The sequence below is a fragment of the Daucus carota genome, chromosome 6, assembly GCF_001625215.2.
Source record: "Daucus carota subsp. sativus chromosome 6, DH1 v3.0, whole genome shotgun sequence".
NCBI lineage: Eukaryota > Viridiplantae > Streptophyta > Magnoliopsida > Apiales > Apiaceae > Daucus > Daucus carota.
Window position 1 is genome coordinate 33,109,842 of NC_030386.2, and position 69,832 is coordinate 33,179,673.

General features: G+C 34.1%; 10 protein-coding genes across 16 annotated transcripts; 8 read left to right on the forward strand and 2 right to left on the reverse strand.

Annotated features, from left to right (window-relative positions):
• Positions 1-2,792: 2,792 nt before the first annotated feature.
• LOC108224604 (nuclear transcription factor Y subunit A-10) lies at positions 2,793-8,836 on the forward strand. Of its 4 annotated transcripts, none has more exons than XM_064080302.1 (6): positions 2,793-2,940; positions 3,632-3,931; positions 4,558-4,676; positions 4,773-4,841; positions 7,224-7,364; positions 7,928-8,836. In XM_064080302.1, the coding sequence occupies exons 2-6, from the start codon at positions 3,673-3,675 to the stop codon at positions 8,318-8,320; spliced, it is 981 nt and encodes a 326-aa protein (XP_063936372.1). In that variant the 5' UTR covers positions 2,793-2,940; positions 3,632-3,672; the 3' UTR covers positions 8,321-8,836. The 4 variants fall into 4 exon arrangements, with proteins under 4 accessions (XP_063936372.1, XP_017254765.1, XP_017254766.1 ...); XM_017399276.2 differs by having other exon boundaries at positions 2,811-2,940; positions 3,632-3,946; XM_017399277.2 differs by lacking the exon at positions 2,793-2,940 and adding an exon at positions 2,942-3,086.
• Positions 8,837-9,518: 682 nt separating this feature from the next.
• On the forward strand, positions 9,519-11,580 carry LOC108226263 (uncharacterized). Its single transcript, XM_017401209.2, has 3 exons — positions 9,519-10,194; positions 10,274-10,489; positions 10,573-11,580. The coding sequence occupies exons 1-3, from the start codon at positions 9,558-9,560 to the stop codon at positions 11,406-11,408; spliced, it is 1,689 nt and encodes a 562-aa protein (XP_017256698.1). The 5' UTR covers positions 9,519-9,557; the 3' UTR covers positions 11,409-11,580.
• Positions 11,581-12,413: 833 nt separating this feature from the next.
• LOC108193039 (uncharacterized) lies at positions 12,414-15,288 on the forward strand. The gene is made up of 3 exons (XM_017359604.2): positions 12,414-12,849; positions 14,552-14,659; positions 14,747-15,288. The coding sequence occupies exons 1-3, from the start codon at positions 12,544-12,546 to the stop codon at positions 15,062-15,064; spliced, it is 732 nt and encodes a 243-aa protein (XP_017215093.1). The 5' UTR covers positions 12,414-12,543; the 3' UTR covers positions 15,065-15,288.
• A 1,345-nt stretch (positions 15,289-16,633) lies between these two features.
• On the forward strand, positions 16,634-17,568 carry LOC108193040 (RING-H2 finger protein ATL70-like). The gene has a single exon (XM_017359605.2). It carries the CDS (start codon positions 16,886-16,888, stop codon positions 17,393-17,395), a length of 510 nt encoding a protein of 169 aa, XP_017215094.1. The 5' UTR covers positions 16,634-16,885; the 3' UTR covers positions 17,396-17,568.
• Positions 17,569-20,670: 3,102 nt separating this feature from the next.
• LOC108226501 (uncharacterized protein At5g39865) lies at positions 20,671-21,549 on the forward strand. Its single transcript, XM_017401464.2, has one exon. It carries the CDS (start codon positions 20,671-20,673, stop codon positions 21,547-21,549), a length of 879 nt encoding a protein of 292 aa, XP_017256953.1.
• Positions 21,550-22,658: 1,109 nt separating this feature from the next.
• LOC108228088 (uncharacterized) lies at positions 22,659-27,470 on the reverse strand. The gene is made up of 4 exons (XM_017403571.2): positions 26,783-27,470; positions 25,528-25,683; positions 24,687-25,370; positions 22,659-24,211 (listed from the first exon to the last, which is right to left on the reverse strand). The coding sequence occupies exons 1-4, from the start codon at positions 27,104-27,106 to the stop codon at positions 22,970-22,972; spliced, it is 2,406 nt and encodes an 801-aa protein (XP_017259060.1). The 5' UTR covers positions 27,107-27,470; the 3' UTR covers positions 22,659-22,969.
• Positions 27,471-33,319: 5,849 nt separating this feature from the next.
• LOC108224701 (dihydroneopterin aldolase 2) lies at positions 33,320-36,595 on the forward strand. Of its 2 annotated transcripts, none has more exons than XM_017399395.2 (3): positions 33,320-33,459; positions 35,417-35,649; positions 36,217-36,595. In XM_017399395.2, the coding sequence occupies exons 2-3, from the start codon at positions 35,453-35,455 to the stop codon at positions 36,419-36,421; spliced, it is 402 nt and encodes a 133-aa protein (XP_017254884.1). In that variant the 5' UTR covers positions 33,320-33,459; positions 35,417-35,452; the 3' UTR covers positions 36,422-36,595. The 2 variants fall into 2 exon arrangements, with proteins under 2 accessions (XP_017254884.1, XP_017254885.1); XM_017399396.2 differs by having other exon boundaries at positions 35,440-35,649.
• Positions 36,596-37,539: 944 nt separating this feature from the next.
• Positions 37,540-49,113, forward strand: LOC108227830 (riboflavin biosynthesis protein PYRR, chloroplastic). Of its 2 annotated transcripts, none has more exons than XM_017403190.2 (10): positions 37,540-37,697; positions 37,848-38,278; positions 38,775-38,909; positions 40,536-40,635; positions 40,772-40,897; positions 40,984-41,297; positions 42,270-42,389; positions 44,687-44,932; positions 45,013-45,138; positions 48,480-49,113. In XM_017403190.2, exons 2-10 carry the CDS (start codon positions 37,937-37,939, stop codon positions 48,762-48,764), a joined length of 1,794 nt encoding a protein of 597 aa, XP_017258679.1. In that variant the 5' UTR covers positions 37,540-37,697; positions 37,848-37,936; the 3' UTR covers positions 48,765-49,113. The 2 variants fall into 2 exon arrangements, with proteins under 2 accessions (XP_017258679.1, XP_017258681.1); XM_017403192.2 differs by having other exon boundaries at positions 37,552-37,697; positions 37,887-38,278.
• Positions 49,114-52,643: 3,530 nt separating this feature from the next.
• On the forward strand, positions 52,644-56,382 carry LOC108224230 (protein WVD2-like 4). Its single transcript, XM_017398743.2, has 8 exons — positions 52,644-52,856; positions 53,253-53,814; positions 53,907-53,965; positions 54,116-54,193; positions 54,309-54,390; positions 54,475-54,546; positions 54,643-54,750; positions 55,726-56,382. Exons 2-8 carry the CDS (start codon positions 53,266-53,268, stop codon positions 56,161-56,163), a joined length of 1,386 nt encoding a protein of 461 aa, XP_017254232.1. The 5' UTR covers positions 52,644-52,856; positions 53,253-53,265; the 3' UTR covers positions 56,164-56,382.
• A 2,984-nt stretch (positions 56,383-59,366) lies between these two features.
• LOC108227954 (fasciclin-like arabinogalactan protein 17) lies at positions 59,367-62,813 on the reverse strand. Of its 2 annotated transcripts, XR_001808143.2 has the most exons (3): positions 61,387-62,813; positions 59,793-59,926; positions 59,367-59,695 (listed from the first exon to the last, which is right to left on the reverse strand). XR_001808143.2 is itself a non-coding variant. In XM_017403363.2 (2 exons), the coding sequence occupies exons 1-2, from the start codon at positions 62,645-62,647 to the stop codon at positions 59,853-59,855; spliced, it is 1,335 nt and encodes a 444-aa protein (XP_017258852.1). In that variant the 5' UTR covers positions 62,648-62,812; the 3' UTR covers positions 59,367-59,852. The 2 variants fall into 2 exon arrangements, 1 of the variants encoding a protein (XP_017258852.1); XM_017403363.2 differs by having other exon boundaries at positions 59,367-59,926; positions 61,387-62,812.
• Between the last annotated feature and the right edge of the window lie 7,019 nt (positions 62,814-69,832).

Consider the following 69,832-nt stretch of genomic DNA (forward strand, 5'->3'; position numbering starts at 1 on the left):
ATAATGACATTGGGTTTTAATTGGAATGGGGTTTACATAAACAGCCCTAATTAAAAAATCATTATTTTCTCGTCCCGACAGGAAGTAAAGTATATTTTATATAGGAGTCTACATTGTGAAAAAATAATGTAAAGAACCAGACGGAGAGAGTACATGAATTGCCATCTCATTATTGTACAAATTTTATGTGCACAATTTCGTGGAAGTAGACTGATGGTGTGCGTGTGCGGCTAACAAAACAATTCTAGTGTCAAGATGAATCTTGGTCGATCTGGAAGCCAAAATAAAATGAGCCTGCTTTTCTAAAGTGTAGTCTTGCACAGTTGTGAAGAGATTTCCACTTGTAAGCAATCCGTAGGTGGTGCCAGCCGTGGCACATAATCGTCACTCCCACTAGTACGAGACCAAGTGATCAAGGAACTTTAGTTACCAGACATGCATTGCATAGCCAGCTTTGCACCTCAGAAAATCACACGTTTACACTTGGTGGATCTGTAGATGTTGAAATCCAGATTGTTCCACATTACTATGTAAAGTGAATAACTCAACTAAGAAGCAAAGTTAAACTGAAAAGATCAGAAATAAAGCTCAAGAGAGTGACTAGAGGAGTTGGACCACCTATGTTTGTTTAACTAGGAGGGGGCATTTTCAGATTTCTTAGCCCCCACTACAAGTACTAACCTTAATCTAAAGCACCTCTTCTTTCTTCGTCCTAATCTTAATTGCCTCTAATTATTCTTAACCTACCTATAATAATAATGGTCTACTTGGTACTTAACTAAAACTGAATAGAATTTGATCAACTTGCTGAATTTTTATTAACAAATTCACTAACCGCTTATCAACTAAACAAATTATGATTATGATTTCTGGTTTTAATTAATTACATAACGAATATATATGAGTGGTCATGAGCAGTTATCATCAGACAGGATTACATAGCAAGTACAGTAGTACTTATCATGAACTTGAGAAAGCAAGCTAATTCTTAACCACTGCGATCTGTCTGTCACAATCTTGAATTTTGGGGGTATGGAGTCACAATCTTCTTGACCTAACATTGAAAATGAGAAGACACAATTTAGCAAATAAAAAAGAGAAAAGAAATGAGAAGACACGAGAAGAAACGCAAACAATCAAACACTGCTACTATATTATTGTTGCTTTGAAATTATTTGGTACTAGTAGATTAAATCATTAAAACACACAACACACACACACTAAGCAGACTACAGTAACAGAAAATTATAGAAAGATGCAATTAACTTTTTAGGTACATAATTAATACAGCTGATTAATCTAGGTTAAATTTTCTGGTGTCTCGTATTTTATAATCCAATCCTGCATCACCAAAAAGCCTACCTACCTAAATGGGGACAGTAGTAAAGATTAAGGAAGCTTAAGATTGTTAAGTAAAACATACTGTCATTAACTCTGTGACTTAATCATGACTGCACATGAATGAGTCTACTAAAAGGCACTCTTTTGCGAAATTATCGAACAAGTAAAACAACAAACATGAGTTCTAGATTTGGTCTACAGTATTATAATTAACCAGGGTCTCTGTCCCAATAGTTGTTACACAGACTTACAAATGGAATGATGAACGCTGCATGGACTCCTAAACGGAAATTTATTCCGTACAAGTGCAATCAAGTTGGTAATAAAAAATCAATGAAAGAATGGGTGTGATTAAACTCACTGGCTATAAGCTGTAAGCCAATGTACATGAACTTTGTTGTTCCTTCTTGTTTTTTCAGTATGACAAACACACACAGCTGTAACTTGTGATTCACATTCATGCGAAAATGATGGTATGAACTTAAACAAATAATCTGAGGTTGTTGTAATATTGTAGTACAAACTGCAGGTTGGCACCGTGTTTGAAGAATCTGAATGCAGCATCCATAATAAATTCCAAAAGCTACTGGTTGACATTGTTCATATTACAGTGTACTATTCTTTTTATTTCAAGTTGATTATTGTTTTAGTCATTTGGTTTGTTAACCACCAACGGATTATATTAAATGAGATTGCCTACTAAGGAGTATTTTTCAATTTGAAATCTGGCAACAACATGATTATTACTACAAAACAATTCAATCCTAACTTTGAAATTGACACTGACATTTTAATATTACTTAATCCCTCCGTTTTAAAATATAAGGTGTTTAAATTTCTGACACACATTTCTAAGTTTTTTAACTGTAAAGTTAAAATTATTATTTTTAATTTCTTTTCATGTTATAATATTAATCATATATTTTTAAAAAAATAATGATCTTAGTAATGAGGCTGAAAATACTAAAAGTGAAAGTAAAACTACACATATTCGAAAAGATAAAATATTAGGAAACTGTTCGGTCTTTTTTTTTTTTTGAAATGTTGTTCCGTCATTTTATTTTATATCATATTTACATTGAACATCTAACTAGTAAAACGAGCTAATAACATCGGATGAGTAGATCGTTCTTTTGATGTTATTGAGTTTATGTCATTCTCGAGATCAAATTCATAACCGGCAAGTAATGTTACTTATTAAGCAACACTCATGCTACTTACATGAACAACATGAAATAATCGTACAAATGAAAGCTTAAAAAAAAGACCGAACTCCAGAAGTCCAATGTTCAAGGAGAATCTAAACAATGTCAGAGAGATAAAAATGCATAGATAGTACAAGTGTATCTATCTACTTGCCTTGCTATAAGAAGAAAACGGTTATATTAGGTTGCCATAAATGTTTTGACGGTTAAAATATTTCCATTGTTTGGTCTTCCGACTCATAGACTACACTTTTTATTCATAAACTTCTTTATATATATCCTAAACAAGTTGCTTAATTTGCTAACGAAACACATAAAAACAAATCAAGCCATGAAAGCTTTATTTGATTGGCTGCTGCCTTGTGTGTAGTTCCCACTACACTAAACTACACCTGTAAGTATCCCTGGCCGTCTCTCCCTTCTTCTCTCTCTCTCTCTCTCTCTCTCTCTCTCTCTCTCTCTCTGCTTCATATTGTACAGACATGGCTCCTAGTAAATGGGGTTTCTCTGCTTAAGTTATTTCTGAATTGTTTGACTTGGGTATGTTTGTATAGTCACCTCGAATTCCTGTTTCGATTTTTCTATTGTATTTTTCATTGGTTTTATCTCTTCTGCCATTTGATTCTTGTTGAAATTTGATGTGAATCTTTGGATTCTTTGATCTTCTTTGTTATTTATGTATGTCAAGATGTCGGGTCAAGTAGAGACTAATTTAGGCCTGCAAATTGCATACTAGTGATTTGCCTAGTACTGTAAGTTTGTTGGTACTGATGATTTCAACAATTTTGATCGGTGATCTGTACTACCGTGACTGTGATTTGTAGCTGGTTTATAGAATTTTTAGCCTAAAATGGTCTGCGGTGCAACGTGATTTTGTGTGTGTGTGCGCATTTAACTTTTGTTGGAGTTATGGTTTGTATTTGGCTTCGACGTGACAAGATTTAGTAATGTTGAAATACTCATAGGTTTCAATATATACTTGTACATGAAAATGTTTGTGAGCAAGCTAAATCTTTTTTCTAGCTAGATAAATTGTTCTTGAACAACTTTGGTCGATTAATTTTGACTGTGTTTGAATAATTCAGGTGGGATTTCTAGTAAGTTGTATCTAGTTTGAGAATCAAAAATGACGACGATGCATTCTGTATATTTCAAAGAACATGAAGGGGTTCAGGACTCCATCGGTCACTTATCATCTGCTTCAGCCCCGTGGTGGACTGGGCTAGGGACTCAATTGCCATATGCTGATACTGGTAGCCAATTGAGGTCGCCGTCTGTGGATAACAATTTCAATGGAGATCAATACACTGCTACTAAGTTTGGGGAGCAATGCATGGAACAAGGGTCTGAGAAAGGGAACACATCTCATTTCACCATCTTTCCTGGTAGTTCTCTTAGTGGTGTGTGTTACTGTGTTTCATGATACTTTATTTGGGCAAAATCTAAAGTATGGAATTGTTTGCAAAAATATAAAGAGTACGGAATAGTGTCATGAAGTCATGGGTTGTTCTTTGTTTGATTTGGTTCTCTTTGATGTGCTTTAGTTAAGGGGGCATTTAGTTAAGATTTTGACTCATTCTTGATTGTCTGTGAAATTTGTGAAGTCTATAGATTAATTTAGTTAGATAAATTATGCAGAATGTAGCAAGAGCTAAGCAAAGTTGAACAGAGTTCGTCTCTAATCCATCAAAATCTCTTAGCTAGATGTCAGATTGAAGATGAAGAATTGATTGAAGGAGTTGTGGACCTTTGAGTATAGCATAAGAATTAAGAGTAGAAGTCACCATATGTTAATGAATGTTACAAAGAAATTAAGATAAAGAGTAGAATGCTGATTGAACAATCATTATCGATAAAATTATGTGATCGAAATTGCTTAAGATTATTATTTCTGTCTAGACACAGACCAACACAACACCAGTTAAGCACTTGGTCTAAAATTCAGAATTTAGTTAGCCACCAGATGACCTTTCTTTTCCCTGCTGAATCATCAAATCACATTTTCATTCAGGTCACTCCAAAAGTCCAGCAAATGGACCAAAACTTCTGCCATCTCAGGCCGCCTTTTCCATGCAGGCGACTTCACCAGATTATCATGGCCACTTTGAGCTAGGATTTGTACCACCTGTGGTAATATTCCAGCCACCTCATTGCATCCTGTAAAAATTACTATCTGATAATCAATTCTCAATTCTCATGGTGTTTTCTATCTTTGGGTTAATATAGATCTCTGCCAAGTATCCATATGGAGAACAGTTCTATGGAGTCTTTTCAACTTACGGGCCTGAAATTACGGTTTGTCACCCTGACCTACAATTGATCATTAGTGAAATTTGAATGCATAGCCGTATTATTGAGAAAATATATATTCCTAAATATACAAGATGATCAATCCAATGCAATCATGGATAACTGGTTCAGCGATAGCTATGCATTGGACTGATCAATTGTATTTTTAGTTTTCTATTTTTGCTATAGCACCAATAGTAGCTTCACTTATCTTACCTCAAAATAATTAGCTTAAGTTAAAGCAAGTGAATTCTGTTTTAGAATTAGACATTAGAGCAGAATTTTATTTAGCATCAACGGTCACCTTTTGGTGTCAAAATACAGCAATGGCTATAGCCATTTTAATATTAGCAGTGGACTTCCTATTACCTAATGACATTTGTGCAGACTTATTTGAGTTTATTTAAGCTTCCTCAATTGTATGAATTCTGCATGTTGGGTTTTGACCAATCTTTATTCTCACATATAGCATATAATCTAGGAAAGGTAACTGTTCACTAGGTTAGTAACTACAGATGAATCAATTGACATCAACTCTGTTTTTAGAAAACAAGCCTATTTTTGAAAATCCCATTGTAATCTCCATAAGAATTCTAATTATCACTTGTATTTTGGTAAAATGAGTATAGTGGAGTCCTTAGTTTCTAAAGTACCTCATGTCTGAATGTAACTTTCTTTTCTGCGTTTCCCCAACATTAATCTGTCAGTGCTTGCACTCAGATATTTAAACCTGTTGTAATACTACAGTGATTGTATTTATGCTGTCAAGCAGTCAAATTTATTTATATATTACATTACGTGTCCCAAAAATGGAGAATATATGGTGAGGTTGACATGTAGCAATTATAACTAATGAATTTAAAAACACTACCACACACAGAATTTAACAGACTGAGCAAACAGATCTAAAATAATACTAAAATATAAAATTACTCTTTATAATCTCCTTATTCTACATAGAATTAAATGTTGGCTTCAGATATGTAGATGCAAGTACTGTAACTGAAACTTCAAATGCGAGGATAGAAATGCTACCAGTAACCAGTCATAATCTTTGAAATCAAATCTGACTTAGTTCTAGGACGAAAATGTAAGAGATGTCTAGCAATTACTGTTGCTTTCGTAGTAATGCATCCTACAATGTGCTCATATGTTGCTAAGAAAATGTACTGGTTATTCTTCGTTCACTCTTTTTGTTGTAGTTTCAAAGACACTTGCAGCGAACTTCAGTGATATCTCTGATTCGTTCTTTGAAATAAGAGCAATAGTTATGCATATGCAAACGGTATTGATTTTAATTCACAAAGGTAGATGAATTTGGCAGTACTACCTGATTTTCAAAACATAAATAGATTACAGACTGAACGCTTATTATGAATATCAACTTGCTAATTCTTCCCTTTTATTGATTTTATCTGTATAAAACAATCCTGTACGTTGAAATAATTAATTCCATGTGTGAAAACATTGAAATAGTAGAAAATGGAACTCTGTATTCAGTTTGGAAAGATTATCACCAAGAAACTTGATGGTAACATTGAGCCATATCCACAAAGCTTGTAATTACTAAAAGTATGTTATGGTTTGAGCATGTTACGGAGAGAATAGAGTTAGTTTAGTGACATGGTAAATTATACTAATGACTACCCTATGCTGTTTACACCAAACCTTCTGCACTGGAAAACTAAGCAAAACAAAACCCTTAACTTTTGGGCCTAAAACAAGCTTCACATTCTAAACATGTACTTATATGATATTAGGTTGAAAGTAATTTTTTAATATCAAAACTAGGAATTACTTTTGTAATGGCAATTGGAATTATATTAACTCCTATTTATTCATTATCTATTTATCTATGTTACGCCAGATGTTCTATGGATACAAGCTATTTAATGCTCCAAACTCATATGTTTTTGATTCTCTATAATTAAAGATACCATTGTTTCTGGTACAGAAGTTCCTATAAAAATGGGAAATGCCCTACCTTTGAGTACGGTTTAAACTATTGATATACGTAATTGGAAGTAACCAATTAGGTTTACTATGTTTCATTGATAACCCCCAAAATCCTCTACCTTTAGTTCAACTAGAATTTCAAATGGAGGAATTCCAAAGATATTTAAAGCTAAATAGGTCTCAACAACACTACTTCTTATATCCACTTATCTTTCAGGAGTATATTTATGCACTTGCGCATGATCATGGTTTAAATAGAAATAGATCCATTTTTTTGGAAAATGTGGGTTATAAGAAATTCAGTTTACTAATTGTGAAACGTGCAATTGAGCGAATGTATCAGTATGATGATTTTCCGTTAAAAAGGTTTTTTTTATCAAATTGGAACCTCGAAGAAGCTTCCCACTCTAAGTATTTTCTGGCAATGTCCAGGGCCGGGTTATGCTGCCACTGAATTTAACCACTGATGATGGACCAGTATTTGTGAATGCCAAACAGTATCATGGAATAATCAGGCGCCGGAAGTCCCGTGCAAAGGCAGAGCTGCAGCAAAAACTGACCAAAAATCGTAAGGTGTGATGATCTGTCTTTATCACTGAATGAATATTCTGTTTGCAGGAAAATTAAAAACAATTGCATATGATTAAACATGTGTCAAAGTGGCATTCTTAGGATTATCAATCCACACATTCATGAAATATCAGTAAAATCATGTAGTCACTACATCCATATGTGAAAATAATTTTGACTGTATCTATTCATCAAAGTAATCAAAGAGGCTGCTTTCGTGAAGATCCTCGACTTTTGAGAAACAAACTACTATCAAAAATACAAAATTATGAACACTAATGTTCTAAAGCCTTAATCGTTGATTGAGTTTTCCCATTTATATTGGCTAGTAGAGTGGATAATATTGTTTAGCAGTTAAAGTCAGTACCTTTTGGTTGTATTTTCATGCTTGGTTCATCTGCTTGACTTGTATTTCTTCTTCGACACGTGTCTAGTGTAATCGCAATTATAACGGTCCATGGATTCAAGGGATCCTGCAATTTAGACCTCTGTATCCTCTTTTAGTAAAGCTAACGTCATCTTATTAGTTTGATATCATCTGAATAATAATAATAATTTCTATGCAGCCCTATTTGCATCTTTCTCGCCACCTTCATGCTATGCGCCGACCTAGGGGCTGTGGTGGTCGCTTCCTAAACACAAAAGAGAAATGTAAGGAAGGAAACAACTCAAAAATGACTGGAATGGGACAACTTTGTCAGTCTACTGGTTCTCAGAGTTCGGACGTTCTACAGTCTGATAGCAGTCTCTCTCCAAGAGAGGCAATTCACATCAGGTCTAATCTTTCTGGCTCGGAGGCTACTAGCATGTTCTCCATGGCTGATCTGAACAACTTTCCCATTAACAATATGCAAGCATCCATCCTGTCTCTCTCTAGTATGATGAATACTGGACATGGCATTGTCATGCCTAGCAAGTGGATTGCAGCGGCAGACAACTGCCGCAACCTTAAAATGTGACAACTACGATGGGGTTGGTGTCAAATTGTTGGCACGAAATCCCATCAAATCTGTGACCAAGTGCTGGGGTCTGTTGCATTTAGTCCCCCTTTTGGTTGCAGAGGCAAATCATCCTTGGCTTCTGCATTAAAGTTGTCTCTGCCAACCCATATCACTCTGAATATTGGGTTTAGTCAGAGACGCTAAAAAACTTTAAATGTGGTATTGTGAAACTGAAACTACCAACGGGTATAGTACCCGTTATCTAAATAAGACTATGAAAGTACGGGCTTTCATGTTTGTAATGTTGAAGCTTATCGTATCAAAAATTGTCTAGGGTGTGGATTTTAAGCTTGTTTGTGAACTATGTCATGAAAGTCTTTCATGTAAAAGACTTCAACTCTTGATATGTAATATGACTATGTCATGAAAGTCTTCCATGTAAATGACATCTAAAACTGATATGTAATAGTTCATGCAAGTCTTTCATGTAAAAGACTTCAACTTGTGATATGTAAAATATGTTTTGCATTGTGCCGCCATGTTTCATATCTTTAGTAGATTAAGGACTAGCTGGTAGAGTGTTTTGATAAACTTTTTATAATCTGGATACTCGTTTATTTGCCATTTCTAGAAGCATCTAGAACCTTTGATATACTCATATGAGTAGACTGCGACTTCTCTCTTCTATCTTTGCTCATGATGGGAATAACTCTGCTACTCTGCTTGAATCCCAAGTTCTTTGAGAAAATAATATAAAAAGTCATCATTCATTTTGAATTGTGCTGAGCAACTAATAGAAATTTAACACAGAATATTATTAACCAAAAAAGATACGTCAATAAATTTATTCCTTATTTCTTGATCATACATATTACTTTACAAAAAGACGATACTGTACATCAAATTTGAAGTTGCTTCGCAAATATACAAAATTATTTAATGAAGATTTCTTTCCATAGAGTCGGATCATGATATTTACTTCAGATTTTTTATCAATTTAATATTCTTAAGGTTCGCGGGTTGATACTAATCAAAAGATTATGCTGAGAATATTTAATTGAGTGTGAATTTTTTAACGGTAACGCGGCACTTGAATATTCGAATTTCATCAAAAATCGAGGTTACATTTTTTCTTTTTAATTCTCTGTCGAATGACTGTATATAAGGAGTTTACGGGTAAATGCAAAATCTCACCATCTCATCCTTCACAGAAAAGATCTCAAACAGTTTGGTCAATACAGAGAATTCGGATATAATGGCCCCAAGAGGACAGATTGCTCTTTCGAGAATCAACGACGATGCCAAGAGAAAAGCAAGCTTAAGAAAAAGACAAGGAGGAATACTGAAGAAGGTAAGCGAGCTTTCAATATTATGTGGAGCTGAGGCTGCCGTTGTCATGTATAGCGCTGATAATAATCAGTTCAAGGTCTGGCCATCAGAATCCGAAGCCAGAGCAACAATCAAAAAATTTATGAGCTTACCGGAAGAAGTAAGAAAGAAGAATTCACACACGGCTAGAAGCTTCTTGGAAGAAAAATGTAGGAAAAAGAAGAACAAAGCTCTACGGCTGATCAAGATGAATGAGGAAAAGTATGTGGGAGCTCTTGTAGTATCAATTTATAATGGAAAAAGAAGGTTCGAAGATATTGACGTGGAGGAGAAGAAAAAAGTGATCTCTGCTGTTGACAAAAAGAAAGAGGAACTCATTGCGCATATTCAGAAGCTTAAGAGGAAGGAGCAACAAGCTCTTAATTCACCTCAGGTTCTTCTTCCGGCTGTGAATATGCCACTGGGGAAACGAGGGAGAAATGGCATAAACATAAATGGTCTTATGGCTGGAAGAGATTTTAATTCACCTGCAGCAGCCCATGAAGAATTGATGAATATTAGTGGTATGATACAATTACTTTCTCCTCTTTCTTTATCTCTGCCGTCATGTAATCCACTTGTTATGTCCTTGTGATTTAGCAGCAAAAAGACGTGAAATGACTAGAAGACTACATGAACCGACATATCTTGGCGGTATGAATCAACGAGCTCCTCGTCAGCCTGAGGCTCTTTCTCGAGACGTGCAGATGCCACCATCAATCCAAATGGCAAATGGTCTAGACATGAATTATCTTGCCCGTGGTAGAAATTTTACATCGCCCGCATCTTTAACTTATGGCCAACTTATGAATTTTAGAGGTATGACTCTAGGAGCTCCTTCTCTAATTCCTTTATCTCTGCCAATAACTAATTTACTTGTAATGTCACCTAATATTCAACAGCAAACAGTCTCAGCATGACCCAAAATTTACATGGGCTGACAAATTTTAGCGGTCAACACCCTTTCACTTCTAATTTATCTATGGAACATCCTTCTCTGTCTACTGTGCCAGCAAACAGTCTCAACATGACCCAGAGTTTACATGGGCCAACTGTATTCTCAGCAGGGAGTGTACCAAATACGAGTAATTATAGTTTAATTAGCCCATGTACAAGGGTGCATATTGGAGAGGAGAACTTTGGAATGATGAAACAGCATGCACATCTTCCATCTCTGCCACTTGATTATACACTTATGAATCAGTCATCGAATAGATTCCATATGACAGACATGCTATCCGAACAGATGAATTTTGGTGAAATGATGCAACAATGTCTTGACAAAAACAAAAACGAGTTAGCTATTGCAAGTTTAAGAACATTTATAGAAGATTGCGAGGCTGAGGGACTGATTCAACGTGGACATCCTCCACAGACTCTGGAACTGCCTCGTCGACTAGGAGTGCCCCCAACGCCTCATATCCAGCATGAAGCAAGTAGTTCAAACATGATTGGGGATGAATGTGGCTGGAATATTGTTTCAAATATAGTTTCGACACCAGCAACTACAACACTTGACCAAATTACCTATGGAAGTGATTTCAGGTGGAACGGGCTTCCAGCATCTGCAGAGCTTGGACAGTTCAATTTTGATGATGGTATGCGCGATGTAGGCTGGGTTGATGAAGACACTGCATTTGAATTCGGAAATGCACCTCCTAGTCATATGATGGAACCTGCTCAGGAATCCCTGAACTCCCTGAACTTCCAGATGCCATCTAGTTCTTATTTAAATTGACTGGCAAAGGCCGATCTTTACTGTCAGTTTGTATCTCAATTTTGTCCTTGCATTCACATTTTACAATGGACCTGGTTTTTCTATGATTTCAAGATTTTTAAGTATTTATAATAAACATATTACGCATGCTTTGGCATTGCGTTTAGTTAAACTTGACTATGAGTTTGGAAGGAAGTTTGTGGGATAGGTTTATGAATTTGGGAGAATTTTTTTTCCCTTTTGTTTTCACTTCAGCTTATATTATTATCATTATATTTAAATTGTTAATGTAAATAAAATTATTGATCCAATAATATATAAAAGTATTAGTTGATTTTTAATTATAATTAATTACATTAAATTATATTAGTTTTAATATTTAAATACAGGTTTAAATTTATATATTAATTTGAGTTTTCCAAGAATTTAGGATGTTAAATAATTAAATAAAATTTTCTTGTTTTGTTTAATATTCCAATTTTTAGGTAAATTTTTGTTATGTCTTAATGACGTGTTACAATGTTTATAACTTATAATAATAATATGTACGATATAAAATTTATTTTTATCATCTTTTAAAATATTGGTATGAAGCTTTTCTTTTTTTAAAGTTAGTTGTATTATATTTGAATTATTTGTGTTCACGTCTTCAGTAGAAATTTAAATTTAAACTTTTGTTAAATATTTTTTTCAATTATTGTTTGCTAATATAATTATGTATGACTTTTTATATTTAATCAAGAGTTTGATTTTATTTCATATTAATCGTACTTTTTATAAAATAAATTTTGTATTATATGTTTATAATTTTATTTAACTCTCTTTAGAAAAATTTAATTTTGGTCTTGATTTTATTTTATCAGTTTATATGTTTCGACAAATATTCAGGATTTCCATATTCACACATTTCAGAGATGTATTCACATAGGATCATTTATTTAATGTAGGATAATTTTTTTAATGAAAATCATTTTTTTTATTATGAATTTTGTTCTTGTACTGTCCAAATATGTCCCAAAATAAAACATACCAAATGAAATTTGAAACAAAGACAACTCACATCTACTGTGTGAAACTACGAACATCCAGCAAACAGAGCATCGTGACTAAAAAGTGACATCTATCGTCTTCACCCCATCTATCTCAACTCCCAACAATGGCGATCGCACAAATAGCCACCATCGTCTTCATATACATAATATCCATCCTCTCAGAGTCACGAAGCGACACGAACCACGTCTACTCACCCTGCTCAGACTCCAAGATACAGCGCTCCGATGGCTTCACTTTCGGCATCGCTTTCTCTACTAAAAACTCATTTTATCCCGATAATAACAGCTCTCGTGTTCAATTGTCGCCTTGTGATAAGCGACTCTCGCTTTCCAACTCTCAGATTGCTGTGTTTAGGCCTAAAGTTGATCAGATCTCGCTTCTCACTATCAACACTAGTAGCTTCTTCCCGGTAATGATTCTGTTATGTTTGTGTTTTTTGTTGTGTGAATTTGTTTTTTCCGTTGGTGGTTTGGTAGGCTCTGTTGTGTTTTTGGTTCGATTTTTCAAGAAGTTGAGGTTAGGGTTTTAGTTGCTTTAGTGATTTAGCTTATAATTTGGGGATATTTGATGTGTTTCGAGCGAGAATTGTGAAATAATTTATAATATATAGCGTATACTGATCATTGACACTTAGTCTTTGGAGGTTGCATTTTTACACCTTGAAGTAGCTAGAGAAGCTGCTCTGACAGTATTATACTACAAAAGTTAATACTTTGAAGCTACACTAAATGTTTGTTGCCTGTGTACATTACCTTGTGATTAGAACCTACTGCTTCACAGATGTTTTTGAAATCCTTTTATACCCTCTTTGTCTTATTTGTTTATGTTTTGACTTTTGATTCTATTGTTCTATGTCCTGTGAAGACTAGTTATGACTTTTTTATGCCGAAGTGGTTTTCGACTTTTCGTGTTGTGGTTTAATTTCTTGGCTTAGGCCGAGAAATACCACCGACTTATGAATCCCGCCAACAACATATTAAAATATTAATATTGTAATATCTATCTAAATACGAGTAATAAATAAGGTTCGGATCCCGTAAAAAATAGACTGAATATATATATACCCCTTTAGAACATTTTGTTCGGATTTGTGTTGATATAACTTTTCACATCTGCTTAAGTTAATGCATTAGACTATAATTTGGCAATATTAGAAGCTATCAAAGTGACAAGTTCGATATAAGTTCTGAAATTAGAACTTCGATTAGCTAAAGAACCAGTATAGATAGTGATACTATGGTAGCAGACTAGTTAAAGTTTTCTTTGCTTACAAGACTTTCCTGCTGGAATAGATGTTTATGACTGAGTATTGCCAAATAGATTTCTAATAAATACCTTAAATTACCAGACAAGTAGTAAATTATATTATCATATTTGTTGGTATGAAGCTTCCATTAATCTGTTTACAAATCATGCAATCATTATTTTGTCATTTGAATACAGCATACTTGATTTCAGTTATCACTTTACTCATTGGAGTTCTTTGTCTTAAATCATCCTTTTGCCTACATTTTTTCAGAATTCTTTAACTAAATCAATGGAGCTGAGTCTTTTTCTTTAGTGAGGTCCTCATTTATCAGTAAAGCTAGGAATCACAATTTCAAGTCATGACATGGACATGAGCAAGTTTTTTTTTTTTTGTCACAACATAAGTTTTTTATTTCCAGGAATTGCACTGAAAAGTCTTCATTTGGCCTTGAAGAGGTACAATTTGGAAATAGGCACAATCCTTATGCACCCATTCTGCCATGAGTGAATACAGTTTGATAATGACCGATGCATGTAAAATAGTGCTAGTCACGCTCACGTGCTTTCTCTTAATGTCTGGATGAAAATACCTGCTCGAGTGAGGATGGGGGGTGCTAGGTTTTGGGTGATTTGATGAATATTACGTTAAATTATACGTCATAGTAATTATATTTCGCAAGATTATATTTTTATCGTGTTATAGATGGAATCCTACAATGTGATGTGATTCACTTTTTTAACTACCATAATTATTTTGCAAAAAAGCACATCCTAGAGTGTTATATATATGTACTTGTACATGAAGCTTTCTTTTTGTATAGAAATACAACTGTTGGTTTCCTATATAATTTTTTGTTTTCCAGGATACATATGGTGGATATATGGTGGCATTTGCAGGCCGAAAGTATGCGGCGAGATCTCTTCCGGCATTTGTGGCCAATGGTACATTTACCGTAACCAGCTTTACTCTGGTATGGACTGATCCATATTTTAAATTGTAACCACCTGAATCTTTACTTGTTTATGTAAATATGGGAACATTGTGATATTGGCGGCAGGCTCTTGAATTCAAGAAGGGTAGGCTGCAAAACTTATTTTGGAAGAGAGATGGCTGTTCAAAATGCTCAGGGGACTCTAGTTTTGTTTGTCTTAACAATCAAGACTGTGCTATCAAAACCAATAGCTGTCTGAAGCGAGGGCAGGGGGGTTCTGTTGACTGCAGCCTTGGGATACAAATGGCCTTTTCTGGCACAGACAAGCATATGTCAGTTCTCAACTCTTGGTATGAGGTGAAGAATCTACGACAATACTCTCTTTATGGCCTATACTCCAACCTCAAGGATTCTCTCACTAGCCAATACAACAAGTTCTTTTGATTATTTTCATGGTATTATATACTTCATCAAGTGATTTGTTGTAAGTTTTCCTGTGTAATGTCTTTTGATCTCTAATTACTCACCCAGCATCTGCGTCTCTAGTTTTCTATCGAAGTACTTCAAATCATGCATATTTTAAACTTCAAACCCCCTTGTAGCTACTGAAGAGCTGATTTTCTTTTATTTGATTATATTATATATTAAATTCATATGTTTGAGTTCAATTTTCCTTGCAACCCCCCCTCCCAATTTTATTCATTTATATTATTGCACTTTGGTTTAATATGGAAATCATCTCTAGATTCAGTTTGTTGGCACCCATACTTTGACTACATATAATTCGTATATCCCTTGCAGGACACCAGAATTATGATGAACAGAACTACTAATCCTAGGAGACATAGTGAACCCCTGTTTCAAGGCCCCAGACATGCCCATATGTAAAAATCACTAACCAACCAACCAGAGGGTTCTAATCCCAGGAATAGTTGTGTAACTAATTCCATTTGAAGTTGACTTTACTTGCCTACTGCCACTGATAATCTTGAAGAACACCATTCTTGATTGAAAAAACTGCCTCTTTATCATGTGGTGGAAGCTTTGAGCATTACACACTCAACTGAATCCATAGAAAGCTAATTTTCTTAGTGTTGTGGTTTGACTAGCTAACCTATTAGTTGAGTACTTGAAGTTATATATGTCTGAGTTAAAACCTGGCCAGAACCTAGTATGAACATAATAATAAAAGTTCCAAGTTAAAGGCAAGGAAAGATTAAACTATTTGGAAATTAAATTGGAAGAAATAGTTATTTCCCTAAATGTTTTCACATTAGCAAGCCAATTCTTAGGTGAATATTAATTATCTAGGGGGACAATTGCTATTAGTTTCCGGAAAATCAAGAGCACACGAGATTGAACGACATTACAGAGTTAACAAATAGATGATAAAGCAACCTAATATTTGGAGTATAAGCAGGCAGAAAGTTGGCCTAACGGCATTCCATCTTAACGAGCGTCACTACAACAAATACACAACCACCTACACAAAAAACAGACACCTGCATACTTCCCCAACCAACCACCTAGCTTAGTTCGTATTCTTAATTGATTTTAGATCCCTCTTAACCATGATAGGACTATAATGCATGGTTTATATCATTACATCAACATGTTCCTTCTTCTTCAATAATTTTATAGATTATTATTAAGTTATATAATTATAAAACACACCATCGCATTCGCCTACCAGCCATACCTATCTCTTCCTCATTGCTGATCTATAAATTCTACCTACTCGATAATTATATACATATAAATAATATATAGTAAGAGATAAAGAAAAAGATCGTGAGAAGGACAGTAATATGAAATCTTTGAGTTGAATCAGTATTATCCAAGATAATCGTAAAATATTTTTAAAAAAATTACTTGATGCGAACTTAAATCGTGGTGCATGGAACGTGCAACGGAGAAAGAGATTAAATATTAAATGCAATTGAAGAATTCAGTTGCAAGAATGAGGCAATTCACATGAAACAAGCGTAAATGTACAGCCTATTAAACGTTGACATTTAAAAATCATCCAGCCAGGAACTCATTTAATCTACAAAATTTAATATAATCTTTATATATTCAACTGTTATTTTCTTCATTCTTGAATTTGAATACATCTTCCCTTGGTTAATACTTCAATCTCTCCCTTTCTCTTTCAGCTTAGCATTGACTTTGAGGATATCTGAATCCTCAAATAGCCATTTCAATGGTATGGCTGATCAGACAGACTCCATATCTCTTTCTTTCTAGTACAGGCATCTCAGGAAGATGAACACTACCAACTCAGGGGGGTTCCTGGACGCTAACAACATAGGTGGTTTCGGCTATGGCATTGGAGTGTCGGTGGGAATTCTACTACTTATTACGACTATTACATTAGCTTCATATTTTTGCACCCGCGTTCAAACCACACCACCAGGCACAGGCCCTGATAGGATGATCATATCAGAACCGCCTAATATGCAACACATTGTCATTGAGGTAGGCCTCGATGAGGAAACACTGAAAAGCTATCCAAAGCTGCGTTACTCTGAGGCCAAGCTCAATAATAAGGACTCCACAGCAACGTGTTGTTCCATATGTTTAGGGGACTACAAAGGTAGTGACATGCTGAGGTTGCTTCCAGATTGTGGACATCTGTTTCATCTCAAATGTGTGGACCCTTGGTTGCGATCCCATCCCACGTGTCCGGTTTGTAGAACGTCTCCCTTGCCAACGCCTCTTTCGACTCCTCTGGCTGAGGTGGTTCCATTGGCAACAAGAAGGGATATCGGATAAGTATTCTGTTCTGTATTTTCTGTTTTCTGTATACAGTAGGTTTAGACTTTTCACAGATTTCTTTACTCAGTTGAATTAGGTAGATAGATCTATTCTTCACTTGAATTGCTCCTCATTCTATGTCCTTTTAACCAAGTACCAAAGTTTCAAGTATTCATATTCATGCCATGTCCAGGGATTCCGTTGCTGATATAGTAGTGATGTTATTGTTGCAAATTTGATTGTGTAGATCTGCAAGCAGGCCAAACACTGTCCGATCAGTTGTATTTCTATGGTTACAACGATCTTACACGGATGAAGTTAATCAATCATAAATAAATCAATCCAATTGCTTTGGGGGTTTTTCTTTTAAATGAAGGGGCAACAATTCCCTCGTAAGCCGCTAGAATCGCCCCTACTGACCATAACCCCCATCAAACCAATAAAATTGACCCCCACTGTCTCTTATTTCGGCTAACTGAACCTGTTAACAGTTAAATCAAATATTAGTTGGGTTAAAAAAATTTAAATCCGATTTAATTGAATAAGGATAGGATTTGTTGAATTTTCATCCAACCCAAATCAACCAGACATTATATTATACAGTCATGAGCATGTATCTAACTAAGTCCAGTGACTGTGCTAAAACAAATGAAATTATTATGATAATTTAATATTAAAAAATAAATTTTAGAGTATCTCCAATGGGCTCATCAAACAAGTTCCTAACTCCAAATTTAAAGAGTATATGAAAAATTTGAACTCTAATGGACTCCTAGTAGCTCCGTAAAAATTTAGGAGTTTACTCTCTTTCCTTTCTGGTAGAAAGCATCTAGGTGCTCTTAACTTATTTTCATTGAATGAATAAAATAATCACTTCCTTATATTTCTAATCATGTCTCTCTAATTCTCTTTCCAACTTTTCTCTCAAATAATAATAAAATATGAATAAAAATCAAGTATAAAGAGTAGGGTTTGAAATTGTCACGATATTCAACGTATTAAGTTACTAAGAGTCATATTATATATTTTTTCTAAAAGGATTTAAGAGCAGCTTCTTCGCTTAGGAGTGCCCTGATTAGGAGCCTGAAGACCCTGATTAAAGGCCAAAGGAAATGCTCTTATTTTTCTTTTTATAACAAAAAGATGGTACAGAACTGGGCTGTTTCAGTGTGCCGTTGGATTGGGCTATAAACTAACAGGCCTCTGTATATGACCTCCTTACTTCTGCGCCTAAATGATTTTCCTTGTCAAGCCCGTCTACATTTATTTCTATTTCTTTTACTTCCAAAAGCTATCTCTCTGTCTTTCTATAAATCTGCAAACATCTATCAACTACTCTATCTCTCCGGATCTTAATAATATCTAAAAATATTTTTATAATTTGAGTGATTTCTGCATAATAACAAATTATACACCTAATTAATCTAATCACTGTTGGTCGGACTTTAATGTTTTTGTAATATTCTGATGTCTGTAGTAACTAGTATGCAAGTGCAACCATGCATAAATCATCTTCTCTAACTCAGTTGTGAGCTAAAAAAGCCAATAAACTCATCAATTCCATAAACTCAGTGGAGAGACGAGATGTTTTCGTTTTAATCCATTTTTTCCCTGTAACAAAAAATCTATCTTCTAACTAACTTACAACTACCGATATCAACTCTCATCATTGCCTTGAAATTCACCTCTATTTTAAACTTTCATGTTACTGAACACTTGATTACTCTCCTTCTAATTATAACTCTTACTTGCTTTTAAGTGTCTGTTACCCGGGTGTAATGACTTTTTTCCCTTTTTCCCTTGTTACCCTGTCATCCTTCAACAACCCTTTCTCTCATTTCTTAATTCTCACAGTATATACTATTGTATTTACCAAGTCAAAAAAAATTATGTCGTGCCACATGTTTTGCCTTTATTATGTGCACGGAAAGTGAATTTTGAAACTCTTCACAGTTCACGCATAATAAACGCAAAATTTTGGTCGCATATTAAATCATCAAGATCACGGGGAAATTTTAGTAATAACTGTGCAGAATTTGTTTTCATGTAAATATGATCGGAGTGATTCAGTTTAATTTACAGGAACTGGTAATCGATAATAATTTTTTCAGTTTGATGACATTATAAGTACCATGCATCTAGGCTAGGGGGACTATTCGAATAACGACATTAAAGATTACCCTAATCTTGTTCTTCTAAATATAGAATGCATGTATCTGTAAACAGATATTATGTTCAATCATACGAACGCAGCTGGTCCATAATATACTAATGATACTAGTATACATTCAGTGTAAACAAAAAGTTAAAATGAGATATTTTTTGACCGGACCTTACACTAAACTCCTGCAAGAATGTCGAATTAAAGATACTAAACAGACTGAGCCAACAATGTACTATTGCTAACATGTTCTTTGTATGGTGCTTGGGTCAAAGCAGCTGTCTAGCATTAAATCTTAAACCAAAACTGAGGGAAAATGTTAAGAATAATTTCTGGTGTTTAGGTGAAACAGGCTTTCTTCAGAATCATTGTACCAAAAAGCTTTACTTTATCGTGGTAGGGGACTAATGGTTGACAAGTGCTAGGCCCATTTTGTATAAAGATTCAAGCACTATAGCACCTTTATATCCACATTGCTTTAGTTGATAAACCCAAAACAGAATTATTTTTCGCTCTCTCGTGCCTCAATCATCATGTTTGGCACACATTGTCTCCCGATAATAACTCTGCACTTGTTTTCCTTCGATCACGTCTCTACAACCGTTGTCCGTTGATATGCATCATGGGGATGGTTCACCATGCCTTTTGGATACAAGGCGCATCACTAGAAAATTAACTCCTTATTGCAATCATGTAAGAATTAAGTCCTGGAGGGTCCGATTTCGGGTTCGGGATCGTGTTCGTTTAATTTCGTAATCATCATTTTTGACACTACTTATTTTAGAGAAATAAGTACTTATTTTAAAATTATGTGTTTAATAGGTGTTTAACAAGTTCATATTCAGGTTAGGCCATCTTATATTATTTTCGGGTTTTATCCTGATAAATGTTTCGATTATCGAGTCGTGTTGGTGGGCCATGTTGAGAGTTGGCATCTTTATACGTAACTAAAGTGGCAGAAACCATGACTTAAATTTGCAATTTTTCAGATATAAACAAGTCTTTTGTCATTGTTGTGAATGTATTCTTCTCGAGTCAAAGACAATACTTGTTCTCGAGAGCCCATTTAGAAAAGCACATGATCAGCTCATGCACAATCCTTTGAGTTTGACGCTGAACAGAGATTACAAAAATGAGGGGCATGAGAGAAAGGCTTGCAAGAAAATTGAAATCCATATCCACAATCACCAATTTGAAACAAGGCCTAGTTTTTCAGGTAAATGCTGCTGATCAATGTAAAGAACTTGGGCATGCATATGATAGCCTACATGATGTAGTTCCTTACAAGATCAGCTTATCGGAACTCATAAACAATGTTGAAGATGAAGATTTTGATGATTGCAATGTTGAAGATGAAGATTTTGATCAGGGTTTCCATGTTACTGAAAGGCAATCACAAGCCTGTAACTTGGACAAGTCAGAAGGAATTCTGAGCAATAAATCTCTAGCAATTTCAGAACCAATGGTCATCGAAAACAGCACTACTGTGAAAGAAGTCATGGATGATATTGAACTACATTCATCATTGTCTGATTTTGAAGAAAAATGTCCACCAGGAGGAAGCGACTCGGTCATTCTGTACACAACAAGCTTGAGAGGAATAAGAAAGACTTTCGAGGATTGTAGCACAATAAGGTTTCTTCTGGAAAGCTTTCGGATTTTGTACCTTGAGAGGGATGTTTCAATGCACATGAAATTCAGAGAGGAGCTTTGGAAGATCATGGAAGGTAAAATAGTTCCTCCGCGACTCTTCATCAGAGGAAGACTTATTGGAGGAGCAGATGAGGTTGTTCGATTGCACGAGCAAGGGCAGTTAAGGAAGCTCCTGGAAGGGATACCAAAAACGGCATATAACTGCCCCTGCCATGGTTGTGCAGGGGTACGTTTTATTGTGTGTGTCAGCTGTAATGGTAGTCGAAAGATGAGTGTCGATGACCAAAGTTATGAAAATCCAGTCAGATGCCCGGATTGCAACGAAAATGGACTAGTCCAATGCCCCATTTGCAGCTGAAAGATACTTGCTTACTTGTTCTGCCAATAACATTAAAATGTAGCCATAGGAGTGATTGTTTACTTGTATGGTGATTGCAGTAGCTAATTATGTATATACCAAGTAATCAAGGTGATAGATCATCTGGTGGCACTTGATCAGAAATGACTTTTAAGAGCCACTGATTCTAGTTAATGTACAGGTCTTCATTTCATAATATTGTTCAGAGTACTTCCGTATAAGCACAAAATAAAAAATTTACTATCATTACATTTCTCTTACTTTTTTCATTACATAATATAATTTCCATATAGTCCATGTCCCGCTCAAATGAAAACAAATGGTGGGACGGAGAAAATACTGGTTTACACGAGGCGGATCGATATCATATTATTGAAAAAAACACAAAGTTATTCTGCATCGAATATACAGAACATTACTAGCCTTTTGTCCTACAGAAGTTTAGAATTACGTATGCATTTGTAAGCACATTAAAGAATATATCTGCCTGATCACAGGAATAACTGACAGCAGCTCTTCCATGCAACACATAGTTAGGAATATACTCAGCGTGACCTGATTGAATAGTATATGTACAGGAACCCATATTCCAATGCATAATTGAACTCTGTGGGTTATTCAAATACTCATTGGCACTCACAAACACGCAAAACCAACAATGTATGTCAAGCTCTGTGCTAGTATTGCACAGATGTAGTGGATACTGGCTTAGAAAAGCAGAAAGAATCAAGTTGAAACAATCCAATGGGATTGTCTTGGGAATTTGAACACAATTAAACTTCTTAGTATCTTTCGAACAAGCATTGGTCCCCTACAACCATATCTAATTTGCCTATCAAAAGTAAACCAGACTTGGAAACCTTAATCCCCGATACATTTATACAACACGATTGTGGGCAGAAAATTACAAATGCTGAAAACTTGTATTTTGAAGTACTAGTGTTCGGCGGGGACATGAACGCTCAACACTACATTTTCGACCAGAAAGGAACACATTAAGGCTAGACATCGACAAAGAGTATGTACATGCAGCAGCGATCACACAAACCGTGCTTATATATCATATCATATCAATCATGTATCGAGATAAAGTGTTGAGCAACGGAATGTGCATAAGACAGATAAAGGATATATTCAATTAAGGTGAGAGACTACACGGTGATGGTGATGTACAGAGTACAGACTGTTCCTTCCAACAGAACTGATACAAATTAAGGGCAATGTCACCAAATACCTGACCAGAAGATACTTCAGTAGTTCCTGATTTTATTGGGTTGCAGCTCAACATTAGAAAATCAAGGAAAGGACCCATGGCAAAAAAAAAAAAAAAAAACTCAGAAAAACTATTATGGGAGAATTTGAACCCATTTACATGGGAAAAAACATGTTAGACTAATCACATATACCCCTATACAGCAGTTCAATAAGCAGCAGCCTCTTCTATTGCAACTTCAGGTACGGGTGAACTGCTAGTAAACTCGGATACTGGAGAACTATCAGCGGTGGTTCTGGTGGTAGTCATTGCAAGTTCAGATACGGGGGAACTGCTGCTAGTAAGTTCAGATACTGGGGAACTACTACCGTTTGTTGTGGTTGTAACCATGGCTAGTTCATCTGAGCTTTTGGGCGCAGGTACTTGTAATTGCGTATAGTGAATTTCGATCTGTAGGCGCTGATGAAGGGGTGTTGATGCCATTAAACCTTTCTTAATGTCTGCTTGTAATTCCCGTATAGGGATTGCAGCTAAAAAGCTCTTTATGTACTCCTTGCAAGAATCCTTTCCTTGACAAACCACCACCTCTTCATTGTCACTCTTCACTAATACATCAGGCTCATATACTGCACCATCTACAGAATGCTCTTTACAATCCACCTGGTTAGCCTGCTGATTTCTAAGTTCCGCTTCCGCAACAACTATCTGCTTGTCGGTAGGCTTTTCTTCTACCGGCTTTGTAGCATCAGTGGGCAGCTTGCATATAGTTGTGTTCCTGTCAAATTTCAAAATGTAAGCCTGATCGCATCCCTCATAGAGCCTCTCCCCTAATGTATCGATGATGTAATAAGCTTCCGGGTCAACCTTGAGGACAAAAAAATGGTCATTCCAACTAACAATATAAATTAGTGATTCACCACGAGTTGAACATTCTGATCCTGCACGGCTAATCTCATCCCACATGTTGTCAAAGGACATGGCACCATGTAAAAAGTCAAATCTCCCTTCCTCCATTTCATCAGGATGAAAAAACCCAATGAAGGACTTTTCAGGAACAACAAACAGAGATCTTATTTTGGCTTGAAGGACAGTTTCCAAGTCAAAGTGTTTGTCAGGAAACCTGTCCCTGTGTGATTCATCTTCACAGAGGTTTCTCCACTCTAGCGAGCCTTCTCTGATCAAAGCATCAAACTGTGACTTGATAGGCATCAATTTCTGGTTGTTCTGGAACCAATCAGCTATGACGGCAACGAGAGCTGTGCATGCACTTTCACCTGCTGCACGCTCACTTCTCTGATCAATTGAAGCAAAGAATGCCTGTGTTTGGAGCTTCATGTGCCCATCTCGACTAGTTACTTCCTTCTGTTCCCATCTACCGATAGCAAAATTGTCTTCCCCAAACTCTGATACTGATGATCGGTGAGCGCTTGAGTCTTCATCAGTCTTGCTCTGGCACAGATTACGACAATAAAGACTTAATAACATTCAACTCACAGCAGAAACAAATGTACTTTATGTACTTCATTAATTAACAAAGGACTCGGGAAAAAAGTCTGCTGCAATCCATTCTATATCAAGACTGGAAGAATAATGATGTTTAATATCATGTAAAAAAATTGCCATAGGTTCCAGACCCAAAAATTATAAAAACTAAACCTTCTGACTGAGCAATTGATCAAAAAAAAATATATGCTGTAAATGTTTTTTGAACTAAATTAATTTGAGGACCAAAGTAAACAGAGACTCAGCAAACTCTTGAACTCTAGAACTACCCTTTCAACATCATTTTAACCAAACAGGTTGAAGAAACAGATTCTATTCTCTGAATGTAGGCTTGTCAATTATGTTAACTCCACTAGCACATATCAATTTACTCAAGACAACAAATAACCAATACAATATTCAAAAGTTCTAAGATCCTCACCCCATGAGAGAGAGATTCATCAGAACTGAGTTGCCTACGATCAAAATCAATGTCATCTCCACCTTCTTCACCATAATCCTTCTTCAGTAGAGGTTCGCCTTTGACTTTGGGAGATCTGAAACTGAGCTTTCTCTTCCTCCAAGGAAGTAGGCTTCGCTTGGAATTGTGAGTAACAGTCTCGGAGATGGATGCAGTGGAATCCTCTATGTTTGAGCAAGCAAGGTCTGATTTGCGGTTGCTGTAGTAAACCCAACCCTCATCCTCTAAATTGCTCCTCGTGCTCGAGTTAATTGTTTGTCCTGCACAATTTGCATAAGCCAATGTGCCATAACTAAACGATTTTCTGACAGAAGAATCCTCCTTAATCTCATCCGATTCTCCTTCCTCAAATTCATCAAGTGAATCTGAATCAAAGGGGTATGTATAATCACCCTCCTCACTCCTGGCTGAGCACCTACCTTCACTACCATCCTCCTCACGGCAAGCTTTCTTAGCTTTTCTTGCTGAGACATACTCAGTAAATATCTTTACCTTTCTGAGACCAGCTTTAAGTGCAGAAAGCTCATCTTTTTCTGATAAAGAATTTCCTCTCGGTCGCTGTGGGGAAGGACTCCGCACTATAGGCCTCTGAACAGACTCTGCTGGTTCTTGAGCAGCTCTAAGCTCCAATATACCAAGTGATATCTGCAAAACAATTGCTTTTTAATATTTCGGCTTACTAAGATCTAAAAAATCAGATAAAACTGGTTCACAGATTATGCAGGGGGAGAAGAGCCAAAAGAAGGCATAGCAGAACTTCAAAAGATATCAAAACAAAAAAGTAGTTCTATAAGATGCTTACAGTAAGTGAAGGGTGAGGTTCAGCTGCAGTTCCCGAGACTGTCAAAGGGATACTTAATTCAAATTCTTTCCCTTCAGCTTTAGAAGCAAAGTCAGCAAGGTTTAAAGATGCTGTTCCAATATTAGGAACCTTGTTCTTTAGTCTTTGATTCAAACCCTGAATCAAAAGAGAATGATTCAACTTCAATTTCATATCCAATAAGAAATATTCCATTACTCCGGTTTCAGGAAGAAAAATACAATCTCATTTAGGTAATGAAATATATGCTTTAACAAAGAAAGCTGAAACAGTTACGAAGGATGATATTTATAATGTCATGTATGAAATATATAACGACGATGTTGATGACGTTTCACAGGTAATAAATGACATGAATTGAGGTAACGCCAAATCGTATCAATTAAGCTACTGCAACAATCAAATTTATTATTCAAACGACAAAGTTCTTGCGTCATTTCACATATTAAACATGAGCTATTCGGTCAGCAATCCGACAGAACCCTACATATCAAGATTCAGTCTGAACCCCATACATCAAGATTCAGTTCGAAACCCAGCAGAACCTTATCCCTCAAGACAACAAAAATTTCATACAACAAAGTAGGTAAGAACAATCCAAAAGAAGAAAAACGGCTTTTGGTAGACAATTTATTTACGTAAACAATCTGAAATATGACAATGATCGAATATATTGACTTATTCAACACAGCAATTTGGTCTGCAACACGACAGAAGCCCATACATAAAGATTCAGTTTTTAACCCAACAAACCCTAAACATCAAGGCAACAAATATCCACAAACCGAAAAGGGGGGAAAATCCAAAATAGAAAAGGAAAAAAAAAAAAAAAAAAAACACTACGCTGTCCGAAGACATTTAGCAATTGAAAATAGGAGAAACAATCTAATACTGGTCAGGATACAAAGACAATCACAAAGTAAAACATATAATCACTCATATAGCATACAAATAATTACACACCAAAACCCCTTTATATCACTAAAAGAAGAATACATAACACAGATTCCGCCTACACAACAACTATCTCCAAGATCGAACACATTAAGGGATCACAGATTTCAAAAATACCAACACAAATTCACAGACGAACGAAACATCAAATCATCCTCTCTACTACAAATGTACACACCTACTAATCATCAATTTTACAACAATCCAATCAAACTACACCATAAAAAAGTCAATTCACACATTAAAAAACATTAATAATAAAAGAAGGGTTAACAAGACTCACATTCAGAACGGTAAAAGAGATCTCCCAAGGATGAAAGACATCATCTTTGTAACCAGACAAAGCACAAAGACTGAGAAACTCCTCATCCCATAGAACGACACCGTTTTGATCAAAACCCACTTCTTTAGTAACATTCTTTTTGACAGTCCTTCTAAAAGACCCCAAACCAATCTTGGGTCCTTTCCATCTGATCTCAACACCCATCTTTTGTCCATCTTTTTCATCTGGGCTCAGCCCATCTAGCCTCTTCACCACCAGTTTCACCTCAAGTTTCTTGGATTGAAGCGGCGGCCATGGCCGCCACTTCATCATCTTCACCACCATTTTCTTGAAAAATTTGTGTGTGTGTGTGTGTGTAAATACTAGATATGTTAGGTAAATGGAGGATTTAATTTAGGGGGGTCAGAGATATAGATGAAAAAGAGAGATTGGATATAATATAGATATATATTTGTTGTTATTGTTTTTGAATTGGGGGATCCGTCACGAGAATAGCTGGATTAATTTGTGTATGTTTTCTGAGAGAGAGAGATGGGAGAGAGATTAGAGAGAGATGCAGGGAGAAAAGGAGAGGAGGAATATGCCGTTATTTCTGCGTTGCTTCTCAATATAATACTATGTATATATTTCATACAAACAAAAGTAGTATTTGAGTTGGGATGTTTGGTCTATGGGCTTATTGTTGTTTATGTTGTATGTATATGTTGTGTGCATATATAGCTGTTATGTAGGGTAAATCTTAACAGGGGTAGAGACAGTAAATTATAGATGGATGAATTTACTGGCAGTGTTGGGTGGTAACTTAAGCAAACGACGTCGTTGGAGGGTAAAAACCAAGGCAGAGTCCAGCTGGAAGAGGAAGAATGACAGAGGAGACTGTGCTTGAGGCGCTACTTTCACAGCTTCACTTGTGTTATACAAGTGTTTAGGATTAGGTCAGTTGGGATAGGATAGGGTTTGTTGGGATTAACTGTGTGCAATGCAATTATAAATGAGTTGATAAAAACTATTCCCATAGGCCCATTTTAATTGTTTTCCAAAAAGATTATTGAAATCAATTTTTTCAAGATGTTTATTTATATTGCCTGGAAAATATAAATTAATGGCAAAACTGAAATTCACTGATGTTGAAAACAAGAAAAAGTAGAATTAGCTAAATTTTTAGATACCTGTTGTCTTCCTGGGAGAAACTTCAGCGTGTTTTTCTGCTATGACTATGTGTTACTACCTCCATGCCAAATTAGATGTCCCCGTTGACTTTGGGCACGTAACTTTAGGTGCATTGACCGTCTAATTCCGAAATTTATTTTTTTATTTTTTTTTATAAATGAAAATTTCATATTTTAATTTTTATTTGCAAAAATAAAATTTTAAAAATAAGTCACATATCTATGCGGTCAATGAACCTTAAATTGTGTGCCCAAAGTCAACGGAGCCATCGAATTTGGGATGGAGGGAGTATTTAAATTTAAATAAAAAATATGCTTTGTCGATAATTTAGATTTATTGATTTCCGTCAATAACAAGAGTAAACTCACCAGCACTATCAATCCTGCTCCATGAAAAGATACATGTTTTTATATTCATGACAACCAAAAACCTCTCTCGTCAATACTCTTATATGCAGATGACGAAAGATCTCATCCATTTTTCAACCTTTTAACGGTTGATTCATTCTCATATTTAATTTTTAACAATTTATTTATCATCGCGATATCTCTTTGGCTATCCTTTTACTTTAACATAGAATCGAATATCTTCTTCTCAAAATGTTTTTTTTATATGTGGTTTATAAAAATTAAAATTATTTTTATTTTTGAATCGAATCAATTATGATTGTGAATATATGTTGCCCATTGATTTCCTGACCCCCACATGCAGGACTAGCCATGAGCTAGGAAATTAGTAGAATACCGAACCACCTAACAAAACATGAGAAGATAAATGTCAGTCTCACTCTTCATCTTTCATCCTTGGAGTAAAATTTACTGGTAAATAAGTATGAACACAAATGATGTACTCCAAGAATGCATGCGCAGCTTTGAAATGTGATGGTTGTGATGGGTTGTTATAATTATTATATTTCAAATATTCATAATACTATATAATTGTAAGAGCATCTCCAACAGACTCTTCATTTAGGCTCCTAACTTGAGATTTGAGGAGGAAGAAGCAAAATGTTGCTCCAAGAGACTTTTAAGTGGCTCTTAAATCTTAAGAGCCTTTTGTTTCTCTCTCCTCTCTCCTCAAAGTTAAGAGCCACCACATGGCTCCTAACTTATTTTTTCACAATAAAAAAATCCTTCCCTCCAATCAACCTCCATTTTTCCCTCTCTTTTGTTATAGTGGAGCCCAATATATGAATAAAATATGAAATAGAGAAGAGATGTAGAGAGTATTGTTGGAGTTTACACTCTTAACTTTGTCCTAAATTACTAAGAGCCACATTTTTTATATTATATTTAGGAGCCAACAAAGAGGCTCTTGGAGATGCTCTAACAGAATCAATTATATTGTCAACCATTTGATAGTCAGCTATGAAGAAATATGGTAATGAGAAAAAAGGGAGGATCCACAAATGTTGACTTGATTGTGCGCCACATGGTTTTGCTTAGAAAGTAAAGGCGAGCGGGCAAACCAGGGATGGAGAGATCATGATTTAGACGATTATGTTTATGGGTATCTGAAATCAGCTATGAATTTTGTCTATTTTAAGAGCATGTTCAGCCGCGTTGGCTGTAATTATTAGCTAACTTGAATCTGTAAGATATTATGTAAAATTTGCTGAACTTGTAAGACATTTTGCTTCAATGGTATTGGATATATTCGTTGGCTATAATTTAAAAATAATATGTTATTAATATTTTAGATTATTAAAATTAAATATATCAGTTCAATACGGTAATAAATGATGTGCAATCTTCCTACAAATTTCTTACAGACCTGTAGAGGTTCGACAAATTTAGCCATCCACAAGAGGTTGAAATAAAATTATAGATAACAGTTAGGTATGGTTGGAATTGAGTTTTCTTGAGCTATTGGCCGTTTTTATTTTTATTTTTAGTGTGCCAATTCACCTTTTAGCTAAGGGTTTTCAATAGTTGGAGATGTTCTAAGCTCATATCTAGTATTTGGGTGGACAAAATAAAATCTCAAACCCATATGTTAAATCCCAAGATATGGGTTTTTATTCCCAAATGCGAAAGCGGGTATAAGATGTAGGTATAGATGCATCATCTTCTTTTTTTTTTAATTTAAATAATGAAATATTAATGTTTAGTTCAAAATTAAATCAATGATGCAAAAATAAATGACAATAATAATTTTATTAATATTTTTAGTTAATAAAATTAATAACTTATTTAACAAAAATTATTTCCAGCACTCAACCAAACATGATATTAGATTTGATACTTCAAACCGATACCAACTTAACCCGATTCCTCATTCCAATCACATGCCACTTGTCGAACCAAACGACCGCTGCACGATTTTCTCTGAATTTGCATGGACTCCCTCCGTCCCATAATAAAAATCATTTGATTTTAGACACATAATTCGAGGCGTAAAAAAACTTCAAATAATATATATGAATATGTTTTTTATAAAACTTAAATTACGCATAAAAAATCAAAACGATATACATCATACAGAGACATGTCATCTCATGTCATCTAGACGTACTCTACGATCTATTGGCACTGTTTTTGTTAATACTTAAGAATATGTGTTAAAAACTAAAATTATCATATAGAAAATGTAGGGAGTACATAATTTCGTATAAGATTGTAATTGATTTTCAAGAATAAATTCATTTGGAGTTTGGAGTTTGGTATTATACGTCGCAATCTGAATAGACCGGGTTGATAGGTTTTTTCTGATTAAATTTGTGTCGGAGTCTTTTCTTACAAATTTAAGCTGAACCTGGTTAATCAGTTTAATTATTTTCAAAATTGTACTATTATTTAAAATTAGCCTTTAACCCGTGCAAAGCACGGGCGGGTATATAGTTCGTAATTTATTATTTATAATTTAAAATTTAACATCATTTTATTAGTATTTTAGTATTAATGGATTGAATTTTAATTAAATTATATTATTCAACTGACTATATTTTTTCCAGGTTATTTAAAAATAGTCAAACCCTAATATATATATATATATTAGGATTTTAGTACATTTAATCCAAATTTAGTATACGTAGATCTAAAAATAAAATAATCAGAAGATTTTAATCTTTTCCAAAAATAGCCGATCGTGTAACACCTTTGAAAGATTCAATAATCTAATCAATCGAATTACGACGTAATTTTGTAATCTTGATTTTTTTGACAACAATAACTTTTAAGATTAGAGTTAGAAAGGGTTATGTAATGGTTATATTGAAATAGAATAGGTTAAAGTTAAAAAGAGTTATATGAAGGTTTTTGTTAAAAAAAGATATTCAAAATCGTATATTTATAATTTTATTTATAACATCATTATAATTTTTTTTAATGAAATATTATATGATAATGTATTGTTATGAGTGTTTTTAGTATTTGAAACTATTTATAATAGTAATAGACTCTCCACATTTGTAGACTTGTAGTACCAAAAAAAGAGTACCAAACCAAAAAATATAACTAAAATCTTGGTCTACAAAGTATACCCATGTTGACTTATTATATAGTATATATATAGATGAGTTAAGTTAAGTTCATATTGTTTAAGAACATATAGAGATAAAGGAGTGTTTACATTCTGCTTCAAATTATTGTAAGAAAATTTTTGCTTCATCGTCAGGGTGGATTTAGAAAGAGGCACGGGGATACGTGTGCTCTCTAAATTATTTTTTTATATATTTTTTCATCATTTTAAATTTTGAAAAATTATAGAAATGCCTCTCCAAAATTTAAAAATATATAGGCATTTTGAAAAAATTTGTTTCATGACCTCTAAATTTTGAATCCTAGATCCGCCCCTCTTCATCACGATAAATGTCCCATCTACGTAAAAAAACATTTTGATTCTTGTGAAAGGGGACGAGATGATGAATGTATAGAAACGAAGGAAAAGAAAAGGGTGGCACATGATAGTTGGAAATGTAATTGTGGTTTTGGTTGATTGCTTTACAGGTTGGCGAGTTATATTCTTGTGGAGTTCTTTCATCCTCTCCGGTCTACTCGTCTCTCAAGTTGTAGGGAGGCATGCATGCATCTACTCACGAGCATGTATATCTTGCAATGCAACTATATATGGATCATATCGCAAACTTTATTTGCTTGGACACTGTTCCTGTTATAGTCACACGAAACGCAACTTATCCATCTTTCAACAAATTTTCTTTTTGACAATTCCTTAGGATAGATATATAGCCTAGATGTTTTTTTCTCTTAGGTGACTACGAAATGTTGTAAACTTTTGACTATTTGGAATCACAGCATTATTCCCCTCCCCTAATACATTTCGGCATTTTTTTATTTTTTTTAATAAATACTAGAAGTAGAGTTATCTTATAAATAACGGCCAGTTTGTGGTTCCGCCAATTCTAGAAGTAGAGTACTTGAGTGAGTGCGTATTGAAAAGCTTGGAAATGTTATAGAGTGCCATTTTTGTTTGAGAGGTTTCTCGAATAATTCCAGGCGGGGTCAATATCAATCGAATGCTTGTTTCCAAGCAAAAGGGGGTTTGGTTGTCTTTTCAAGAAATGGAGGGCAATGGAAGACAACGGCATTGAAATTAACCCCCCAACAAAAAACATATGTATAGTGACAAACGATCGATAACAATAGCCAAGTAAAATGGTTGGGTAATAACCTTGATTGAGACGGCCACTAATACGAGCAGAGTGCAGGACGCACGGTGGGACTTTTAGTTCTAGATTTCGAGTGATGTTAGATTGATTAAACCACTAAGTAAAACTGGGAGTCATATTATTGTTTCATACCAATTATATACCTATATATAATAACCGTTTGGGAGATAATTTGATCGTACGATTCAAAAATTTATCGTCCATCTGATCATATTGACCAAATAAGCACATTAGATTAGAACAAAATTAACTTCTATTTTAATAAGGCAACTGATATTTACTTGCAAGTTTATAATTCCTTTTCTGAATCCAAAATAAATTATGTCTTTCACATATTTATGATTTTTTTAACCCAAAATAAATATTTTTTATCAGTTTTAATTGTAGAATCATATAAATCGCACAGTCACAAAATTAATTTTATCTAATATATTTTAAAATTAATAAGCCGGATATCTTAATCCAATATAAATATTTCTTATCAGTTTTATTTGTGAAATCATATAAATCGCACTGTCACAAACTTATTTTTATCTAATATAAATTATTAAATTTTAATCCAAAATAAATATTTACTATCAATTTTATTTGTAGAATAAATATATGTAAATAAATTTTATTTAATTGAAAATTTTATTTTATTAATTATAAATTAAATTTTTTCACACCATTTGCGATATGTAATTAGCCAGTTAAGCGATGAAACGAGGCCCAGTCTATCCTGATTTCTCACACAGGGATTAGGCCCAATTTTCAACCGTCCTTCGGGGCCCAAGTTTACTCCACGCCATTATTCAGTGAAAAAATATTCCTCCTGTATAATTTGAATTATCTTCTGGGTTGCCCCAGTTCTATCACTTCTACGCGTTTAATCCATTAGGTAAGATTCTTGTGTATTTACAATTTCTATTGACAGCTGATTATGTTTTTGATTAGTTAGCCATCTATGCAATCTGGTGTTTGACTTTAAATATGAATGATTATCAGTTATAATTTACCCCAAATTAGGTCACAAGCTATATGAACATTTACACTCATGAAATTCGCACACGCGGCATTTATATTTTACTTGATATTGCCTGGTTCAACTCATTACCTAGATTGACAATTGAAAATCAAATAAATCCTAAAGCTGACATAAATATCCTGACATAAGAAAGTTTTGATAGAATGAAGTGCATATATTTGACCCGTTTGAAGTATGTGTAAACTGTAATGTACTTAATAATATGATTGTTGCATCTGTTCAGTGTCGTAATATCTGATATCTTATTATTCCATGAGAAACTTAAACTGCAATGCCGACACACAAAGTTAAATTTAGCTGATAGTATTGACTTTCTTAAACGATTCCTCACAAAGTATACCTTATAATTCATAACTCGTAAGTGATGATTTACATCGAAAGCTGGAGTAATGTTTCTGATATCATTGAAGTACAGGTTAGCAATGGCGTAATGGTAGCCTGGTTTTGTACCACTATTTATACGCGTTTCGTAGATTAGTGTCTGTCATGTCTGATATGGAGTTGAACCTGTTATAAGTTGTGGTCAGTCTGGTTTCTTTAGTTGGACCTATTACATGAAGCAGTAGTAGATGGTGATAATGTTGTCCATACAGGAAGTGGATAGCACTATGATGTTCGGCATGGCCTTACCTTTACTATAATATTGGCAGAACTCATGTTTGTGAGAATAAACATAGAACTCCAACTGTTACTCTGTTAGTAGTCAAGGACAGGTTGCCAGTCGCCCGGTCTCATTAATGCCCCAGTTTATGAAATTCATATTGAATATTATCTGTTTTGATCAATCTGTTGTTGTCCTCTTCCACTTTGCTTACATTACTAGTTCTTTGTATATTACTAGGTCCCCTCAATTTTTATCTTCTCGTCAAGTTTGTTGACCAGAAATGAGGAAGTAGGTGGTTAGCGGATCTCAGGTGAAAACACAAATGTCAAAACTGAAACAACTTCCTTTTCATGGCAGAGGGTTGTATAAGAATAAGCATACTTAAAAACTGGTGTAACTTGATTGAGGGCTTGATAGTCATTAGGTGTCTCTCTTTTGTGTAAGGAAAAGTAATAGACTCCACTACATTTATTCTATATTTCCTGTCAAGCAGAGAAGCATTCTTGCTGGACTTCAATCTTGCACAATACAGTATAAAATATAGCCACGGATTCCATAGCCATTTGGATAAAAAAAAATGGTTTTTTGATTTGTTCTCTTACTCATCAATTACCTTGGAGAGGATTGTCCACCTTTGTGTCTGTTGAGCACGATTCTGTAGTTGCTATCTGATATCACTATTCAGAAACTGGCCCTCCTTGCAGGGGCATTGAGAACCATGTTTCTGTATGCTGGTAATTAGTTTACATACCTGTTTAACATCTAAGATATGGCTCACCAGAAGTTAGTTTTCCTATTAATGAGTTTATCTATACGTGATATTTTAGTAAAATAATTATGGCTATTTTTGAAGAACTCTGGACTTATTTTAGAGAGACAATACATGTTTGAAGGTGACATGGTCTCATTTCTTAAAAAGCTTGACCCCTAAATGACCATCCCAGAATTCATCATTAGAAGTCCAGAAGTTCCAATACAAACACCTTGCAAAATAAGACATTCTAGTGAGTTTTCTGCTATGCCTACTATCTTTACAGTTTATATTAGTTTGATCAAAACAATAGTTAGGTAACTATATTTTTGTGTAGTTTCATTTACTTAAATCTGGGACAATTCTTAAAAGATAACTTAGTATACATCTTTACCTTAATATATATGCAAGAAAGTATATTAGAGGAACAAATGCATCTTGTTGGTTATCTTCAGGGTTTAAAACTAGTAATCTTTAGGGGCTAAGCAGCAATGGCTAACAAAGGAGAACCGAAGGGAGATAAACTTGTACTTAGGGGCCTCAAGTTTCACGGCTACCATGGAGTGAAGGAAGAAGAAAAGAAACTTGGTCAGAAATTCGTGATTGATGTAGATGCTTGGATGGATCTTCGACCCGCTGGTATATCTGACTGCTTGTCGGATACCATCAGTTATACTGATATATATCGGTGAGGATCCAACTTTTGCTTGTCTGCTATGAACTGAAGTGTTATAGGTGCATGACTCCTGTTTTATTTCTATCTGTATTTCTCGGAAGTGTGTTGTTTATCAGCATCAAGTTAAAACACCGGAATATACTTATTGGTTGGGCATCTCATGTAACAATCATCCTTGTGAACCTTCTTGTCTGCAAAAAATACATCCAAAAGAATAACGTTTTTCATATATTAGCTAGTTTTCTCTTTGTAGAAACAGTTATATGTTATATATGCATCTTCCTTCTGTCTGAGATGACTATCAAAGTTATTATTTTTTGTAGCGGCTTTGTAATCTTATATTTCTATTATTTAGACTTTATGGTTTATCTGATTAATTTTGTTGATTATGAAAAGCTTGTGACTTAAATATAACCTTGATCTCCTTCTTATAACTTTATTCCTAGTCTTTAGTTTGTTTGGATTACAATAATATGGTTTTGCCAATATCCCTGTTACACTTGGTTGAAAAACAGTTGAAAATGATGAATTAAATTGTATGCATTGAGATATATGTTTAAGTTTTTGAATGATCTACAGCATTGTTAAAGAAGTTGTGGAGGGAACGCCTCAAAATCTCTTGGAAACAGTAGCTGAACTCATTGCATCAGCAACTCTAACCAAGCACCCTCGAATATCTGCTGTTCGCATTCAGGTTCAGAAACCTCACGTCTCAGTTCCTGGTCATATTGACTTTTTGGGTGTTGAGATTACTAGATACAGAAGTGTTGAAGGTGAAAAATAAAGTTTTACTGCCAATGTATTTCATTCTTGGGTGTGTAGAAATGAAGGAGCTTTGTTTCACTGGGTTTGTTGAGAATGTGCAAATTATGTAGCTTTCAAACCATTAATGGATTTGTCAAGAATGTACATTGTAATTGTAATACACCGCAATGACATTGTTTTGTGCTTCACTAGATATTTATTATTGGATGAATTTACAAGGAAGATCAGTAGTGGATGTGGATGAATGCATCTATGCGGCCTGACACTGCTTAAAAGAAGTGATTTCTGGAGAGAAACAAGCTGCTGTTTAATGACGAAGGACAATACATTTAACTCACGGATATAGCTTGCTGGTCTACCACTTAATGTATTTTTTCCGTCTATTCTCAATTTATTTAGGGCCTATCTTAGTTCTTGAAAACAAATAAGATGTCATGCGCGTAAAGATGCTATTTTTTCGAAGCCATTAGTGTGTGTTTGTATAGGAGGCTGAAGAGAAATGGGATGAGTTGGGCTTGGTTGAACAGGAAGATATGTCAGATGATATCTGTGTTCTGCAAACATTACAAGTTCAGATATTTTGAACATGAAAAAAAGGCCCCAAATACTCCTTGCTGGTAATTTTGTTTTGTTTTGTCAGGACACTCCTTTCTGGTTTCACTGCGCGTAATAATGTTAAAAGTTTTGTTGTATCCTTAATCTTTTGTAACACGAGTTAATCGGGGAATGATTCTTTTTTGTAATGATGTGCTGAACATGATTTGTTGTAATGAAAGGGGATCTGCAATAGCACATACTAGTGTTGATATAAAATTTTAGAAACATGCCCAAAATAGTTAAACCGAACTTTTTACATTTTATTAAAACCTACTAGTATAAAGCAAAAATAAAGTACATAACACTATTATATTAAAATTAGCACTCCAGTTTTTTTATAATTAAGATTCAGTTCATGGGTGGCTGCCTATAGAATTTTTAGTTTCTCTTTTAATTTCCGTGATTTAAAAATGATAAACAAAGTAAAATTAAAACTGAGGTTATATTAGAATTTTTCCAAATTATTCTTTAATTGTTTTTTCTGCTAATTTATTTTTGCAAGGTGCTAATTATTAATATCAAATTGTTTGTTTTTAATCGATATTAAATACTGGTTCTTCCGCATGAATAAGGCATGAAAACTGCAGCTTCTATTCTCTAATAACTAATAATGCTACCCTCACATTTCTGCTTCTTTATCTCCCTGTCTCTCTCACACTTATATTATCTATCTCGCTGTGCTGCAATTGGTCACCCCCGTAAGTGTCTAATTTCTATAATCATCATTAACTCTCCATATTTTCATGATTATCATATAGCTTATCAACTGTGGTGAAAATGTATAATTCTAGCATTGTGTATGCTACATGTTCGACAATTTGACTGTGTGACCCATTTTCAATTTGCAGTTTTGTACTGTATCTCATACTGTCTAATTACTTGTAAAGCAAAGCAATAGTGCCAGGAGAAGAGCGCAAGAGCATATAAATCAATCATTATGATGGGCTTGTTGTCACTAGGACCCTTGTCTAGTCCTGTTATGTGTACAGCCACCGGTGGATCTCACTCTCAAGACGCTTTCTATATTAAGCGTGCTGCCGATTTGGCTGACAAGTCTGCCGGCTTTACTGCACCACACCCCAATTTCGGGTGTGTCATTGCGGTGAAGTCTGGCTCCAGGGTGGTTGGAGAAGGTTACCTTCATGCACAGGGGACAAAGCCTGCGGAATTGCAGGCTGTCGAAGCGGCTGGCGAGTACTGCAAGGGTGCCACAGCTTATGTCAATATGGAACCTGGTGACTGCCATGGCGATTCCACCGCTGTGTCTTCTTTTATTAAGGTCTTTTTAACGTCTATCGCTACAGATGTCAGATATATCTTTATGTTTCTGCAAAAATATTGCAACTAGTTGGTTTCAAATGTCAGACATATCTTTATGTTTCTGCAAAAATATTGCAACTAGTTGGTTTTATAAATCCAGTAACTGAGTTGAGGTCAATTTACATTTCATAAATCTTTGAATGTTTTAGTAAATATTCAGATGAGCTTTGATTAGTAAAGGGGAGTAGACATTTTTTGGTAATCTCTCTTAAAATTAGAGATCTCTTTTATCAGTGTATCTACAATTGAAACTGGTTATGTGTTTGTCCGTTTGCGTTGGGTAATCTACAAGTTATGCTTCTCCCACAGTGACTTCTATGCACTATATCAGTACAAAATGAAGCTTGCTATTCTTTTCTATATATCTGAAATTTGAAACCAACACAATATAAATTATTAGCTAATGTAAAAGTTGATTCGTTTATTAATTTTAATAATTGGTATCTGTTTAGTAGGGAGGAATTACTAGAGTTGTTGTTGGAATTAGGCATCCACTGCAGCATCTTCGGGGAAGTGCTATTCGAACACTAAGAAGCGAGGGATTGCAGGTTGATGTCCTTGGAGAAGATCTGCACGGTAAAACAATTGAGGTAGGGATTTTGTTGATTGACATGCTTGTCAGTTATTTGGCGATTTTTTCCCAAATGCTTGTGACAGAAAGTTGTTATTTGACATCATTTTACCCTTATATAGTTTTTGAGATCTTGTTGGTGATATCTTTAGTTCTGTCTATCACTTGGTAAAATGATTAATAATTTTGGTGCCATTTTCTCATTGTCATTGTAGTTGCAAGTAACTCTATCAATATATATATTTATGAGATGTAATTACTTTGATCAACAAAATTTTCCTCAAGTTCAATCCTGATTCGGTTGAGCAGATGTCATCCTTACAAGACAGTTACAAGTGTGTGCGTGCATGTGTAAATTTATGCAGCATCTTTCTTTTCTTTGGATCTTTCATTCTTTTGAGTTGAGCAGAATTACAGATTGATGAACCATGAAATAAATTCAAAGGTTGAGTCTGTATGATCAGCCAATACGTGCATCTCACTACAGTCTCTTTGTTGATACTTAAGATTTTATGTAACAATGTCCAGGAATTTTCAAAAAAGTACATGAGTCATGACATTTATATATATTAGAACTCTGTGTCATTGTCTTGTTGATTTTGTAGAATGGAGTTCAAATGTGTGATGTGATAATTTGAAGAAGATGAAATTGTCTTTATTTAGGTTCTGATGTCTATATATAAGCTCAAACCTAATGGTTGTTCAGCTGTATTTATCCACAATTGGTTAGCAGATAATGAAAAAATAAGAGCAGAAAAAGTATATTATATTTACCAGTTCTGAAGTTATATATAGTTGAGAAATCAGAGAAGAATATGTAAGCAGTTTTAAACATTGTATATCCTTTTTATGACATTATAGCTACAGGAAGAAGTATATTGTCTTGTTTCCGAAATGATAATAGGCTTGAAATTCATTTACATCTTTGTACGAAACTTATATTAATTCTAGCTCTTATTCGATTGGTTCAATCATGTCCTATTCCTTAAATTTGAAACTTGCAAGTACTTTTTATTAGGCTCGATTCAATGATGGATTGTTCTTTATTGTGGCGTTTGGCGAAAATTATTTTTCAGAAATAAGAGCTTATTTCTTGAAAAAAGTACATATAACTCTACTTTTTTCTGAAATAAGCCCTTCTTTTTTTGTTAAATACACCTCCTTAATATTTATAATTAAAAAAATTATAAAATATATTTTTTTTAAGAAAATAAGCCCTTAAATTATCAAATAGAAGTTCCCCCAAACAGGGCCATTATAGCGAATTTGAGTCTGCATATGTTGAGTCGAACCAGATCACCATAGTGTCAGGAGGTATCTGATTTGTTTTCTTCCCAAAAATTTAAAGTGCAAAAGGAGTAGGGAATTTGAAGACTTTTTTGTGTTCACTTAAGTTCCTTATCTGTCCTGTTTTTATCTAATATTCAAATATTTAACATTGTAAACGTCAATATAACCGTAAATGTACCATCAACGAGACAAACTTATCACTCCCAAGAATGCTAACCAATTTCACTCTGATGCTTTGACGTTCACATATAAATTTAAGATAATTTCAGTAAGCCAGCCTTTATTTTTTTGTAACTCTATCTCATGCCCTTGAAATTTCTTTTTTAGTTCTTATATTCTTTTTTTTTTTTTGTAGGAAGCTCTAAAACCTTGCCTCCTAGTCAATGCTCCTTTGCTATATAGAGCTGCTTGTCGCATGCCATATTCTGTTCTGAAGTATGCAATGACCCTTGATGGTGAGCATTGAGCAATAATATGCGATAATTTATTAAAAATGATTACTTCTTGATTGCTCTATGATAAGTTTTAAGATCCTCGTACATCTTGAGTAATTAATTTGTTGCTCATTGTTTTCCATGTGTGTGCTTCCAGGAAAGATTGCCGCTTCTAGTGGGCATGCTTCATGGATCAGCAGCAGACAGTCAAGAGGACAAGTTCTTGCATTGCGGGGCAGGAGTGATGCTATTATCGTAGGAGGAAATACTGTACGCAAAGATAGTATGGAACTCTATTAGCTGCTACTTTAAATTGCTGGAGATACTCAAAACATAAACTATGCAGTTCTAATTCACATTTAAATATAGATCCACGACTAACCGCAAGAAATGGAGGTGGCCACATGCCTTTGCGGCTTGTAATGTCACAGTCTCTTGATCTTCCCGAGGTAGCAAATCTTTGGGATGTTGCTGAAGTGCCTACCATTGTTGCAACACAAAGAGGTGCTAGAAAGAGTTTCCAAAAGCTTCTTGCTTCCAAAGGCGTTGAAGTGGTGGAATTCGATATTCTAAACCCAAGGGATGTTACAGATTACTTGTATGATCGTGGTTATCTTTCACTTTTTTGGGAGTGTGGAGGGTCATTAGCTGCATCTGCTATTTCGTCCAGTGTCATTCACAAGGTGTTTTACAAATTAATATTTAAGTTTACTTTTTCCTAATTATGAGGTTTATTAATTCACTTCTATGTCATGCAAATCAATCACTAATTTTGTTTGCCTTAATATATGAACTGTATATACAAAAACCCGACCTATATTAATGTAATATATGTCAAAACTTATCTTCTTTCAGTTAATAGTTTGCCGGTAACTGATAAGTCAGGCTTTGTCATCAATACATCACATCTCTTCCATTTTTACTTTAAAACACTACCAAAGCAAACACTTAGGGGTCATATGGTTGGAGGTGTTTTTGATCAGGTATGGGTTTTGTTCATTCCAAAACCATACCTGGTGTTTGGTTGTAAAAAAAAAAAATTTGAAACTCATACCTCAAACCCCTAAGGTTTGGGTTTTTCACACCAAGGGAGTAGGTGGGTATGAGAGAGAGGTATGGGAGTGAACTTCATTTCTCATTTTTTTTATCTTTGTTTAAGCAATTAAATATAAATGTTTAATACAAAATTAAATCAATGATGCAAAAATATAGAATAATTATAATTTTATTAATATTTTTAATTAATTCAAATTAATAACTTTTTAAAAAAAAATTGAAAATATTAATTCTAGGACTCAACCTAATAAATGATATTAGATATGATACCTCAAATCCATATCACCTTAACCCGATTCCTCATCCAACTCCATACCACTCCGCTAACCAAACGATCCCTTACTGTTGTTATGTGTCTCTTATTATGCTTTTTATATGTGAATGTACATATGATTACTTAACATCAAATGCACAATTACTAAAATTATAAAGCATGTGAAGTATGTTCCTAATCTATCTATTTGACATCATTCTGTTTGAGATTCCAATCTTTTAGATTTATGTGGGTCATCAAGTACCATAAACGGACGTTGGAGAACATATAGATTCAACGAAAAATCTGATATTGTTTTGACTATATACTTTGTGCCGTAATGCAGGTCTATGCATTTGTTGCTCCAAAAATAATTGGTGGAAAGAATGCACCATCTCCGGTAGGTGAACTTGGTATGGTTGAGATGACACAAGCACTGGAGTTGAGTGATGTTTGCTATGAGCAGGTTGGTGGGCGTTTTTCTTTTTTGCCTAAATAATATAGTTTGAGATTTTGTCCTTTTCTAGTTATTGGATGTAAACCATATAAAGTTTGGGTTTTTTGATTTAGTAAATGTCAGAATCTTGAAGATATTTCAGTTAAGCTCATGAACCAAGTCCTTTCGCACTTAAATCCACTAACCAGTCATAAGCTATACATGAGATTTCCTGACAAACAACTAATCAGCCTCACAGCCTAAGAATAGAGATTAGGTACCAATATATAATGAGATACACACAGCCGAAAATTCCTCAAATACGCATTATACCCTCATATGGCAAGCAAATACAGTAGGTGACTCCAGTTTTACTTAAAATGACCATGTGAAGAGAGCTGGTTTGTCTTTTTATCTTGAATTGTGTTTCCAGAAATAGGAAATAGTAATATGTCTATGGTTTGTGTATAACCCATAAGTTGTACAAGACTTCAAGCACTAGAATATTTGGAACCAGTGAACTTCTGCGAGCTTAAGTCGAATATGCTTGGAGGTCTCGAGGGAATTTTATGAAATATATCATATGGGAAAATATATTGGGATAACCAAAATCTACATCAACTGATGCATCAAGAACTGTGTTCAGAATGTTTTCTCAAGAATAATATGCAGCAAGTACACAGGCATACATGCGTATATCAGCAAGTATAATTCACATAGAACACAAATTTAAATTTTTAATCAAGAAAATTACACAAATAAACTAATGTGAGCAAATTATGTGAAGCTAATTATGAACAAACAGACACTATAGAACAGATGTCATAGGCTATTTCAATGTTTAACTGTTCAGCAAATATATGAAGTGTATATCGAAATTTTATTTATACAGCAGTCGAAGGTACTTAATATCTGGTATAAAGACAGCCAATGATACCACATATAATATCAATTAGAATTAGAGTTGGCTCCGAAGAGCCACCCTAGGATTTTTGCCTAGGGCCTCCAAAAATGAAGGGCCTTGTTCTTTTTAACTCTTACATATAAATAAAATTTAAAAATGATTTATTTTATAATAATTACTTTGCTATTTTAATTCCTGATCAAGTGTGAACTTTGAAATGTTTTCATGATTTTATTCATTAAATCTAATTCTCTTAATATCTTTGATTTATCATTATATTGTTATAGTTTTATTGTATAACTATTTGTAACTTATTATTTTATTAAAATCTAATAATTTTGGTAATTATTATGTTTATTACTTCATAATTATAATGATAAATCAAACATGATTGTTTCCAAATATATCTCGATTCCGGCTTGCGTAGTGAGCTTGGCTCGATAAAAAACAATTATTATTATTATTAAAAGTTTGATATGAATATATAAAACTCTAAAGAGTAAAAAAGATGACTAGGTTCTCCAAAATGCTGGAGATGGCCCATATTAAAATAAAATAAACAATTAAAATATATTCTGAAAATTCTTATGACCACAACCACACGAACTATCAACTTTTTTGTGTGTGGATTGCGCTAAATTTGTTATTTAAAATGCGATATCTACAAATGAATGTTTATGATTTATATGCAACACTAAATACTGCTCCCTTCGTCCTATATTATTTGTCTTGCTTGACCTTTGCACACATTAAGAAATCTTAAAAATTTTTGCTTTTAGCTGGCAATTAAAAAATTCAAATCTACAAGTAAAAATCTTATAATTTTGTAAGCATTCAGATCTGTTATAAAATTCGAGTTTGTGTGCCAATAAGGAGAGATGGAGTCAAATAATGCATTTATTTTATTCTCGAAGATGGGTATAGAAGAAAGGTAAATACTATAAAAAGAGATTAAGACATAATTATCGGACAAACTAAAATGGAAACAAAGGCAATTAATAGGGACACGGAGTTTATTAGTTACTGAATATCTTGTACCCGACTAAGTATACCCCTCGGAGGGTTTTAGCCTACCATCAAGAACTTATACCATAAATCATAAGAGGACTTGCTGGTGTACATATTAAAATCCTAAGGGCCATTCAGAAGAACTTTTTTGTTTCTTTATTACAAGGTGGGGGAATGTAGATTCGAACCTGACACCTCATAAAATAGGCTACCATCAAACCCGTGACCTCATAAAATAGGCCACTCCATTTTTAGCACTTCTATTGCAACAAACTGGCAAGTGGTAAATAATCAATATATGCTCCAGTTTGAATCACTATCAAGTGTTTAATATCCCACTAGGATAACCTGTAACAAAGATTTTATTTCTCAGTTTCTATGATCAATTAATGGTTTCTTATTCTACATGATACAGATTGGTCCTGATATGCTTATCAGTGGATTTCTTCAGCCTGTTCCTGACCTGAGTCCTTCAGTTCCATTGATGGATGAAACTTCTGCAATTGATCCATCCATTTCCCCTTACGATCCAAGTGTTATATTCTTCTATAAAGCATGGGATCCTTATGGTGCCTTTTCTAACTTCTCTCACCATCCGATTCATGTTCCTGATGATAATGGTGATTACATTACTTGGTCGAGTGTAGAACACTATTATCAGGTCCTATTCTGCATGTGAAAAATATTTTTCTTGTCAAATCCATCCTTGCAATTTTTCTAATATGTTATTCTCAAATACAGGCACACAAGTTTATGGGGATGAATGATTCTGAAGTAGGATTACATATTGAAGACATAGTGCATGCAAAAAGTCCAGAGGAAGCAGCACGAAAAGGAAGAAAATTACAAAGGCAGCGGCCTGATCTGGTACGTCTTTCTTCAACAGCTGTAAGAGGATGAATGTATAGCTTGGTGTTCCTAGTTTGACAAGTATAATGTTATAACACCAGTCTTATTTCAAACCTGGACCTAATAACCTGCCTGTTGATGTTTCGTTCTTTCCACCTTCTATACTAGATAGAATTTTAAATTTAGATCTTTTTGTTTAAACAATTTGAATCTTTGTAGAGTGATTTTGCAATGCTTTTATGATTCTGCAATTGTTTAGAATAGAAGACCTAAGTTAGTAGTCATTGTGACCACCACCTCTCTTTGTATAGTACTCCCTCCGTCCCAATTTATTTGTCTTGTTTGACTTTTTATGGTCAAATTGACCAAACTTTGACAACAATTTACATATATAAAATAATTAGAAAAAATTACGAAAAATATATTACTAGAATCTACATCTATTCTACTTTAAAATGTATTTTTTCGATTTTCAAGATCATGTAAGAATAATTACTAATTATCAGTCAAAGTTTGGTCAATTTGACCACAAAAAGTCAAACAAGACAAATAAATTGGGACGGAGGGAGTATTAGCAAAAAAAAAAAATTTGAAGAAGATCACAGCTACTTAGACAAACACGATATGAGGGAAGGAGCAAAATACATAGTTTTATCATCTAAAAGTTTAATACTGGTAATCTTACCAGCGGCCTCTTGATTAGTGGTATCTCTGTCCTTCCTTTTCCGGGATTTCTAGAGTTCAAACATTGTCTTTTGACAAGGCGGGTGCGTTAATGTGTTCAATTAATTTAAAAAAAATACTGGTAATCTCACAAGCTAATCAAAGGTCTGATTTTGAAGGGTATATTACTCTTGTGAAAATCCTGGTACATTTTCTCACCATATTAGAGATTTACACTTAGTTGTTTATAGGAGTTTTGAATTCTGAATAATCTGTGGAATGCTTGGTTTTGGTTGAATGTATAAAGAATGCTATGTGTTACTTCCTCCGTCCCAAAATTTTTGTCCCATTTGCTTTTGCATGTATTCTAATATCTTTTTAAAAAAAATACTTGTACATGATATTTTTGAATTTTTCTTTTACTGTATAAAAATTATAGATAAGTTTTATATTAAAAAAAGAAATTTAAAAATATAATGTACATGTAGGTATTTTTTACACCTTAAAATGTGTGAAAAAGTCAACCGTAACAAAAATTATGGGACAGAGGGAGTATATAGTTGAATTGTGTAATCCGTAGTTTTCGATGTGGTCTGTGAAAAATATTTTAATTTTAAAAATTATGAAATAATTGTCCCGTGCAAGTTGTGGTTTGTGAAAGTGATAGTGAGTCCTTTACTTCTCTGTCTCCCTGGACAAATAGCTTTGAGTGATTAACACTGAATAGATAACCTTCTTAATGAGACTAATGATTATAGGTGGGTCAAGTCAATATAGAGTGCGAAGTGGTATAATTGATGACAATATTATTGGTAATAGCATTGCATAAAAGTATTAATGACTACTAACCAAATATAATCAGGCGAAAATATGCGCAAGTAGATTCTTGTCTACTAACTTCTACTAACTTTTCACGAACCCAAATTGGGGAGAAAAGGAGATGTTTTTAGAAAGAGTGGTTCATAAATGGGAATGGCCGTGGTATAGCGTTTTCAATGATGTTAAGTTTCACTTTATGGTGTTATTTTTTTGGGGATAAAAGAGTTGGTGATGAGGTATTCACATAACAGGGATCTTGAAATTGGAAGAAAGTTGCTGAGAAATTTAAAGATCATATTGGAGGTTAGGGAAGTGCACACAATGATGCTTGAATGTTATATCTTGCTTTTTGACAAGGAAATTATCTTCCGCAAGTGAAGTGCTTGGTGATGCCTACCGTACGGTTTCAAGTTTTGAATTGTCGATGTTATTCGACTATTTCTTGGCATAAGATTGGCCTTTCCCGTCTCCAGCATCGATCGATACGTAGAAGAACATATTTTCTTGGAATTATGTCATAGTTGGGAATGTGATTGAAGATAGAGCACCGACAAATCATCAAATTACCTCAACCTAAAACTCAAAAAGGACATTATTAATTGCTTGTTCATCATCGGAAACAACAAAAGCTATATTCGGTAATATCGGAGAAATACGGTGGTTTAAGATATTTGGGCAACAATGGTGAAGTTATAGAGCGGTTTTTTGGAGTAGTTGACGTTCATGACATCACATCACTTTCCTTGAAAAATGCTATTGATAATTTCTTTGCTAAGCATGGATTGTAGTATCAAAAATTAGAGTTCATTGATATGATGGAGCTTCAAACATGAGAGGCAAGCTTAACGTTATGCAAGATATGGCCATTGCTTTGCTCACCAACTCCAATTAGTTGCGGAAGTCAACCGACTTTAGTGAATACTCCCTCCGTCCCATTCATTTGTATACAGTTTCTTTTTTGGGATGTCCCACCAATTGTATACATTCCAAAAGTAGTAAATTTTTATAATATAAAACACCATCACACCAACTACTTTCTTCCACTATCTCCATTCTATAATAATATAAACACTATTACACCAACTACTTTCCTCCACTTTCTCAAATCTATTATTAAATATAAATAGGTCCCACCATTATACCCACTTTTCATCTAACTTTACTCATTTTTTACACAATAAGGGCTTCTTGCAATATAAAAGATAATCTTTGGCAAAAATATCATGAGAATTAGGTTGAGCTTTTAGAACATGTCGAGGTATCAAGCGGAAGAGGCTTAAATCAAGAGAGTAGTTTGGCTCCCCCCAATGATACAAGATGGGGTTTACATTACTTGGACCTCGACGGGTGAACTACTTATGAACATCGATTATGATGATGGAAGTGAAAGAAGAATAGATGCAAATTACTCTTGGTTTGATTGACAGAATGGAAAATTGTGAGTTTGCTTTTATTGCTCTTATGATAAAGATAGTCTTGGGGTTGACTAACAAGTTATCACAATTTTTACAACAAAAGGATCAGTGCATGCTGTCGAGTAGCCGAGTATATGTAAAATTTTGGATGCTAATTATGTAAAACATCATGCTATTGTATATGAATATATAAAATTTCTTCATATTTACTTGAAAAGGTATTAATATATGAACCCTCCTACAAAATTGCTCCAGGTCCATCACTGGTTCATTTGGTCTGTCATATCATCTCATCATTAATTTATGTACACGGAGTAGTTTATTTTTTGTCATAGCTTGTTTTTCAACGTGTCATTGTGTTTGTTCATAATTATGCCTTCGAAATAACTGTGACACATGCAGCGCTGTTGCTGAATATAATTAATCTACTATAGTACTCGTGTTTTTATGTTTGCAATGCAGGTAAGACCAGACTGGGAGAATGTGAAGGTTGATATTATGTACAAGGCCTTGAAATATAAATTCTCGATTTACCCCCACTTAAATTCTATACTGCTATCAACAGCGGGCTCTGTTCTAGTAGAAGCTTCTCCTCATGATCTTTTCTGGGGTGGAGGCCGGGACGGCGAAGGCATGAATTATTTGGGCAGGCTTCTGATGCAGTTGAGATCAGAATTTCTTGGTGAAATTCCATCAAGTGTCAGCACTATGGTTCAAGCTGAAAGTAAAAATGAAGCAAGAACTTGAGCCTGTAAGCTGTGTAATTTATTTGGAAAGTCATTGTTTGAAAGTAGCCACCAAGTTTTGAAATGTTGCCGGTAATAAAGATGTGGGATTTGCAGTATTTGAAACAGTACATTTCCGTACCTTTACTTCCTGTTCTTTAAGGCTTCAGAATAGGACAGTAACTAGAGATAGACTAGTTCAGTACTTCAGGTTCAGGGTTCTTTAAACTTCACAGGTATATTCTTTTTTTATTGTTTCTCATCAAGACTCGAAAGAACTCAAATAGCAGTCTGAAAATACATTGTATGCTGGTTGAAATCAGGAATCGTAATTAATTAGTTGATTTACTGATTCGGGATTTTTGATTCAAGATTTGTCGGAGATTTTTTTCAATAAATTAGAGATTTTTAGTCAAAATTGAATTATAATGGGTAAAATATTTTTTAAAGATTAATCAAGAATTGCTAAACCCTGCTTCGAGTGCATATATTTGTTTAATATATAGACTTTTCTAAAGGCAAAACCAAACTACTAAATGGATCAATCTGATCTGAAAATACATACCAAACCTTATCCTGAAATTCAACATCAGTCATATGAAGCATCACGGAATGATGATGACTTCACGATAATTGTAGAATTTTGTAGAGGGGATTGTACTCCACAGGAATCAGCCAACCGCAATTGCAGCGACGCCGATTTGACATTTCTATTCTAAATTTTATTACAAGTGACACTCTTAGCTTAAAAAAGTAACAGCGCTGACAATAAACAAAACTGCATCTTAATATTAATTTATTGTGAGATCTATGCATCTCTCAGAAATTATGTATATATAACTGAGTTCCTGTATTTTTAACTAGTTAACTAGAACAACTTGCGAACTGTAATTCAAGTAAACTGGAATCAAGATGCAACAAATATGCCATTTGGATGCACAAATAACAACAATAAAACAATAATAAATGTCTTATCGCTTTAGACCTACACAGAGGAAGAACGGCAGCATGTTACATAATTTAAGAGTTGCATATGCATATTGATGGAGATCCAGATAACAGAATACATGCATGGACTTGCTCCAAAATATGATAGTTGTCTTTGTCTCTCCACCCCCACACACAATCAACAACACCACACATGATAGATGATTTTCTCCCCCACATATTACTTTGTGCTCTTTTAATTATCGGCGGAAACACTAGAGATATTTACTTGTTTGACTGAAACTTTAACAGTTTTACACTTGTTTACGATTCAACTGTGCCTGGCCTGGGCGGGACAAAATTATTGGGAGTCCTTTGCGAAACTATAAATTAGCACCTTAATTTTTAATTTGATATAAATTAGAACTTGCGGATATATAGATATTAATATGTTTATATAAAAATAAATATGTAAAAAGATAATAAAAGTTTTAAGAAAATGATCGCTTACAAACGGGATATCATATACTCATATGATTCTATCAAAGAGAAACACTGAAGCAGAACAAGTTGCAACGTGTTGCTGTGTATGCAGTAGGAGACAAGTGGGCCTGTTTTATACTCCAAGCCAAACATCCCATGGAGCCGCGGACAACATTATTATTGAAGCATTTATGCTCCTTTCTTAATTCATTAATCGAAAAAAATACTTTCAAAACATCAATTCCTTGACTTCTTTCTCTTCTTTTTTTTTTTTGGATAAGCTTTTTTTTATAAAACAAGAGATGTTCCAAAATACATACTTTGATTATTTAATTTGCATTGGCTTTTTTTTATAAATTTTAAATTGATAGTGTTACATATAGGTAATACGCTCCTTCCTACATACTCCCTCTCCGCCAGCTTGAGGGACCGGATTTTTAAAATGTGTTTCATAATATAATTTTTTTAATTAAAATATAGAAAATAACTATATATGAATTATAAGCATACCTATTTTTATGTCCTAATCTAAAAATGAAGATATCATGAGGAGGATATTAGCGGTGGTAAAATATATGATAATAAAATACTTAGAAGTAAAGAAAAAGTTGAATTGAGATTAGTATTTTATTGACCGTTGGTTTAGATAATTTGGTCCCGATTAAAGGATAATTACCTTCAAAATCTAAGAAAGTCAATTAAATTTATCAAAAATCATTATAATTACTTAAAGGTTAATTAATTATAAAATTATAAAATTCGTTTAATCCGCTTAATTGTCCGCTTAATTTCCCATAAATACTGTGAAAAGCAAATTTTATTCATGAGATAACTAAAAATCTACACGTATCGATATTTTCCATACATACTTTAACAAGGGGTGTATTGGATTGAGATTTTAAAATATTCTTTTTCATTCATGAAATCCGAGGGTATTCAATTGAAATTGTTTGAAATCCATTAAAATATTATAGTATACAATTGAGATTTTAAATTATGATACAAAATCTGGTAGTATTCAATTATGATTTTAAATTATGCTTTAAAATTCAATGATATTCAATTGGAATTGTTTAAAATCCATTAAAATCTCATGATATTCAAATGCTGATGGATTTTTTTTTTTTTGGATTTCATAATATGATGGCTTTTGTGATATTTTTTGGTGTATTTTAAATTTTTTGAAATCCCATCAAAATCCATGGGATTTTGAAGCATTGTGCTTAAATTATATCAACTCTACGACATTTTATCAAAGAATCCGCACAAAATTAAAATCACACACAATTCATTAAAATCCATAGACTAAAAACAATCAATTAAAATCCCGATCGGATACACCCCTCTAAGTGTTATCAGTGTACTCCTTTTGTCTCAAAATAAGAGAGATTTGATTTTTTGCACGTGATTTAAGGTACAGAAAAAACATAGTTTTACACATTATTTTTCAAATTTTTTTTCCCTGAATAAAAATATAGGTGATAAATTTTTATTCAGAAAAAGAAAATTTGAAAAATAATATGTCTAAGTATGTTTTTCTTTTTCATGCACCTCAAATTACGAGAAAAAAATCAAAGCAATACTTATTTTGAGACAGAGAAAATATTATATAATTATTCACCATTATATAACTCAAAATATACAAATTTCAAATAATAAAATTAAACAATCACCTCTTTAGAGTTATATGCAATTGGCACCCCTTATGTTTGGACATAATGCATATTGCACCTAATAGTTTTGGAAAATACACTTTGCAGCCCCAGACTTTTAACCCGTAGACACTTTGCACTCTTTCCGTTAATTTCTGCCGTTACTGTTAACTTTTACAGGGGCATTTTGGGAAATTTAATTATATTTAATTAAAATTAGACTTTTATTTAAATTTTCTGACCATCTAAACGATATTTTTCGGAAAAACTTAAAGAAAGAAAGTTGTAGAGAATAAAAAGATCTTTTTAGAACAATAAGGTTCAAAATTTAAATAATTATTTAAAAACGATTGTTCATTTTACAAGATTTCTAATTTTTGAATTTTTTTAGAATAATTATAAAAAAAATTACGAAAATTTTGAACCTTATAGTTTTAAGAAGATTTTTTTATTCTCTACAACTTTCGTTCTTTAAAGTTTTTCCGAAAAATATCGTTTAGATGGTCAGAAAATTTAAATAAATGTCTGATTTTAATTAAATATAATTAAATTTCCCAAAATGCCCCTGCAAAAGTTAACAGTAACGGCAGAAATTAAGGGAAAGGGTGCAAAGTGTCTACGGATTAAAAGTCTAGGGCTGCAAAGTGTATTTTCCAAAACTATTAGGTGCAATGTGCATTATGTCCAAACATAAGGGATGCCAATTGCATATAACTCTATTCTGTAACAGTAGTTTTAATAACACTACCAAAACAAAATGGAAAATAAAGAAAGTGACGGGGGCAGTTAGAGAGGTAGGGTAGGTTAAAACCCAGGGCAGTTGTGTAATTTAAATTTACCCCCACAATCATCTAAACTATCATTCTATCCCACTCCTACTTGTTTTAAACCTGTATCTTTCTCTTTATTTTCCCAGTTCTTTTTGGAACCACCCCCACTCTCTATACTCCTACAATAAGCCAACCCCAAATCTTTACTTTAAGCTCTTTTAAGTATACAATCGTTGTGCCCCTCAGCGCCTGATTGCAAATTTAGCAACTTTACAACAAAGGGTATTATTGCTACTTCTTGCACTTTGTGATTTCTGCATCTCTTTTCATTTCTCATAGTATTATAATTGACTTTATGATCCATGTTTTTCATTATTTACATTGGTTGGCAAGAAAATGTGAGAATAAGGAATATCATTGATGACCCTTTTTATTTATTTAATACAAGATGTTATCTTTTGAGTATTTTGTTTGTTTTGTTGGTCCTTTGCTGACTAGAACGAAACCCATTCTTTTGATAATTTGAAACAAATAATTGAGGAAATGGGGCTGGGTCGGAGTATGACATTGTGATGTTTAGATTAGAAATTCCCTTCAATGTTATGTTTTTATGTGTGTGTGTAATCTTTGTGTGATTCAATCTGAAGTATCAAGTTTTTGTCTTTTGCCCAAAACAAGAATTCTGCGCTTGATGGAGTCGGAAATTGGGATCGGATCGGTGAATGAAAGTGTTGTTGTAGATAAAGCGATTGTTGGAGATTTGGTTCTGGGTGTTAAGAAAGAGGAGGGTGAAGGAGATTCTGAAAATGCCGGAATTGCTGTAGAAGGGCTTGACTTGTCTTCTGGGACTGTTTTAGAAAGTAAAATGTCGAACCCTGGTGAGGTTAGTGGGGCTAATTCCAAAAACAGCAAAACTTCCAAGAGGCCTACATTGAATAAAGCAACTACAATGGCTCGTAAGGAAAAGCCAAGCCTTACTCAGAGTAGATCTTTTCCTGCTAAAGGACTTCGTGCAAGTGCTATAAGCAAAAGCGTTGATGGTCACCCGATGCAGTCTAATGCCAAACATTCTGGAGCAAGTAGGTCAAAAGTTGAGGCGCGGTTAGTCAATGGAACAGCTGCTTCAGTTTCTCGGCGAGCATCCACTGGAGTGAGCACAAAGGGAGCAGGAAGAAGTGCTGGTTCAGCATCTATCCGGCAAACTACTTCAGTGTCTTTGCCGAGTGTGCGACAGGCTATGGTATAATTCAGATTTGTAGACTTATATACAATTTTTTTGGAAGAAAATTATTTTTTCGGTCATTATGTGCCTCTTTTGTTGTTTAATGCCAGTCCCAAAAGCCTGTTTCCACAAATGGAACTGCAACATGCCCTCCACCTGAAGGCTTCTCGTAAGTGGCATCATATGACTGCATATATTGGTCAACTTTGATTGTGTGCATTTAGTGGCACTGTGATGAACTGACACTTTGAAAAAGTGCATCCTATTCGTTAAAATAAATTAGTTAATTGCTCATTGTGTTCGGTTTTTGTAAATGCAGATCAGCTGATCAACCTCCAAATTCTAATAAAGTGACACTGTCTTCTGCCAAGGAAGCTGGCCGTTCTACTAACTCATCGTACTATTTTCTCTCTCATGTTTCTTTAAAAACCCATGGTTCATGTTCCAAGCATGTGTGGTACTTTTAACTTCTACTACACTCATACTGTTATGTTTTCTTGTATTATTGTTAGGAAAGTTGCTGCAGGTCATAGCAGAAGCAGTGTTCTTGGTTTTTCCTCTAGGCTGGAAGAACGCGCGGAAAAGCGAAGAGAGGTATATTATGCCCATTCATGCACATAACTTACCTTTTTGGATGTCATATAGAACAGATAAGTGACTTTCCTTTTTTTGCCCCAGTTCTTTTCAAAGATTGAAGAGAAGATACATGCAAAGGAAGAAGAGAAAAGTAACATGCAAGAAAAATCAAAGGTGCTCAAGCTGACATTTAACTGTCAAAGTTCATGTTCTTAAGCCTTTTGTTTACATTGTTTATGAGTTCATGCTTCACATTCTGGTTCATTGCAGGAAAGCCAAGAGGCGGAGATTAAGACATTAAGAAAGAGTTTGAAATTCAAAGCTGCACCTATGCCAAGTTTTTATAAAGAACCTCCACCAAAAGTTGAGTTGAAGAAGGTGATCGTCTCACTCTTTGACGCTGTTGATTGATACTTATTGTCTGTCATTATATAATATGTGCCTTCCCACATCTTGACATTTTAATTAAATTGTAATTGTGAACCCGTACTTCCTTTACTCCTTCATACCTTTCATTTCCATATCTATCTTGTGAAAGAGCTTGATTTAGAAATTCATGATTTTAGCACATTATTGTGCAATTAGTAATCTCCTTATACTTGTCCATTAAGTAGTAGTAAACACTTTCAATAACTATTCCTCACTACATTATGGCTTTCTGTTACAAAAATTATTCGTCGCGGTAAATATTTGCATAATTAAGATTGCTGCTATCACCATTTTTTACCACGGAGCATTAGCATTTCGTTGAATCTGGTAACTTTTATTGTTATGTGACTAGTGCAAAGCACAACTGATATCATATCGCATAAGTTTTCATGTTCTTATTGTTTGTGTTGGCAACTGAAAGTTTATGTCAGTCTTTTTTATCAACCAATTTTAAATGGTCAGATCTTCAGTTGATATTGCGCAACCTTTATCTATAACTATTAGTCTATTACCTGCATGCATGATAACCAAAGAAATCTATGTTGGACTTTGCCTGCCCGTATGACTCTTAGATAGATATAGACATGCCTAATGCTTGTACAAACATTTTAAGTGTCGGGTTTTGCTTGGTATGATTCTGAGAGAATTAATTATTCATAGTATTTGTATGTATTTTGAAATATTATGAACATTTAATGGCGCAAGTTCTGCTACAGTGCCTCTTTCCAACATTCAACACTGACACATTCCTAAAAACTTAGGAAATCCAGTTTTCTCCAAGATTTACTTCCTTGACTTTCGTAAACAAAGACGGCAGCATCTAAATTGCAGTGTTTTGACCTCACATTTCCTTTGCCTACCCACTTATTCTTTTATCAGACTCTCACACAGTGTTTTCTTTTGGTGTCCTCTTCACTGTAATAGATGCCCACAACCCGTCCAAAATCTCCAAAGCTTGGAAGAAAGAAAAGCTCAGGTGGTGCAGTAAACTCCTTGGAAGCTGGATCAGGTGCTACCCCTCTATTAAGCAGAGAACATGAGAAGTCAACAAAGAAAACAACTCGGAAATCCCTGTCTAATGTTCATTCAAAGGAATCTGTTGCTGCCAAAACTGCGGGAGAGGACAGTAAGTTGAAACTTAAGGCAGCAGTAGCAGAAGGCAAAGTCGAGAAAGCCAGCGCGAATGAAGACGATGAAAGCAAGCGCCAATCTGTCTGCCCTCCTGACCTTGAAAATATTGGTGGTGAATCTAGAAATATTTCGTCCCAGGATGATGAACTGCTAGTGAATTCGGCGAATCCTCCTGCCCAAGATATTGAAGTGATTGTGAATTCAGGCAGTCCAGAAGTTTCACAGGCCTAGTTTGCTTTTAGAGCTTCAAGAACATAATTTTGATCATTTAAAGAATTGTACTTAAAAAAGGTCTTTTATTATTTTATGGTTTCTTTGAAAAGATATTTACTAGTGTTTATAGCATATGATGTATATCATGTTTTCTTTCTTGTCCAAATTTGGAAGAATTGTTGAAGAACATCTGAAATATGGCAGCTTCATTGTATAATATATTACTGTTCGTTTTCAGCCTCGATGCAGATCCGGATTTTGTAAATTTGTTGCTCCTTTTTTTTCTCTCTTTATTAAGAAGTAAAATATACACAGCTCATGACCATGTTATCGTTGATTTTGGCAATTTTGTATTCAATTCAACGAGGACACGAAATACAGTTAAACCTGTCTGATAAAGTAATAACCTCGCTTAAATAATAAATTTTGTCGGTCTCAGCTTGGGCCAATATCGCAAAATAATATTTTCGCTAAAAGTATAAGATAATAAAAATTTAGAAATTCATTAAAGGCCCTGGTAATATATATGTAAGGTAATAATTCATGAATTATATATATATATAATGTAAATGAATTCAAAATTCAATCCCTTTTAAAATATGAATCTATAGTAGCTTGTTTCTTCTTTCCACGACAAAAACTAACCTCATCCTTGACTTTATGTAAAGGATAAATAACTCCGGTATATTTTGCTCATGTTGTAACATGTATCTAGTGCATGCATGAATTTCGTTTTGGGTTAATTATCTAGTTGATCACTGAAGTGGGTTTAATGTTATCAAGTTGGTCACTAAATGGGTTAATTAAGCCCACTTCAGTGACCAACTAGATAATTAACCCATTTAGTTTTCACATATGATTAATTAGTATAAAAGTAATTTTAAATCAAATACATTGCATTTGACTGATTCTTGTTTTTAAAGATAATGAATTATGATTTCAAAAAAAAAATGATATAATTTATAAACATATAGAAATTCGGTAAGATAATAAAATATCACTTTATCGATAAAGTAATGAAATATTATTATATCGATAAAATAATAAATTCGGTAAAGTAATATATTTTCCCGGTCTGAAGGTATTACTTTAAACAGGTTTAACTATAGTCCAATTTCCGAATATTCCTCCAGATAATGATAAGGGCTAAAAGATCTTATTTTAGTTCCTGTTTCCAAAATAAATAATTTTAGCTATGGTTCGATTTCGATCATTCCCTAGTAATTATTATCTCGCAAGTCATATAAATTTCAACCTCTTAAACTAATTTATGCATTGATATTATCCGATGACTTTAGGTGGCATATAGTACGATGCGAAATTGAAATATCCGAAATACAATACAGGAAAGCAATCTTAATTTTAAAACTGCAACCCGTCATTGGAAAAAAAGGGATGAGATATCGGCCCCAGAAAAATCCAAAATATCGTTAATCTTTGATTGAACTTTGTGCTGATACAGCAACATATATTTTAAACTTATTAAAGTTACGCCAACGATTAAGCTTTTCAGTAAAAGAATGTTACAGTGTAGAAATGAAATGAAACTGGTTTTTTTACATTGTAGCAGCTATAAGTTATGTAGGTATTGCCAAATCAATATTAATATTACTGTACATTATTGTCAATTCTTCTAGCGTCTCCTTGCAATTGACGTGTTCTTGTAGATTCGTAGTGGTTAGATTATAAGTACTCATACAATTATATATGTTACATACATGTTCAACCTGGAAGTGAAGACTAAGGAGACTAAATATTGGTTGTTGGGTTGTATGTTTGTGCAGGTGATGATTGGACCGGCATGCAGGCTTGGATTTCTGGAAGCATTTACCTACTTGCATTATCAAACGAAAGGAGTACTCCTCTGTTAACTTGTTTTTATACTGTTATCTTTTAGTTAGATTGTTAGAAGCACTCCGGTGTTTAGTGTTTACTAGATAATTGTGATACCTCCGCGATTAACCGGCGGGAGTAGTAACCAGATGCTGGAGACTTGTGTGTTGAACACGGAGGAGGCTTGCTTTTCTTCTCCATTTCTTAGGTATAAGAAGACGGCTGGTCCTGAACATGAAAGCGATAGTAACATACGTCCATCAAAAAAAAAACATTGAATGTGAAAAATTCTATAAATAAGTAATTTTCTGCTAAAGGATATTGTAACACCCTCTGTATGCATCAAAAACTTAGGATTAAGTCTGTCCAATGTATACTACTGACATACGTATGTCAAAGAATCATACCCATATAACAAATATATAGGTGGAGGCATTTGAATGTATACTACTGACATACGTATGTTAGGAATCGAATCCATATAACAAATATATAGGTGGAGGCAGGCACCATGACTGGAGCTACTAGCTAGCATGGGTGAACGGAGCAAAGAATGAAACATGATCATTTTGGAATCAGTCAACACTTGCACAAGCTGAAGGGGCTTGTGGCCAAAAGTGGCTTCTTACTAATTATACCTTTCTTCTTCCATCAACTGCACACATGTGAAGCATCTTTTAACTGTGTCACACTAATCATATCATTCTTCTCTTTCTTTACATCCTATTTGCATCCTTTTGAATCGGTTTAATTGTATGTGTGATGTTAAAAGAACAAAAAGTGGCAGTAATAATGTAGTTTGTAGGCCCAGTCAAGGACTTGTCCAAGTGCTTTTGCTATATGGGCAGGCCTGGCCCAATCTACCTGTCACTATTTAGCCGTTTCACTTCTAAATGGCCCATTAAGAGTAGAGTCATGTGTATTTGAAGAAAGAACATATGATAAGTCAGATTGTGTTCCCCACAATTATTACTTTTCACTACAATTTATATTCAGGCAGAGTGGCTAGTCCCCTCCCAGCTGTTGAAGCTCATCAATCATTCATCCAATCAGCAACATATAACATGGTAAAATAATATGCAATCTCTCTTCATTCTTTTCTTCAAAGCTAAATTAGCTTCTCTTATTTCTTCAATCAGAAATAACAATTATTGTGACACTGATACTTTTTTTTACTATTGTATCAACTTTCTTTTCTTCCAAGCAATAGAATAAATACTTGGCACCTTCTGAATAGTACCATCTACCCACCTGCTTTTATTTACCAAAGACACTACACCGGCAACACAATTAACAAACAATATAAAAAAGACCGAGCGGGCGGTCACCGCCACCGGCCATCTCCGTTCCTCCAAACATGAGAGTATAAAATAACAATTCCAAGAATATAAAGAATAATGTAGCTAGTGTTATATTGACTCACAGGCTACTGATGCACAAACAGTAGTGTTAAAAACAAAACAAAAATACTAGAAAGAACACACACCTGCCAGATACAGAGTACCAAAACATGTTCTTCGAGGATTTTTATATTTGTGCATACACAGAAGAAGAGGCAAAAAAAAAAGGAAAAAACAAACATAAATACAACAAAAAATTGATGAGTAATTACAGTATTTATAACCAAAGAAACTTATATATCTTTTGAGGGTTCACTTCAATGCAAGCAAATCCTTTCCCTTTATTTTTTACTCATGCACCAGGATCATCCTAAAAACTGCGATATCAATTCAACAACGAAACGCTGAGCCATACAGAGGCAGCAGTGTACTAGGAAAATATGAAGATTGGGGGCGCTGATGAATATAATTTACCTTGCTGCATTGCTGTGTTTGGTTATTCCTTGTATTGTAATTTCCTTAAAGTGTGAATTTTCAGTGGCAGCTATTGAAATGAGAATCATGTCCAAATACCCCAAGCATACTACATGTTACTTCCATCAACTTGCCTGTTGTAAACAAAAACAATAAAATAATGCTTTTAGACAGTTGGCCAGGAATAAATTATTAATCACAAGCATTGCCATTCTATATAATATACTGTATGATCAGGCAATTATCATTTTAGTAAACAAAACTGCTTAAAAGTCAGGGCCGCTACATGTTAAGCAGCGTGCTATGATTAACTCTTTTAAGAAAACATACAACAAACCTTGCATACCAAAAGGAAGACTTTGTATAATCATATTGAGGCATCAAATATACACTAAGACTCACTACTGGAATTTCACACAAAATAGACACTTGTTAACTGTTAAGTCTCAAGTATAAGAGTGTGAAGTTGGTGGATGGCTAATAAGCTGACCAAAGTTCAACGGTATTTAACATGTAAGTTCTCTAGATTCTTTCAGTTTCAGTTTAAGAAATTAAAGAAATTTACAAGTAAATAGAAGAAAACAAAGACCATGAAGAAATGCAATTGGAAAAATTTCAACAATTTAAGAAGCAAATGTAAATCATTTCCATTAGCATAAACATGATAAGACTTTTGAAGACTGTTCGTAAAATAAAGCATCGAAAAAACAGGCTACTTGTTAGGGTTGAATTTTATGTAACAGAAGGAAAATGGATCGCAGCTGAACTAGACTGGATCAGCCATATGACCGGTACTTGATCTAGCAAAACAGATAAGCACCATTCATACGCAAAGAACTCTAAAATGGCAAATTCCTACTGTAGTATTAGCAGGTGCCTCGCCAATCCTTAACCAAACCATTTATCCAATGCTACACATTATTCAGCAACACAGAAATGGTCCAACCCATATCCTTATGGATAATAAACCAAAAGTCAAAAGTAAAAGGCAACTATAATACAATAATTAATTGAAATATGCTACCTAACACATATAAACCATGGTTTTCCAGAACATAAAACAACATTCATGATGAGGCAAGACTTAATTGGCTTGTTGTTAAAAAATTAAGCATTAAAAATAAACAAAATTCACATACAACATAAGATAAACAGCCAGCCAAAGCCCATGTCCATTTTGCGAATTTATATTAAAAGCAAAAAGGAGGAATGATATGCACTGTGCACAACTCAAAATAATATTAGTTGACCCATCACCACCACTACCAAAATCAATCAACATCATATTCGGCTATTCGCTGCAATCCAGCTATAGCTTGTAATTAGCATCACCTACAGTACACATAATTCCGGGATAACAAGATTTCGCACAATTAACTACTGAATTCCCTCAATTTCCACCAGAAACAGAACTTAATTCTACTAATTAGCACATAAATAGTAAGACACGGACTTAATTCATAAAATCAATCCATACCAATCAAGCTGATCATCCCATCGAACATCTATTAGTTAGATTACTAAAACTCTATCATGTAAAATCCAGGCACATTTGTGCAACGCCATAATAGAATTTTAAACTAAAGAAACAAACCTCTTCTCGGTTTAGCAGCAACTTTACTCACAGCAGGAACAACTTTCTTAGCCGGCTTCGTCTCCTCAACTGGAAACAAAACCCCATCAATCCCCTGAACCGAAATCCTTCCATCTATATAAATATCAGGATCAAACAAATACGCAGAACCCTCCCCTTGTCCAAACTTAACCGACCCATCAGCCTCCTCAGCAACAACCTTATGAGGCAATCTCAAAGTATCGTAATTCACCTTCCCAAATCTCCTCACAGAATTATACATACTCTCCTCCGTCTGATACTCGGGTATCAAATGATAATACATTATCTGTTCCGGGGCACCAGGCTCACTCAACTGATCAGTAGTCAATTTCGCCATTGCCTCATCATTCGGTGCCAACACAGTTAATACATACCCCTCTGAGACTAATCTCCCCATTTCCGAAGCTAGCGAAGTCAAATTCACTAAAATATCTGCCATTTCATTATAACCACCGTAATGCAGCAATGTCTGAATAAAATCCTTCACCTGAGACTCCCCATCGAAATGATGCTTAGCTCCACCAGGCCCCGGAGCTGGCGCTGGAGCAATCGAAGGCCCCGGAGCCAACGCATCATAAACCGGTAAAACCGGTGGGGCGCCGACAGGAACCGGAGCCGGTTTCTTCAACCGGTTAGTTCTCGGGTCAACTTCCGGAGCCCCTTCGGGTAAAACAGCCGAAATGGATCTCAAACTCCTCCTAGCATTAAAATCCTCTTGCACAGATCTAGGAACCAACAGCCTCTCAATCCCATGGATGACTCCGTCGGGTCGGGTCACATCTTCGGGTCGGGTCACCCTCGCGTCACCGACAAAAAACTCACTCTCTTTGCCCAAACTCAACGCCAAATGCATCTCATCCTCTCCACACAGCGTCTTATGCTGAACCGGCCAATGCACCGAATTGACTCGGCTCGGCACAATATGAAACATCAACAGCTTCTGCAACGACTTCAAGTTCCTCGGTTCAAGTAAAAACCGCTTAAACTCCGGGTCAATATTCCGCTCCAACGCCTCATTCTGCGGCGCAAATATAGTAATATTATGCTTCGTCACCGCCTTCTCTAGGGTTTGCAGAAGCAGCGCCTTCTCAACTAACTCGGACAGCTCAGTGTAGCGCGAGTCGAGCAGAGCAACCAGGACCGAGTTGGAGTTGATTTGCGTGGGCAATGCGGAGAGAGATAGAGAGAGATGGGAGAGAAAGAGGAGAGAGAGAAAGGCGCCATAGATCTGAGAATCCATGGCGCTAGTGAGAGATGGAGATGAAGACTTGTAGATGGAGGAGAGAACAAGTACGAGTAATTTTATTAATTTTAACTAGTGCCTTTTTGGGGCTTCTCTCTCTAGAAATGGAGAGCTGTGACTTTCTCTCTCTACTTCACATGTGAATAATAAATAGAGTCCAACAAGCTAAACAGTGAGTTTGTGCGTATATATAGTATGTGGCAGGAAGTCATGTGGGTTAGAAATATGTAACGGTTACGGTTTACTCGTATAAAATGTGATTGTACTTCTTTCATTTATCTTATCTTTCAGTATTTATACTTTTTCAAATAAATATTGCACATAAATATTGCACATAAAAAATTATAAAAAATAAGAGGGAGACAAAGTAATAATTAACTACATTTTTGATGGATTTAATAATGATAAAGAAAACACTATTTTACCAATGAACATCACAAAACATAAAACATTAATGAGAAATAAGATGAAAAGAATGCTATACATGAAGTCAAAATGGCGAAGTGCTTTCGATGGGAGTTTAAACATAAAACATTAACGAGCAATAAGAAGAAACAAATTCTATACATGAAATCAAAATGGTGAAGTCCATTCAATGCTAATTTTTATAACTTATCGTCGGTGTAACATTAGTGTGCGTGATTAAAATATTTAATCAAATATAATATTTTGATATTTATATTTAAATAAATATTTTGATATTTATTATTTGATGATTAATAAGTTGGCTAAATTATATGTAGTAAGAATTTATGATCCAGATAATTTTTCATACATTTTCTAATTATCTTTTATTTTTAACTAAGATACTTTCTTGTTAGAGATGTCCTAGTTAGTAATTATACACGATTGAAATTTGAAAAAAATATTTATTCCTAATATGATGCTTGTAAACGGTCTATTTCGTTTATTTTTATTTTTATTTAGCATAATATCAAGATGGTAATTGAAAATCATTGATAAAATTGGCCTAATAACATATGGGTTTGATGAAATTGGCCTAATAACACATGCGTTTGATGTTCACTTGTATTCGTCGGGCAAGTGGTAAGTACTACTCCCTCTGTCTCATTTTATATGATCCTTATTCTTTTTTGGGATATCCCAAAAATAATGAATTTATCATACTTAATATTTTTGAACGCTACTTTGCACTATTACACCCACTATTTTTCTCCACTATCTCAAATTTATTACTCTATTAAATACTATTGATAAATCTCACCACTTTACCCACTTTCCAACTAAACTAATTATCTTTTTCTTAATCTCCGTGAAAATCAAACCAACTCATTCATTTTGGGACGGAGGGAGTATTAGTTTCTGGGAACGTGAATAAAAACAAGAGGAAGGAGCCAAGGGAAAATGAGAGTTTGGTTTTGGAATACTAGAGTGGAAAGGTGGAGAAGAGTCGCGGTAGTTAAGGCATTGTTTGGAGGGGAGATTTTAGGGCAAGTTTAGTTTTGAACAGGCTGTGTTTGTTGGCGTGTCGGCTGCCTAAACTCTAGTGTCTTTTCTCGGCTTGGCTCGTCTATTTGTTCCAGCCAAACACGGTTTTGTAGCTCCACGAGAAAGTCCAGAGCAAATAAATTTAATGTGGAATATATGAATGTGTGTTCTTTGCGTACTAACAACATAAAGCAGTAATGATGTAATGAAGACTTGAGTCCAATGATTATCGCACTAACAACTTTTTCTGAAGTTTTGTCTTCACCTTCTCATAATCATAATGCTACTGTGTAAATTGAACGCTGGCAAGAGGAAGTTATCTAAACAAGGTTCTAAACGCACATTCAATTAAAGCATCGGCATTATTATTTCAACATTATCGCACTAATTATCTAAATTACTAGTACATTTCAAATTTTTTAATCATTATTTTTTTTTGGATAATTTCGTCATAACCTATTTGATATATGTTTATCTCTCTTTTCTTTATTTTTTCTCTCATTTTCCACCTTCTTTGTCTCAAAATTTATTATTAAAATAATAACATGGAACAAAAGAGACTGATGCAAGAAACGCATGACATCTGCTTATAATATAACATTTTACATTTATAGTTATGAAAATTGATGTAACAGGAGCATAATATGTACATATAGTGTAATATGTTTCTAATGTTAACACGTTTAACTAAAGAGGCTCTCTTTAATCCATCACTTTCTTTCTATTGCAGTGCTTGATAATATAATCAGTCAAATGTTATTTGATTATCTTCATTTTCTAGTTTTTTTTCTCCGTCGGCTTCGCTTTGTTTGTAAGATCTAGAGGTACTTGGGATGGAAAAGGAATATGTTATTTGATTATCTTCATTTTCTAGTTTTTTTTCTCCGTCGGCTTCGCTTTGTTTGTAAGATCTAGAGGTACTTGGGATGGAAAAGGAATAGAAAAAATTTGAAAATTCACTACCGTATTTTATAAAATTTGTATATTTGTAAAGGTTTTATCTTTTCAAAGATAAAAATGTTATTGTCTAAAATTTCCGGAAATCTCTTTCTTTCCTATAGAATTAGTGATCTCAATTATGATATATAATAATAATTAAATACATTTTCCTATCAGTTAAATACATTTTCTAGAGCAGATGATCAATTTTTATAGATAAATGAAAATCTGAAAGAAAATCTCGATTCTAATATGTAGCTTGGAATTTATTTTTATTAATGAAGTAGTCGTCATTTAAAAAAAAAATATGTATCTACAAATCAAATATCAAATCTTATTATTTGTCAAAAAAATAAAAATCAAATCTTACTATATTATTAAAATCAAAACATTAAAAATTTGACCGATCGGTCGGTATTTGGTTTGTCAAACATTAAAAAAATTAACCGTAACACATTAATTTTTTCAGATCCTAACTAAGGGGCTGTTTGGGTGAGTTTAAAATAAGTGCTTCTTGTTTAAAATAAATAAGTGGCGTAGAAGTTAGGAAGCAAGATAAGACTTATAAGTGATTAAAGTGTTTGGGAAATAAGTAGAAGCCCTGAAACAAAAGCTAGCATTCCTAACTTTTTACAAGTACTTCTTAATTTATTATACAAACGATACAAATAAGTGCTTATAACTTATAATCTAGAAGCTGGACTTATAAGTCCTAAACAAACACCCATTAAGAATTGATTTCCAGCTAAATTTAGAATATAAACCATAAATTTACAAATATTATATAATACGGGTTATAAACCGGTAAATTCTATATCATGCACATCACTGAGTGAACCAAGTGCTTAAGAGTGTCGGCTGGGTTACTTGGAAACCAGCCAAATATACTAAAAAGTTGTTTCGAACTCTACTACGAAATTACGAATATGGATATGACTCCATTAATGTACTGGATCTTAATCAATACTGTACTAGTACTAGTAACTGAGAGCAGATAACCTGATACTAATAATTCATCACTCTTCTTCTCATTACTTCTCCCCAGTGTTATGAAAAGCGCAAATCAGCTCTAGGCGGTGAAAGGACCTTCTAGCGCTTAAGCGGTAAAGCGGACGCTTAAGCGGAATCTTAAGCGGGCCAATAAGCGGATTAATAAAATATAATTAAATATTTAATTTTAATATTAATATATTCAAAAATAATGTTATATTGTGGTAAGAATTTAAATTTTTAAGAATATATATATATATATTAATTTTTTAATATAATTATAGTTATATTATATAAAAAAATATTTTAAAACTGAAAAATTAGCAAGTCAAAATCATTTTGACCGCTTAAGTACCGCTTAATCCGCTTAACGACCGCTTAATCCGCTTAATAGTCCGCTTAATTTTCAAAAACGCTTAAGAACCCGCTTAATACAAAATCGAGGCGTTTTAGGGCCGATTCCGCTTAGGCGGCCGCTTAATGCGCTTTTTAAAACACTGCTTCTCCCTGGCCTCAACTAGTGGCCATTTGTGAACATATATTATTCAACCATCATTCAACATATATAATGTACCTGGTAGGCTGGTAGCTTATAACTGCGCATCAACTTGAGTTCAGCCTCGTAACACCCAGAGGACCCGACCCTAACAACCCAGATTGAGATAGCTACGTAGTATTGTTTGGTAATAAGTACAGGCTGCGTTGGTATGCATTACTACTAAGAATGCCAAGTTACTATTTTTCTCATTTTTTTTCCTTTCATACATGGCATGCATATAGCATATAGTTGGACGGACCCATGCGTTTTAATTCGCAAGTAGACGCATATCAAAGTAGTTGGCTAGATTTAGCATCGGGAAGTTTCTATAATCTATACATATGTACATATCATGCATGCTTAGAAGCATCGCACACCAAACGCCATGTTGACATTTTGGCTTTGCCGCTTCATCAATGTACCCGATGCTTATGCTTGTGCGGAAAAATGCGGGTGAAAATTTTGCATTAAAAAATTATTTTGAGCCAGACATCAGAACGTACTTCCTCTGTTCTCGGTGATTTTTTTTTTTTCTCGATATATCAAAATATCTTAAAATGATGTTATGATAATCAAAATCTTTTTTTTTTGAGTGATAGAATCTTTAATTTTATAACATCCTTTGATACTTCTAATTTAGTACTAGTTTCTTAACTTATATATAAGCGCAAGTTTTCACAATCGACCATTGTGTATCTGTAATTTGTTCACCAGTTCAGTAACGGGCCCTTAACTAAAACCTCAAAATTTGATATGACGAAAAAACCCCTTCAAAATTAGATTATGAGGGTTTAATAAGATAATTAGGTAATGATACGTTATTATTGTTAAAAAAATACTCCCTCCGTCTCCTTACATACATTTTAATGTTTCTATAAAATATAATTCTATAATTTTTTTTAATTTTTTTCCAAATAAAAAAGTAATATTTAAATTTTTATTTAGAACTTTTTTTGAAAAATAAGTTACTCCAACTATATTTTAAACGAGTATTAAAATATGTGCTGCATGATCTGCGTATACGGCCGGGACGGTAGAGTACTAATCTCTTTAGCATAAACAAGAGAAAAACCCATATATAAAGTTCTAATAATAGCTTATTATAGGTTTTCATATAATTAGTAAGACCTTACAGGAGAAAGATGCCTTTCAACTTTCTCTTTTTGGGTCCGATTCGCCGTAAAGTTTTTTCCTTTAAAAACAGAATTGTATGGCCAACAATTATCAACACGTAATTCGTTTTGCCATGCAGAACAAGTCCACAGCTACTGATCGCTACTGTTTATTTATTTATAGCAGTTTTTATGAGAAATTATTTGATAAATTTAAAAACTACTTTTTTAAATAATAATATTTGACAAGATATGTACATGTTTTTGAAAAAAGTTATTTTTCATTTTTGATACATATAATAGATTTTAATATCAAAACTCACCAAAATCATAATTTTATCATTATAACTTAAGATAATTTCGTTCAATATATCTAAAATAAAATTTATGATTTAGATTTGTATTCAATAAAAATTAAAATGTAATAATTGAGAATACATTTTTTATGAGAAATATATAGTAATGAACAGATAGGGCAAGTAAAGGAGGGTAGTTTCGACTCGGCTTGGCTAAGCGAGCGGAAAAATATTGGGAGCAAACAAGCGATGAGAGCTGGAAGTCGAGCTGTCGTTGTCGGGCGAATAGTAAGCTCCTTGGATTCTACGCTAAGTTGCAAAAACCTCCGACACTCCTTTCTGGCGCGTGGAATGCATCAATTTCACTACTTCACTAATAAATTATAATCTTCATTTTACAATAATTTAAATTATTTACCAGAAATACGTTAGGAATTAATTGTTCAAGCAATTGGGTTAGTAAAATATAAGACTACAACGGTAAAGAAGAATATAAAATGGCATTGTCAAAAGCTAAGACCTAAGTTTTAAATTTAATGACACCAAGGAGGTACTGCCATATATCGGACTGGTCCTTATGTCGTCCAGCTTTGGGATGGAGAATTGAGGTTTAATAATAATGTAAATGTAACATGTAAATAAATAGATGGCGTATATGTACAGGCAAGTAAGTTGTGTGTACAATAATATTATGTACAAGGTGGTAACAGGTGGGACATTTCTCCTAACTTGGAAAACCAAATGTAATGTTTGTCACTCCATATACTATAGGATGCTTCTAGTCTTTTACTCCCCACTTGCTTACTTGTAGATTAATTTATAACTTTTGTGATAAGTGTAATTTTGAATTCATTTCTGTATTTTATAATATAAAATCTGTGATATTTGTAATTGCACATAAAATATCCAAAAGAATTTAAAATAGTTAGAGTATGATTCTAAAATAGTTAAAATAAAATTTTAAAATACTTAAAATAAAAAAGAAGAAAAAAAGAAATTTTTGTTTCAGAAAAATGAAATACGAAATAACTATTGGTTACATGAAAGAACAGTTTTGCACCCGCAATCTATCTACGTCACTACCTGTCCTATACTTCTATTGTAATTTATATGACTACTACTTGTTTTGGGCTTAGAACAGCTAACAACTTGTTTATTCAACGTAAGCATCAATAGAATACGAAGAAATGAAGAATGAGGATTATAATAGTGATAATAGAATGAGGTTAGAGTTGGGGTGGGGTTTGGCCGCACCTTTATTTGTACACTCCCGCTGCTCTACCTGTTTCTGTCGGTGGCAATTGCTCCCTCTCTAAACACCCCCCATTTGGCGGTAATATTCAAGCGGTAAAGAAAATAAAGATCACATCTTAATCGCGATTAATCACCAACTTTTGCACAGAGATTTTATTCATGTTCTTGTTTTTATTGGTTATTTAAATAAACATTACACCTTGTAAAGAAAATAAATACCAAAAGATTATATATGTTTTAATTCAGCTACAGAAAAAAAATAGTGATTCTTAAAGCATGACAGGGGTGAAAATATTTTCGGCAGTGTTAAAGCTCGAAGGTAAGGCAACAATTAATTGGACTATTTTGAAGTTTTAGTTTTCACATTAAATTCGGCAAATATCAACTGCAATATCATTTTTCTCATGTAATTCTGATATTTTTCGATTTTCTTCTGAAATAATCAATGTTACAATTTTCATTAAATTTAATGTTCGCATATCCCTGACCCTGACCCGGATTGACCGGTGCTGGTTCTTCACACAGTAAAAGATATTTGTGGTGTGAGAGCTGGTCCATTCTCCATTTATGATTCTTGTACGATCCTTTTCGGGTGTGTTGCTTT

Excerpts from the sequence above, each read along its gene's own strand:
- LOC108224604 (XM_017399276.2), top strand. The coding sequence starts at position 3,673 with ATGACGACGATGCATTCTGTATATTTCAAAGAACATGAAGGGGTTCAG. Across the intron at positions 3,947-4,557 it reads TCCTGGTAGTTCTCTTAGTG|GTCACTCCAAAAGTCCAGCA; the intron begins GTGTGTGTTACT and ends ATTTTCATTCAG. Across the intron at positions 4,842-7,223 it reads CTTACGGGCCTGAAATTACG|GGCCGGGTTATGCTGCCACT; the intron begins GTTTGTCACCCT and ends GGCAATGTCCAG.
- LOC108226263 (XM_017401209.2), top strand. The coding sequence starts at position 9,558 with ATGGCCCCAAGAGGACAGATTGCTCTTTCGAGAATCAACGACGATGCC. Across the intron at positions 10,195-10,273 it reads AGAATTGATGAATATTAGTG|CAAAAAGACGTGAAATGACT; the intron begins GTATGATACAAT and ends GTGATTTAGCAG. Across the intron at positions 10,490-10,572 it reads CCAACTTATGAATTTTAGAG|CAAACAGTCTCAGCATGACC; the intron begins GTATGACTCTAG and ends AATATTCAACAG.
- LOC108193039 (XM_017359604.2), top strand. The coding sequence starts at position 12,544 with ATGGCGATCGCACAAATAGCCACCATCGTCTTCATATACATAATATCC. Across the intron at positions 12,850-14,551 it reads ACACTAGTAGCTTCTTCCCG|GATACATATGGTGGATATAT; the intron begins GTAATGATTCTG and ends TTTGTTTTCCAG. Across the intron at positions 14,660-14,746 it reads CCGTAACCAGCTTTACTCTG|GCTCTTGAATTCAAGAAGGG; the intron begins GTATGGACTGAT and ends TATTGGCGGCAG.
- LOC108193040 (XM_017359605.2), top strand. The coding sequence starts at position 16,886 with ATGAACACTACCAACTCAGGGGGGTTCCTGGACGCTAACAACATAGGT.
- LOC108226501 (XM_017401464.2), top strand. The coding sequence starts at position 20,671 with ATGAGGGGCATGAGAGAAAGGCTTGCAAGAAAATTGAAATCCATATCC.
- LOC108228088 (XM_017403571.2), bottom strand. The coding sequence starts at position 27,106 with ATGGTGGTGAAGATGATGAAGTGGCGGCCATGGCCGCCGCTTCAATCC. Across the intron at positions 25,684-26,782 it reads TCTCTTTTACCGTTCTGAAT|GGTTTGAATCAAAGACTAAA; the intron begins GTGAGTCTTGTT and ends CTTTTGATTCAG. Across the intron at positions 25,371-25,527 it reads AACCTCACCCTTCACTTACT|ATATCACTTGGTATATTGGA; the intron begins GTAAGCATCTTA and ends ATTGTTTTGCAG.
- LOC108224701 (XM_017399395.2), top strand. The coding sequence starts at position 35,453 with ATGGCTAACAAAGGAGAACCGAAGGGAGATAAACTTGTACTTAGGGGC. Across the intron at positions 35,650-36,216 it reads AGTTATACTGATATATATCG|CATTGTTAAAGAAGTTGTGG; the intron begins GTGAGGATCCAA and ends AATGATCTACAG.
- LOC108227830 (XM_017403190.2), top strand. The coding sequence starts at position 37,937 with ATGATGGGCTTGTTGTCACTAGGACCCTTGTCTAGTCCTGTTATGTGT. Across the intron at positions 38,279-38,774 it reads CTGTGTCTTCTTTTATTAAG|GGAGGAATTACTAGAGTTGT; the intron begins GTCTTTTTAACG and ends TCTGTTTAGTAG. Across the intron at positions 44,933-45,012 it reads GTGTAGAACACTATTATCAG|GCACACAAGTTTATGGGGAT; the intron begins GTCCTATTCTGC and ends TCTCAAATACAG.
- LOC108224230 (XM_017398743.2), top strand. The coding sequence starts at position 53,266 with ATGGAGTCGGAAATTGGGATCGGATCGGTGAATGAAAGTGTTGTTGTA. Across the intron at positions 53,815-53,906 it reads CGAGTGTGCGACAGGCTATG|TCCCAAAAGCCTGTTTCCAC; the intron begins GTATAATTCAGA and ends GTTTAATGCCAG. Across the intron at positions 54,391-54,474 it reads GCGCGGAAAAGCGAAGAGAG|TTCTTTTCAAAGATTGAAGA; the intron begins GTATATTATGCC and ends TTTTTGCCCCAG.
- LOC108227954 (XM_017403363.2), bottom strand. The coding sequence starts at position 62,647 with ATGGATTCTCAGATCTATGGCGCCTTTCTCTCTCTCCTCTTTCTCTCC. Across the intron at positions 59,927-61,386 it reads TGCTGCTAAACCGAGAAGAG|GCAAGTTGATGGAAGTAACA; the intron begins GTTTGTTTCTTT and ends TGTTTACAACAG.